Below are 72,089 nucleotides of genomic sequence, written 5' to 3'. Positions count from 1 at the left end.
CCTGTAATCCCAGCACTTTGGGAGGCCAAAGCAGATGGATCACGAGGTCAGGAGTTCAAGACCAGCCTGGCTAAGATGGTGAAACCCCATCTCTACTAAAACTACAAAAATTAGCCAGGCATGGTGGCAGGCGCCTGTAATCCCAGCTACTTGGGAGGCTGAGGCAGAGAATTGCTTTAACCAGGGAGGCGGAGGCTGCAGTGAGCCAAGATCGCAGCACTGCACTCCAGCCTGGGCGACAGAGTGAGATTGTCTCCAAAAAAAAAAAAAAAAGCCTTAGAATCTCATCTTTAACATTCTGTTGCATGTATGTTTTTCCTAGGTTTTTTGTTGTTGTTTGTTTTTTGTTTGCTTTTTGTTTTTGAGACAGAGTCTTGCTCTGTCACCCAGGCTGAAGTGCGCTGACCGGTGCCATCTCAGCTCACTGCAACCTCCACCTCCCTGGTGCAAGCCATTCTCCCACCTCAGCCTCCCGAGTAGCTGAGATTATGGTTCCTGCCACCACGCCTAGCTAATTTTTGTATTTTCAGTAGAGACAGGGTTTTGCCATGTTGAACAGGCTGGTCTCGAACTCCTGACCTTAGGTAGTCTGCCTGCCTTGGCCTCCCAAAGCAATGAGATTACAGACATGAGCCACCGCATGCCCGGCCTTTTTTTTTTTTTTTTTTTTGACACAGAGTCTCTGGCACACAGGCTGGAGTGCAGTGGCACAGCTCACTGTAACCTCTGCTCCCAGGTTCAAGCAATTCTCCTACCTCAGCCTCCTGAGCAGCTGGGATTACAGGCACACACCACCACACTGGGCTAATTTTTGTATTTTTAGTAGATAACGGGGTTTCACTATATTCACCAGGCTGGTCTAGGCCTCAACCTCCCAAAGTGCTGGAATTACAGGCGTGAGCCACTATGTCCGTTCTTGTTTTTCCTGTCTTTGTCAATAGACTTTAAAGCTCCTCAAAACAGCTGGAGTATAAACAAAAATACAAAGAGCTTTGAGTCTCAGATCTGGAAAAATTCTAGCTTTATCATATACATCCATAAATTTAAATGCTGGATTCCTCACCAGTAAGAGGGTCTTGGATTAAGTGATATAAAGTAGTCCTGTGCTTATCCATAGGAAATATATTTCAACCCCATACCCCACCCCTGCCTGGCTCCCATAAATGCCTGAAACCACGGATGCTACAAAGCCCTATATACACTATGTTTTATATTTTTCTTTGCCTCCAATGAATTCCCTCTCTTGGAAATGCCTTATAAGTTACCATGCAAAAAAATATAAATGTATCTCATTTATCTGTTCTCCCCTACTCCCCACAAACCTATCTACCTCTCACGGGACTAAGAATTGGAAAGGCCTTAGTGCAGCCACCACCTAACCATAGAAATGATCCAAACTCACATACTACTACTTCTTTATTCTTCAGTAAAGTTCTCCAAACTAAAATGAAATATGTAGTTTGAAAATATGTAGTAAAAATACAGCTTTTTAAATATATCCTCTATGCTATTTCATAGCCACTTCACAGTGACCCTACTTCCCCATTTATAACTCACCCAGTTAGTTATTAGTATACAACTCTTAATCAAAAGTAAAAATGAAGGGCTATAGAACTGTTCTCATATCCCGTTAAGTGCCTTAAAGGCACTGTACTCAGCATTCCACATGCATTATCTTATTGAAACTGCAGTGTTTAATGAACTTGCCTAAAGCCACATCAGAACCACCAGGAAGCACAATTTCATTGTATTTTGTGTGAATGCCCTCCCCAGCACAAGAACAGAGCTGTACAATGAAGTGGTCTGGGTCACACAGCTAATTAAGTAATGGAGTTAAGGCTCAAAAACTCTTCAGTGTCTGATGAGAAAGCTCACACTCAAAACCTCCAAAAAACACTGCTTCGCATCACTGAAATTAAAGAATAATAATACAATATAAATAGAATAAAATGAGAATTCCTTGTTATATAATAAGCCAGTTTATCAGCTTTTTTTGGTGAAGGAAGAAAGGGCAACATAGTGATATCTTGTCTCTACTAAAAATTTAAACATTAGCCGGGTGTGGTGGTATGCACTTGTAGTCCCAGCTACTGTGGAGGCTGAGTAGAGGGAGGATCACTTGAGCCAGGAAGGTTGAGGCTACAAGGAGCCATGATTGCATCGCTGCACTCCAGCCTGGGTAACAGAGTGAGATCCTACCTCAATAAATAAATAAATAAATAAATAAATAAAAATAAAAATTGCCTCTGGCAAAACTGCACATATAGAGGCACAGGGTGTTTTTTTTCCACCACCCCAATGCTACCTCTATAACTCAGAAATGATAGTTTTATAAAGATAACTACCTGGCATTCAGGTTAAAATGACAACTGCACCCAGAATAGGAAAAACTATAAATTATGCATTGGACTCTGCAATCACCACCCCCTACTTGTAAATTTCAATGGAGATTCACTTTATTTCAAAATTAGAAAACTGATCTCAGAGTTTAAAACCTCATTTACAGCTTCAAAATATTTAGAATCTAGAATTATATAACAAATACTTATTTTCTTAGCATGCAAAAATTATTTACAAATCATTTAAAAAGGATGATCAACTTAACAGAAAAATGCCTGGCTCATTTTTGTATTTTTAGTAGAGAAGAGGTTTCGCCATGTTGGTCAGGCTGATCTCAAACTCTAGACCTCAGGTGATCCACCCACCTCAGCATCCCAAAGTGCTGGGATTGCAGGCGTGAGCCACTGCACCCGGCCTTAACTATTTCTCATTAAGGTAATGAAATAAGTTAATTTCTCAATACTTTCTTTCTTTTTTTTTTCTTTTTGAGACAGGGTCTTGCTCTGCCACCAGGCTAGAGTGCAGTGGCATGATCACAGCTCACTACAGCCTCAATCTCCTAGGCTCAAGTGATCCTCCCTCCTCAGTCTCCCGAGCAGCTGGGGCAACAGGTGCATACCACATGCAGCTAATTTTTTATTTTTTATTTTTTTGTAGAGACGGGATCTCACGATTTTGCCCAGACTGATTTTGAAATCCTGAGCTCAAGCTATCAGCCTGCCTCAGCCTCCTGAAGTGCTGGGATTACAGGTGATGGCATCCGGCCTTCAATATTTTCTTGATGAAAGAGAGGACTTATCATTAGTCCTAGATTATTATGAAAAACAGCAATATCATGATTAAATTTTTGTTCCTCCTCCCAGTACTGTGTTCTATTAATTAGATAAGAAATGGGAATGAACAAAAATAGACATTAAATCAAATGTTTTTTACTTTCTAAAAGTCAAAAATTCGAATGCTTTGTTTACCTAATCTACAAATATTTATCTTACTACTTCTATAAATAATTGAATAAAATCTTAAAGGAACTAAAAGAAATAATGGGACTTTTCACTACACAAAAGATAATTACCTATACAATGAAATGAGGTGAAATTCTTAGAGCAAATGTCTTAAAGTATGTCATACAACAAGCTTAAATTAATAATATGAAACAGTTAGAATGCCCCCACCCTAATAAACTACACACAAAACACGACTGGACAATTCACAAGAAACACAAATAATAAAATTCAAAAAAAGGCTGATGCGGTGGCTCATGCCTGTAATCCCAACACTTTGGGAGGCCAAGGCAGGTGGATCATGATATCAGGTGCTCGAGACTAGCCTGGCCAACATAGTGAAACCCCATTTCTACTAAAAATACAAATAATTAGCTGGGTGTGGTGGTGGGTGCCTGTAATCCCAGCTACTTGGGAGGCTGAGACAGGAGAATTGCTTGAACCTGGGACACAAAGGTTGCAGTAAGCCAAGATCACACCATGGCACTCCAACCTGGGCAACAGTGTGAGACTCAGGTCTCAAAGAAAAAAGAAAAAGAAATGTAAAATATTCGTTAGTCCTACTAATCAAGTAAGCAAAAACTTAGAACTAAAGTACTTTTTTTCAGTTGTTAAGATAAAGATTTTAGTATATTATACTTGACAAAGGTTTGATAAAACTAGACCTATCACACATTGCTAATGACATTACAAATTGATGCAGCCTTTTTAGGGAGTGGCATTTCAAAACTTTAATAAAAATAAGAGATCAGAGCTGGGCATGGTGGCTCATGCCTGTAATCCAAGCATTCTGGGAGGCCAAGGCAGAGGAGATCACTTGAGGTCAGGAGTTCAAGACCAGCCTGGCCAACATGGTGAAACCCTGTATTTTTAGTGTTCTACTAAAAATACAAAAATTAGTCAGGCATAGGCCAGACACGGTGGCTCACACCTGTAATCCCAGCACTTTGGCAGGCTGAGGTGGGCAGATCATGAGGTCAGGAGATCAAGACCATCTTGGCTAACATGGTGAAACCCCATCTCTATTAAAAATACAAAAAATTAGCCGGGCATGGTGGCAGGCGCCTGTAGTCCCAGCTACTCGGGAGGGAGGCTGAGGCAGGAGAATGGCGTGAACCCAGGAGGTGGAGTTTGCAGTGAGCCGAGATCACGCCACTGCACTCCAGCCTGGGCAACAGAGCGAGACTCATCTTGAGCGAGACTCATCTCAAAAAAAGACAAAAAACAACAAAAAAAAATTAGCCGGCCATGGTAGCGCACCTGTAATCCCAGCTAGTTGGGAGGCTAAGACAGGAGAACCGCTTGATCTCAGGAGGTGGAGATTGCAGTGATCGGTGGCCATAGAAGCCCTCCTGAGCAGCAGGCAGAACAGAATCTGCTATAGCAATCAGTCTGCCGGAGAAGCCTCTGCCCCTGTGGCCTGAGGTTCCACTTTCCCCAGGTGACACCATGGGCAGGTGGGCTGAAGAAGTGGGAAGGTCAAATCAACTGGCCCAGCCAGGATGCCTCTTTGATGATACAAGTGATACCGGTCTAAGCCTCCCCTCTTCTACAGGGGAAACTAGGTGTCCCAAAGGGTGCCCAGAGGCAGGGGACCTGCCACAGCAGTCACCTTCCTGAGAGGTTCCCTTTCTTCCCCTTGGTGAACTCCCTCCAACACACAGCTTGCCAGGAAAGCACCCTGTGTCTTACATGGGGGGATCCCACCACACCAAAACCCAGCCAAAGAAGCCTTTTGTCCCTTAAGGGTTATCACAACCAAAAACAAAAAGATACACAAATAGCAAGCCCCTAAATTCTGTTAAGAATGAAACAATGCTGCCACTCACACCTGGCTCAGATGCCAGCAGAAGGAGGGCACCGTCCAGAGACCAGAGACCACAGGAGAAGGGGGAGGACTCCTCCTTGCCCTGGCTGCACCTCCACCACTGTCACTGAGGCCTGCAGTACAGAACCAGCAGCTTCTTACCCACCCCAGGCCGGGCCGGGCCCCAAAGCTCTCCTACTTCTCCTTCCTGGCCCCTAGACTTGCTGCTGCTGCCACCATTAGCACCGACGCCAAAGGAATCAGCACTGCTGTCACCCTCCATGCACCTGCCCACCCTCCAAGGCTCCTACCACTTGGCCTCCACGGGTACCCTCCTACCGCTCCTGTTGAGCTGCCGTCTCCATCACCGTGGCCGCCACAACCACAGGAGATGAATCACAGAGCTGTGCCATCTTCAGGCTCCAACCTCCAGCTCACCACAGGGGACTCCTCCTTCATCAGCCTGGCTTGGAGCAGCTGGGCAGACAATGCCAGAAAAACCTACAATAGGGTGCAGAAAGTGGCAGTGTTAGAGCCTCACCCTGTCATGCTGCCCACTGGGTGGCTGGGACCAGTTTCAGCGAAGGCACTCACACCCACCCTCCAAAGTCCAGCCTCTCCTCCTAGACCAAGCTGGCCTCCTGACCTGGGGTGGGGACTGGAGACACCACAGTGTCCGCGGCTCCTTGGGGAGCAAGAACAGCAGAAACTCAGACCCAGCCAGTCCTCCCCACCCAAGTACCAGTTCCCATTCCTGACTCCTCCACCCACAGGACCCTGAGCCCCCGTGGTGCCCACTACTCCATGCCTGGGGCTCCCAGATGGTCCCCACAACACAGAGCAAGAGGGCAAGGGCCGGGTAACCATGGTGGGTGTGAGGGCCCTGCGGTGGTCAGAGGATTGCCGCAAAAACTCTGTGCACCCTCCGCGCTTCAAAACGAGCAGAAGTTGTTCACCCTCTAGAGCCTTGAGTCCGGGAAGAAGAGAAGGGCCCCTTCCTCAGAGGCCACCACTGTCGTGGCCACCTCCACAACCTGCCGCTGGAAGCAGCAGTGCAGCTTCCCCCCATAGCGCCCCTAACCTGCCCCCTCCACCACAAGCTTAGCCCCCGGATTGTGCCCACAACACACCCAGAGACTGCTGCAGGCAATGTAACCCTGATAGCGCCCCCAAACGACCCCTCTGCTCCTGGCAGTGTAACACTCGATAGTGTCCACAACCCATCCCTGCCACGGGTGTTGCAGCACCAAATAGCACCCCATTAAACCCGCCCCCCACCCGGACCACAAGCAGTATAGCCCCAGATAGCGCCCCCAGTCTGCTCCTGTCGCGGGCAGTGAACGCCCGGGGTAGTGCGCCCAACTAACCCCCCGGCCCCACCTTCCCCTTTCCCCCACGGACAATGCAACATTTCACAACTCCCCTAAAGCACCCCCGACTGCCTGCCAGTTAGCATTGTTGCTGACATTGTAGCTCACGATAGCTCACCCAACCCGCCCCCTGCATCGGCCAGTGTAGCAGCTAATAATGCCCCTAACACCCCACCACCCGCCGCTGGCAGTGCACGACGGCACACACAACCTGCCTCCCACCCCCCGCCACCTTAGGCAGTGTAGACTCTGATAGCGCAGCAAACCTGCCCCACTGCCAGCAATTCAACACCTGATAGTGCCACCCACCAGCCCCCCGCGGCAGGCAGTGCAGCTCCAAAAGCACACCAAACCCGCTCCCCCACCACCCCGCAAGGGGGCAGTGTGGCCGCAGAGAGCGCACCTACCCTGCCACCTTTCTACTACTCTAACAGAGATGCAGTCTCCGTCGCCACCACCAACCGCAGCCAGGCGAGCCACGGTGGCCAAGGCTCCAGCCGCCAGCGTTGGGCACGGTCCCCACCTTCTCCTAGACCTCGAGTAAAGAGGGTGGTTAGTGCCAAAAGGAAAAAAGGGTGGCGAGCCGGAGAAGGCATTGCATAAAGATGGTGAGGAAAAGATGTTGGGAAAAAAAATTGGGGGGTAGATGGAGGGGGAAAAACAGGGTGGTGAACAGGAGGGAGAGAAGGTTTCACAGAAAGATGGTGGGGAAAAAGTTTTTGGGTAGATGAAAGGGGGTAAGAGAGGGTTGTGAGGGGGGAACGGGGATGAGCATGAAGGAGAGAAGGTTTTGCGAAAAGACAGTGAGGAGAGAAGCTTTTGGGTAGATGGAGGGGGGGAAAGAGGGTGGCCAGTGGGAGAAGGGTAAAGAGGGTGGCGAGCGGGAAAGAGAAAAGGTTTTGCGAAAAGATGTTAGGCAGAAAAGAAAGTGTAGAAAGAAAAGACAGTGGGTAAAAAGTGTTTGGGTAGATGGAGGGGGAAAGGAGGGTGGCAAGCGGGAGGAGAATAGAAAGTGTGGCCAGAGGAAGTGGGGAAAGAGGACTGGGAAAAAGGCGATGGGGAAAATACTTTGGGGTAGATGGAGGGCAAAAAGAGGGTGGCAAGCAGGATAGAGGAAAGAAGAGGGCGAGCGGGAAGAGGGGAAGGCTTTGTGAAAAGATGGCAGGGAAAAATTGGGGAGGTAGATGGGTTAAAAGAGCGTGGTGAGCAGGAGTAGAGAAGAGGCTTTGCAAAAAGACAGCGGGAAAATGTTTTTGGGTAGATGGAGAAGGGAAAGGATGGCAAGGAGGAAGGGAAAAAAGGTGATAGGGAAACAGTTTTTGGGTAGACGGAAGGGGAAAGAGAGGGTGGCGAGCAGCAGGAGTGGGGAGAAGGCTTTGGGAAAAGATGAGGGAAATGTTGTTGGGGAGATGAAGGAGCAAAAGAGGGTGATGAGAGCGGGAGGCGGAAAAAAGGGTGGCCAGAGAGAGGGAGAAAAGACGGTGGGGAAAAGTTTTGGGGTAGATGGGTGGGGAAAACGGAAGTGAGCGGTAAAGTATAGAAGGCTTTGCAAAAAGGCAGTGGGGAAAAAATGGTGGGGAAAATGTTTTGGGGTAGATGGAGGAAGAAAAAGGGTGGCGAGAGAGGGAGCCAAAGACGGTCGGGAAAAAAGTTCCTCCTGTTACTGATTGTTTAATACTCTTCCACTCCGGTCAGAAAAAATAATTGATATGATTTCAGGTACATCCCTGTGGGTCTCAGAGCCGCCCCCTCCTTGTCTGCAAAGAGGGAGGTGCGGTACGCACCCCGGGGACCCCCTCCATCCTTGGGTCACTCAGCGTGTGAGTCAGCTTGGCCTTCTCCTTCACAGACAAGTGGCATTGTCACAAGAGAGCGTGGGCCATTCAGAGGACTCTCACCCTCATGAGGCTGGCATTGCGTGACACCGCGTTGGAGCCAGAGGCAACCTCAAAACGCATGGGCCCTGCTTCCCTCTTCTCAGAAATGAGGAGAACCTCTGGTAGAGATGACTTTTGGGGGCTCACTGGGTCGGTGCAGGAGGGGTGTCTGGGGCCGAGGTGGGACCCGGCTCTCAGGAGCCTCTTTACACTTCAGGTTGTCTGTGCCGAGCAGATCCTGGGCTGTTGAATCATGGTAGGCAAACCACAGAACGATCTTTTGGGGTGAAACTTCAGGCTTTGTTCACTCACTGGCGTCGTCAAACCACACCTGCAAAGAGCTGGCAAACTATTCCCTAAGCACAGAAATCGTCACGCTTATTTGCGGCCATTCCAAGACCTGCAGGTGGCTAGGGAGAGAGCCATAAGGTATTTCTTGTGGCGGGGGCGGGGGGCCCTCCCTGGCATTCCCAGGGCTGCCCCCAGGACCTGGAATCAAGCAGGAGAAAGAAGGACATAACCGAGAGAAGGCTTCCTCTCCGTGAGGCCGTGGAGTCCGGCCCCGGCGGAAAATAAACTTCTTAATACGATTGAGATCAACAGACAGGGCTTTTCTCTGTGATACATTTAAGCAAATTGAATGCAATTACCTCAATTGAATTCAGAGCAAGGCCTGCCCTGACCTTCCGCTGAAGCGTTCTGCCCGCTTGGAGAGCAGGCTGGGGCACACATGACATCATTTGGACAATTTGCACATATTTATACAATTTGTCATGATGCCGTCTGCACAGGCTGGAGGCTGCGAGGTTTGCCTCCAGCACCGCTGTGAAATCAGGCCTGTGAGAATCACGTGCTGGACATATCTCTTGTGTGTGCTATTTACTTCGAATTCAAGTGTACCTAGTCACTAGTGGGGGGAGTGGGGTGGATGTGTCTGTGTGTGTGTGTGTGTGTGTGTGTGTGTGTGTGTAGTGAGCAGAAGATGCAAATCCGTTGATACAAATCAACAAGCAATATTATGGTATAAGGGAGGGAAACAAAGCCAGCAGGTGCTATAATACATGTCAAAAAAAAATCTCTTTTACGCTTATGCCACTGTAAGACAACAGACAGCTGTGTAGAGGTGTGGCTTCAGCGACTGCCGAGGAAGGGTTATTTGCAGGTACAGCCATGGGATGTCAGAGGTGTCTCTATTCTGACCTCAGGCACTGAGGTCCTGCCCACGAATGGCGTGGTAGCTTGGGGAATATTCGAAGGAAAACAGAGAGATGTCTGGATGATCTGTTTTGTTGCAGGAAGCAAACCAGCATGATGCAGGCAGCCTGAACTGAGAAAAGGAGGTTTCCGGATTTCCAAAGACACACTGAGTTCACTGACATGTATCAGGGAGAAAAGCTCATTCAGGGATCTCCGCTGTATTACAAATTTTAATTTCTCCTGGTGTGGGAGTTCACAGCAGCCTTATGGAGGGAAATTCCTCAAAGCCTGCGTGTCATAAACTGAACTACAGGGTTTAGGGTCCTCAGGCTGCCCAGGGATGCTGGAGGTCCACAGGCCAACTGCAGGGAGTTGGATTCCCCAAATGAGCAAGAGGGTTCTGATGCTCAGGAAATAGATTAGTAGCTCCAGGCAGGTGTGGCTTCATGACCGTAAGGAAATGGAAGCAAAGAGTTGTTGGGCATGTAGAGCTTTCATTTCTTGCACATTTATTCAGAGACAGAGCGTATGAATTTTTGGTAGAAAATTCAATATTGCTGTTGATCTCAAATTCAAGTGTAGCTGGGCACACATGCATACAGCTGTTTACCTTGAATTCAAGTGTACCTGGGCTGCTGTTTACTTTGAATTCAAGTGTATCTGGGCATGCATGCATACTGCTGTTCACCTCGAATTCAAGTGTAGCTGAGCACACATCTGTTCTCCTGTTTATCTTGAATTCAAGTGTTATCTGGGCATGCCTCGTGCTGCTGTTCACCTTGAAGTCAAGTGTACCTGAGCACGCATCTGTTCTGCTGTTTACCTTGAATTCAAGTGTAGCTGAGCACACATCTGTTCTGCTGTTTATCTCGAATTCAAGTGTATCTGGGCATGCATCGTGCTGATGTTTACCTCGAACTCAAGTGTAGCTGGGCACACATCGTGCTGCCGTTCACCTTGAATTCAAGTGTACCTGAGCATGCATCCATACTGCTGTTTATCTCAAATTCAAGTGTACCTGGGCACGCATCTTTTCTGCTGTTTATCTCGAATTCAAGTGTAGCTGGGCACGCATGCATACTGCTGTTCACCTCGAATTCAAGTGTACCTGAGCACGCATCTGTTTTGCTGTTTATCTCCAACTCAAATGTACCTGAGCATGCATCTGTTCTGCTGTTTACCTCAAATTCCACTGTACCTGGGTACACATGCCATACTTTTATTGGTTAACTAGAACAATTTGTAAAGCAAACTATCATCATTTTCCCCAAGTTGTAACCCTTGGCAAATCATTTCCCCCAAGTTTCAACTTTGTTGAAATGGAAGCTAAGAAATTCCACACAATGTATATATTCCTGGTAAAGTTTGCCCAGTACCTGAGCCAGCACCTAGGGATGTAAGAGCAGACAGTGGAGGTTGGGGTACAGACAGATTTGGGTGACCCAGACCAAATCTGATCTTCTAGAACCAAGAAATCCCACAGAGACAGGACAAATTGGCCCGTTTGGGGCCAGCGTCCTGTGGGATTCCAGACGCTTATGTTATGTGTATTTTAATACAATTTTAAAAATTGGAAAATAAAACAAAACACCTAGAGCCATGATCTCTAAGGCCATATGTGTTCTGCCCCTATTACTCCTCACTTATTCCATTTCAGCCCCACTGGCCTTTTTCTGGCTCCTCAGACATGCCAAGCGCTCCCTGCCTCAGGGCCTTTGCAGTGTCTGTTGCCCTCACATGGAATGCTCTTCCCACAGATCTCTCTATGACTCTCTCTCTCTCACTTGCTCTGCTCTAGTGTCTCTTTTTCAGTGAGGCCTTTCCTGATCACCCTACAGAAAAGCACCCAGCAATATTCTCTATTCCTTTTCCTTGCCTTGTCTTGGTAGCACTTGCTCCTTGCTGACATATAGAAAGAATATGTGTTTATGCAATGGTGAATGTGATGACCACAGATTTTTCCCCAGCCCTGTTCTAGGAAGAGACTGGGAAATGGGTCATTCTTGTCCCCTATTCCAATTCTCTCCTTCTATAATGACTTATTTTTCCTTTTTAATGTTCTAACCTAATGTCGAGCAATTTCAGTTGATTTTTTCATAAGCTGGAAGGCCCATGAAATCTCTTTCTATGGCCATTATTTTCTCAAACACCGCAGTGTCTTTTTTCAGTGTTTTCCATATATAATGATATTCCTAGGAATATCTCCTTGGCCTTCCTATCTAAATTCACCCAATGTGGTGTTCTTCATATTTCAAGTGAATTCAATACTGCCTTCATAATTGTTGGCCCCTTTAAACTTTTATTGTCCCTGATAGGTAGGTGCTCATCTTATTGGTTAAATGAATGATTTTGGCAATTTTGCTTTTTAAATTATTTTTATTTTTATTTTGAGACAGGGTCTCAGTCTGTTGCCCAGGCTGGAGTGCAGTGACATGATCTCAGCTCACTGCAGCCTCGACATCCCAGGCTCAAGCAATCTTCCCACCTCAGCCTCCCAAGTAGTTGGGATTACAGACATGTGCCACAGCACTCCACTAATTTTTTTTCTATTTTTGTAGAGACAGGATCTTGTTATGTTTCCCAGGCTGGTCTGTAACTCATACACTCAAGTAATCAGCCCATCTGGGTCTCCCAAAGTGCTGGGATTACAGGCTTCAGCCACAATGCCCAGCCTAAAATGTCTTTTTGATAGAGTGATTTTGAAGATTAAGCAGGCTAGTGGGTCAAGCACGTAGTACAACATTTGAAGCCCAAAGGCAGGGAGTGTGAGCCCCAGGTGGTGGTGGCGGGGATGAAAGGAGAAGCAGGAGGCAATGGGGAATGAGACACTTGAGACTGGAACTCAGGGCTCTTCAGAGAGAGAAGCTTCCAGGTCCTGGAGAAGGGGCGAGACCCATGCGAGTCCCCTGGACGCTCAAAAGGAAGGGCCAGGTTTCCCTGACACAGCGGGCTCCGTGGTCTCCTCCCCTCCTTTTCACCTCAGGAGGGAGGGAAAGAGGGGAAGAGAAGGTCCTGCAGAGGAGGCAGGATGGCCGGTTGAGGGGGGCCTTGGGCGCTTTTTCCCAAGGGCTGCCTCCTGCGGCTGCCCCAGGGGCTTCCTTGAACAAGAATTCCCTGCTCACCCGCTGAGAGCCAGGGTGGGTCCTCTGTCCCTCACCATGAAGTTCAATGAGTATTGGAGAGTCCCCATGAGGTGAAGGGGCTTCAGCCCAACCATTGGTCCCTGCTGCACTCACTCTTCAAGAAGGACCACCAGCTGCCTGATGGTGAGCATGGAGCAGGTCTGAGTGGACCAGACTAGGGCCAAAAAACACACAAAATTGAAACACAAAGAAATACAAAACATGAACAGAGCAATAACAAATAATGAGATCAAAGCTGTAATAAAAAGTCTCCCAGTAAGGAAAAGCCCCAATATTCTATGGCTTCACTACTGAATTCTAACAAACATTTAAAGAACTAACACCAATCCTACTGAAACTATTCCACAAAATAGAGATGGGGAATACTTCCAAACTCATTCTATAACACCAGAATTACCTTTATACCAAAATCAAAGACACTTTAAAAAAAGAAAACTACAATATCTCCAATTAATATTGATGCAAAAATCCTCAACAAAATGCTAGCAAACCTTTAAGCAATACATTAAAAATATCATTCTTCATGATCATGTGTGATTTATCACACCCTTGTGATTTATCACAAGTATGCAAGAATGGTTGCAAATCAATCCAAATGATACATCACATCAACAAAATGAAGGAAAAGATTATATAATCATTTAAATTAAGGCATTTTAAAAAAGCATTTGATAAAATTCAACATCCCATCATGATTAAAAACCCTCAAAAACCTGGGTAGAGAAAGAACATTATTAACATAATAAAAGCCATATATGACATACCCACAGCTAGTATCATACTGACAAGGGAAACACTGAAATACCCTTCTCTAAGATCTGGAACATGACCAGGATGCCCACTTTCACCACTGTTATTCTCCATAGTACTGGAAGTCCTAGCAAAAGCAATCAGACAAGAGAGAGAAATAAATGGCATCTAAAGGGAAGAAGACAAATTATCCTTGTTTTGCAGATGATATAATCTTATATTTGTAAAAAACCTGAAGACTCCACAAAAACTACTAGAACTGATAAATTCAGTAGAGTTTCTGGATACAAATCAATATATAAAAATCAGTAGCTTTTTTTTTTTTTTGAGACAGAGTCTCGCTCTGTCACCCAGGCTGGAGTGCAGTGGTGCAATCTTGGCTCACTGCAAGCTCCGCCTCCTGGGTTCACATCATTCTCCTGCCTCAGCCTCCCAAGGAGCTGGGGCTACAGGCACCCACCATCACACCTGGCTAACATTTTTTGTATTTTTAGTAGAGATGGGGTTTCATCGTGTTAGCCAGTATGGTCTCGATCTCCTGACCTCGTGATCTGCCCACCTCACCTTCCCAAAGTGCTGGGATTACAGGCGTCAGCCACCGCACCCAGCAGGAATCAGTAGCATTTCTACATGCCAAGAGTGAACAATCTGAAAAAGAATTTAAAAAGAAATACCATTTATCATAGCCACAAATAGAATTAAATACATAGAAATCAACCAAAGAAGTAAAGGATTTCTACAACAAAAACTATAACACAATCATAAAATAATTTGAAGACACAAAAATTGAAAGATATTCCATGTTCATGGATTGATAGTGTTAGTATGTTAAAATGTCTATATTACCCAAAGCAATTCACAGATTAAATGCAGGAATCACATTAACTGACTTCAAATTATATTACAAAGCTATAGTAACTGTAGCAGCCTGGTACTGGCATAAAAATAGACACATAAACCAATGGAATTGAACAGATAACCCAGAAAAAAATTTTATACATTTTCACTGAACTCATTTTCAACAAAGGTGCCAAGAACTTAAATTAGGGAAAAGACAATCTCTTCAATAAATCATGCTTGGAAAACTGGATATCTACATGCAAAAGAATGAAATTATAACCCCAACTCTTGCCATATACAAAAGTCAAATCAAAATGGATTAAATACTTAAATCTAAGACCTCAAATTAAAAAACTACTGCAAGAAAACATTGGGGAAAGTCTCTCCAGGTCTTGGCAAAAATGTCTTGAGTAATACCCCACAAGCACAGGCAACGAAAGCAAATATGGACAAATGAAGTTACATCAAGTTAAAAATCTTCTGCATGTCAAAGGAAATGATCAATAAAGTGAGGAAACAACCCACAGAATAGGAGAACATATTTGCAAACTATTCACCTGACAAAGGATGAATAACTAGAACAGATAAGCAGCTCAAACTACTGTATAGCAAAAAAATCTAGTAATCTGATCTTTAAAATGGGCAAAATATTTCAATAAACATTTCTTAAAAGAAGGCATATGAATTGCAAGCAGTTATATTATCAGAAACATGCAAATCAAAACTACAATGAGATATCATCTTACCCCAGTTAAAATGAATTTTGTCCAAAAGTCAGTCAACAGCAAATGCTAGTGAGAATGTGGAGAAATGGGAAGCTTGGTACTCTGTTGGTGGAAATGTAAATTAGTACAACCACTATGGAAAACAGCTTGGAGGTTTCTCATAAAACTAAACTAGAGCTTCCATATAATCCAGCAATTTCACTGCTAAGTATATACTCACAAGAAAGGAACTCAGTATGTTGAAAAGATGTCTACATTCCCATGTTTGTTGCAGCATTGTTGAAAATAGCCAAGATTTGGAAGCAACATAAGTGTCAATCAACAGATGAATGGATAAAGAAAATGTAGTATGTATACACAGTGGAGCCAGAAAAAAAGAATGAGAGTCTGTCATTTTTAACAACATGGATGAGGGTTATTATGTTAAATGAAATAAGCCAGGCACAGAAAGACAAACTTTGCGTGTTCTCACTTATTTATGGGCGCTAAGGATCCCATTGAGTTGAACTCAACGGAGATAGAGAGTAGAAGGATGGTTACCAGAGGCTGAGAAGCATAGTAGGGGGGCAGTTTGGTAGGGCCATGGAGGGAAGTGAGGATGGCTAATGGGTACAAGAAATAGTTAAAAAGAATGAATAAGAGGTAGAGGTACTATTTGATTGCACAACAGAGTATTTGTGCTGATAGCACAACAGTAGTATTTGTACTGATAACACAGTTTGTACTGGTAGCACAACAGTAGTACTTGATACCACAACACTGCAATTGTCAATAATTGACAATTATTATAATCAATAATAATTTAGTTGTACCTTTTAAAATAACTGAAATCATATAATTCAATTTTTGTAATACAGAGTAAATGCTTGAGGAGATGGATACCCCATTTACCATGCTGTGATTGTTACACGTTGCATGCCTGTATCAAAGTATCTCATGTACCCCATTTATACACACAACTACTGTATACCCACAAAAAAATAAAAATAAATGTGATATAATAATCAGGTATGGTTTTGCTGGGGTATATATTACATTGTTGTATTTTGCCTAGTCTATAGGATTAGGGGGAATAGCTGTGGTAAATTCTCACAGAGGCAGTTGCAAAACTCCCTACACTTCTCTCTCCCATTTGCACTTTAGTTTGTTAAAATCTGCTAAAGCTGTTTCTAATTCACTACTTTGTAGCATTCTTTGGCTTTGTTTTGGAGGACTAGTAAATCAGTTAGCTGATATTGGTTTGAAAACCCTGAATCATAGGTCTTAAGCATTATTTGGAATTCCTTGGCAAACCTAAGGTGTCTTGAGTCAGATCAGGAAATCTAAACATCAGAGCACTTAATTCGGACTTGGTGTAAAGTGTATATCTTATGTTTGAACCCACTCTTCCTGTGGGTTTTGTTTTAAAAGAAATGACTACTATTTTGTCTTCTGTAGATATTTCTGGACCCTTTGTGGTTTAAGAAGGAGTACAGGGAGGAGAAAGAGAAAAAAAATGAAGTCATCCAGGCAAGGAAGTTTAGAAAGCAGAGGTTTAGGAGAAGAAAAAGAAGAGACAGTTTCTGGCAGCTTCCTGATTTTAGAAGCTGATTTTGCTACTTTTCTTTAATTCTGAGGTAGTTTCAAATATTTTGTTGTTACCTTTCTGGAAAGAAATAAGTTTATCATTTCTACTTTTGGATGTTTTTAGGTGCCAGCTAAAATACAACCCTCATTTATTTTCCTTGATGCAGAAACCTAACTTCTCTAATTTAGCATACGAGAAGACCAGTTTGGGAATATTTAAAGTTCTTCACTTTAGGAACCTTAGATGTTGGTCGTCCTTAGTAAAATCCTCCCTTTACATAAATGTTTGCAAGAAGAGGTGCTATAATTATCACACATAAAACCAGCTGGGGTGCCCAAAGGGGGACACTCTCCTTGCCTGTCCTCGATTTTAGAGACTTTTTTTCTCATTTTTCTTTAAAAGGAGTAGTTGAACTGTGGCTTGTCATTTGGTTAGAGGATCAGAGTGTGCCGATTGTGGATGAGACTCCATGGTGTCTATCACTGAGTCATTTCTGTCCTCTTGTATCTCCCAGTTTCTCTGTCTTGGCGTTTATCACCTCCAGGGAGATGCAAATCAAAACAATACCAGACATTACCTTATCTTAAGTAGAATGGCTATAATCAAAATGACAAAAGAGAACAAGTGTTGGCAAGGATGTGGAATAAAGGGAACTCTTATAAACTTGGTTTGAATACAAATTAATACAGCCACTATGAAAAACAAGTATGGAAGTTTCTCAACCTAAAATGGAACTACTGTATGTTCCAGCAATTCCACAACTGGGCATATAGCCAAAAGGAATAAAATCAGTATTTTAAAGAGATAGCTACACTCCCATGTTTATTACAGCACTATTGACAATGGCCAAGATATGGAATCAATCACAGTGCCCATCAAAGAATAAATGGATAAGACAACATGGTATGTAAACATAATGAAATGCTATTTGGCCACAAATATATGGCATAATAAAATAAATGGCAGAATAAAATTCTGCCATTTAAGACAACATAGATGAACCTGAAGGACATTATGTTAAGTGAAATAAGCCAGACATAGAGAGACAAATAACACAGGAATTTATTAAATGTGGAATCTAAACAAGCTTATCTCTTAGAAGTAGAGAGTAGAATGGTGGTTACCAGAGCCTGTGGTGGTTAGTGGGGAGGACAGGATGGAAAGATGTTGGTCAAAGGAAACATAATTATTATTAGATAGAAGCAATATATTTTACAAGATCTGTTATGCAGCACAGCAGCCATACTTAATTATGATATATTGCAGTCCTGAAAAATGAAAAGGTAGTTGATGTTAAGTGTTTTCACCACAAAAAACAATAACTTTTAGATCATGCATTTGTTAATTAGCTAGATTTAATCATTTTATAATCTACATGTAATTCAAAACATACATAATAAACTTACACAATGTTATTTTCAATTAAAAACAAATTTTAAAATTATGCTTAAAAATTTTCTTATTCAAGCTAGAATTTGAATATAGCTAAATATCTTCAATAAATAAGAAAAATTAAAATAATTTCAAAAATTAAAACTAAGAGATTTGCTTGCCAATAGGAGCCACGTAAGAGTGTACTCAAGAAGAAAATAACATTTTCCTGTGTAAAGGTAAAATTAAAATGAAGGGGTGAGAGACAGACCTTGAGAATACAAAACCATAGTGGACATTGAACTGAGGAAAGCACACAGTTCTTGGCACCAAAAAATTAAAAGATATTGAGATATTATAAAAGTACAATTCACATGTTTAATTTAAATCAGAAAGAAAATTATGCACTTTTTGTATAATTTAATTGATTACAAAGAAATAATTTTTAGAAAATTTTATCACCAACTTGTTAAAAATAGATGGCACTTCCATTAAAACTTTTGGAGAATATTGATGATTCTTTTATCAGATCTGATTAGCACCAGAGGACTGACAGTGGCATAGGCATTGACCACAAACTTGTGGACACGATAGGTGACAGGGCCAATTACCCATAACAGCATTGTGGATGATGAGAGGATGAAGTCCACTGAGTACATCAGTACAAAGAAATTCACCAGCATCAGGATGGTCTTGGTGGCCATTTTCACTAGAGAGGTCCTTAATATAAGGCTGCTGCTGTGAAAGTGCTGGGAGTGCCTCTGATGCCTGGACAAAAGAATGACCGTGTATATACTTGAGAGCAGCATGATTCCTATGAAGAAGGCATCTCTGGATAATGACAGCATAAGAAATAGCGCCCTGATGAGGACATTCATTGGGAAAAATGTTCAATATTTGCTGATATTCAAAATCATCTGGGTCATTGGAATAACCTACAGTGTAGATTATCATGTCACTACTGAAAGACAAATTGCTAAACCAAAAAACGAATAAGCCCAGGATATCGTATTTTGTAAATGTATGTTTAAATCTCACCAACCAGGAGGTGCTGGGGCTGATGGTAATGGCCTGGAGCATGCTCAGGAGGCAGGTGGTGCAGATTGAGAGGCCCCTCATCACCTTGTGCAAACAGAAGAAAGCTTTAGGCCGGGCGCGGTGGCTCACGCCTGTAGTCCCAGCACTTTGGGAGGCCGAGGCGGGTGGATCACGAGGTCAGGAGATCGAGACCATCCTGGCTAACACGGTGAAACCCCGTCTCTACTAAAAAATACAAAAAAAAATTAGCCAGGCGTTGTGGCAGGCGCCTGTAGTCCCAGCCACATGGGAAGCTGAGGCAGGAGAATGGCGTGAACCCGGGAGGCGGAGCTTGCAGTGAGCTGAGATCGTGCCACTGCATTCCAGCCTGGGCAACAGAGCAAGACACCATCTCCAAAAAAAAAAAAAAAAAGAAAGCTTTACATCTAAAGTTATTCTGAAAATTCAGTGACTCAAACATGTCTGGAGACAAAAACTTCATTGCAGTGAAGAGCATTACTAGGTGGACAAAGGCCAAATGACAGGTGACCAGGTCATGGGTCTTAGGCCTGTGATCCTGAAAGAATGTAAAAATGTGGAAGAGAAGATGGAAGATGTTGGCTGAGACTCTAATGCTAGCTTGACAATTAAAGGCATTTTTAAAAGATAACATAAGTGAAAACTGTGTTCATCCTAATGGCATAGAAGAAACATATTTTGTAGATCTGAAAAAAAAATGACTTCATTCATCAATGTTCTTTCTTCAGTGTTTGAAATTATTACCATCGTTATTATTTTTATTTTACTCACTTATTCTTGATTAACCTTGATGCTAAATTCTTGATAATGTACCCCCTGCACTCTTTTCTAAGCCAAATAATTATATATATATATATAATTATTACTCCCTCTATATAATGAATACATTTACAATCATGCCTGTATAGGGTGCACACTATCTATATTCCTAATGCCCTTTGCCCTCCATCTTTAGAAATCAATTTTTGTTATTTTGTGTTCTCTCATTTTATTTTTAGCACCCAATTCAGTGACAGGCACATAAAATGAATCACATTTGCACAGTTGAATTGAATAAAATGTATGCTAAAGTGGAAAGACTCACTAAAGCAAACAATTAAAAATATATCCAATTGAGTCTTTCTCATGATCTATCACTTTGATACGGTTTATTCTTCACTCTTCCATGGTTTTTGATGCTTATGATTCTACTGGGCCCACCATGATAATTCATAATAGTCTTCTTATTTTTCATCAGTATATCAGCAATTTTGATCCCATTTGCAACCTTATATTCTCTTTGCCATGAATTGTAATGTATTTCCAGTATCTAAGAACTTGGATGTAAATATCTTTTTTAGGGAGTGGGGAACATTATTCTGTTTATCCAAACCCTAATTAACTGTATGTCTTAGAAATGGTCCTGGTGCTTTCCCAGTTTAGTTCACACCCCAGAGACTTATCATGTGAACTCTCTTCATCTCAGAACAAAATTTTTAATATTTGCCTCTCAGTTATCAACAAGATAAACACTACTTTTAATCATTTTATTTCAACCAAGAGGTTGCATTAAAATAGTCACACATGGTTCTTTTTCCTGAGACTTTACTTGATACAGGAATGTCAGTCTCCAATGAGAAAGATAATGCCTCTCAAGTATTCTTGGGATATCCTCAATACCATAATACCTTGTAAAATTTTGCAGAACAATTTTGCAGTTGCCATTTCATGTTATTTGGCCAGGATTCAAGTATCATTGTATCATTTTGCTTTAATCCATGGGTAAAACAATTTAGCTTCATGCATGAAATATAAAAAACAGTAAATTAGCACAGATTTGGGGGTGTATGAAGGTGTGTCTGGTTATATATTCAAAGTCATTTATAATTACATTGTCCCCTAAATAAAAATATGAAAGGCAATGCAAACATCTTGACACTTAGTATTCTTGTCTAATAAACACAAGTGACTGAGGTAAAAAATATTGCTCTAAAACCACCAGATATGTTTGATTTTATAAAGGAAATATCATCTAGGTGATTAAATGGTTATTACTCTCTCTACAAAACTTTAGTAAGTGAATCCATGTATCATAAATGTCAGAATCAAACAATGAAAAGTTCCCACCAACATGCGTCTGCACCATCAGCATGGTTGAGTTCTGCTGTCAAGTTGAAATCAGAAAAAAAAAAAACAAAAAAAAACAAGGGGAGGCACCAAGATGGCCAAATAGGAACAGCTCTGGTCTACAGCTTCCAGCACTATCAACACAGAAGACAGATGATTTCTGCATTTCCAACTGAAGTACCTGGAACTGGTTGGACAGTGGGTGTAGCCCACGGAGAGGGTGAGCTGAAGCAGGGTGGGGCATCACCTCATCCAGGAAGTACAAGGGGTTGGGGGATTTCCCTTTCCTAGTCAAGGGAAGCCATGACAGATGGTACCTGGAAAATTGGGACACTTCCACCCTAATACTGCACTTTTCCAACAGTCTTAGCAAATGGCACACAAGGAGATTATATCCCGCACCTGGCTCGGAGGATCACACACCCATGGAGCCTTGCTCACTGCTAGCGCAGCAGTCTGAGATCGAACTGGGAGGCAGCAGACAGGCTGGGGAAGGGGCATCTGCCATTGCTGAGGCTTGACTAGGTAAACAAAGCCACCAGGAAGCTTGAACTGGGTGGAGCCCACCACAACTCAACAAGGACTGCCTGCCTCTGTAGACTCCACCTCTAGGGGCAGAGCATAGCTGAACAAAAGACAGCAGAAACTTTCTACAGCAGAAGTTTCTACAGCCTTAAACTTCCCTGTCTGACAGCTCTGAAAAGAGCAGTGGTTCCCACAGAATGGAGTTTAAGCTCTGAGAATGGACAGACTGCCTCCTCAAGTGTGTCCCTGACCCCCAAGTAGCCTAACTGAGAGACACCTCCCAGTAGGGGTCAACTGACACCTCATACAGCCAGGTGCCCCTCTGAGACAGAGCTTCCAGAGGAAGGATCAGGCAGCAACATTTGCTGTTCTGCAATATTTGCTGTTCTGAAGCCTCTGCCAGTGATACCCAGGCAAACAGCGTCTGGAGTGGACCTCCAGCAAACTCCAACAGACCTGCAGCTGAGGAATCTGTTAGAAGGAAAACTAACAAACAAAAGCAATAGCATCAACATCAACAAAAAGGACATCCATGCCAAAACCCCATTTGTAGGTCACCATCATCAAAGACCAAAGGTAGATAAAATGATAAAGATGGAGAGAAACCAGAGCAGAGAAGCTGAAAAGTCTAAAAACCACTGCACCTCTTCTCCTCCAAAGTGTCACAGCTCCTCCACAGCAATGGAACAAAGCTGGATGGAGAATGACTTTGATGAGTTGACAGGAGTAGGCTTCAGAAGGTTGGTAATAACAAACTTCTCCAAGCTAAAGGAGGATGTTCGAACCCATCACAAGGAAGCTAAAAACCTTGAAAAAAGATTAGATGAATGGCTAACTGGAATAAACGGCATAGAGAAGACCTTAAATGACCAAATGGAGGTGAAAACAATGGCACAAGGACCACGTGACACATGCACAAGCTTCAGTAGCCGATTTGATCAAGTGGAAGAAAGGGGATCAGTGATTGAAGGTCAAATGAATGAAATGAAGTGAGAAGAGAAGTTTAGAGAAAAAAGAGTAAAAAGAAATGAACAAAGCCTCCAAGAAATATGGGACTATGTGAAAAGACCAAATCTACTTATGATTGGTGTACCTGAAATTGACGGGGAGAAAGGAACTAAGTTGGAAAACACTCTTCAGGAAATTATCCAGGAAAACTTCCACAACTTAGCAAGGCAGGCCAACATTCAAATTCGGGAAATACAGAGAACACCACAAAGATACTCTATGAGAAGAGCAACCCTGAGACACAGAATTGTCAGATTCACCAAGGTTGAAATGAAGGAAAAAAGGTTAAGGGCAGCCAGAGGGAAAGGTCGGGTTACCCACAAAGGGAAGCCCATCAGACTAACAGCGGATCTCTCAGCAGAAACTCTACAAGCCAGAAGAGAGTGGGGGCCAATATTCAACATTCTTAATGAAAAGAATTTTCAACACAGAACTTCATATCCAGCCAAACTAAGCTTCATAAGTGAAGGAGAAAGAAAATCCTTTATAGACAAGCAAATGCTGAGAGATTTTGTCACCACCAGGCCTGCTCTACAAGAGCTCCTGAAGGAAGCAGTAAACAGGGAAAGAACAACCAGTACCAGCCACTGCAAAAACATGCCAAATTGTAAAGACCATCGATGCTAGGAAGAAACTGCATCAACTAATGGGCAAAATAACCAGCTAACATCATAATGACAGGATCAAATTCACACGTAACAATATTAACCTTAAATGTAAATGGGCTAAATGTTCCAATTAAAAGACACAGACTGGCAAATTGGATAAAGAGTCAAGACCCATCAGTGTGCTGTATTCAGGAGACCCACCTGACATGCAGAGACACATATAGGTTCAAAATAAAGGGATGGAGGAAGATCACCAAGCAAATGGAAAACAAAAAAAAGCAGGGGTTGCAATCGTAGTCTCAGGAAAAACAGACTTTAAGCCAACAAAGATCAAAAGAGACATAGAAGGCCATTACATAATGGTAAAGGGATCAATTCAACAAGAAGAGCTAACTATCCTAAATATATATGCACCCAATACAGGGGCACACAGATTCACAAAGCCAATCCTTAGAGATGTACAAAGAGACTTAGACTCCCACACAATAATGATGGGTGACTTTAACACCCCATTGTCAACATTAGACAGATCAACGAGACAGAAAGTTAACAAGGATATCCAGGATTTGAACTCAGCTCTGCACCAAGTGGACCTAAGACATCTACAGAACTCTGTACCCCAAATCAACAGAATATACATTCTTCTCAGCACCCCATCTCACTTATACTTAAATTGACCACATAGTTGGAAGGAAAGCACTACACACCAAATGTAAAAGAACAGAAATCACAACAAACTGTCTCTCAGACAACAGTGCAATCAAATTAGAACTCAGGATTAAGAAACTCACTCAAAACGGCCCAACTAGATGGAAATTGAACAACCTACTCCTGAATGACTACTGGGTACATAACGAAATGAAGGCAGAAATAAAGATGCTCTTTGAAACCAAAGAGAACAAAGACACAACATACCAGAATCTCTGGGACACATATAGAGCAGTGTGTAGAGGGAAATTTATAGCACTAAATGCCCACAAGAGAGATCAGGAAAGATCGAAAATCGATTCCCTAACATCACAATTAAAAGAACTAGAGAAGCAAGAGCAAACACATTCAAAAGATAGCAGAAGGCAAGAAATAACTAAGATCAGAGCAGAACTGAAGGAAATAGAGATACAAAAAGCCTTCAAAAAATCAATGAATCCAGGAGCTGGTTTTTTGCAAACATCGACAAAATAGATAGACCACTAGCAACACTAATAAAGAAGGAAAGAGAGAAGAATCAAATAAACACAATAAAAAATGATAAAGGGGATATCACCACCGATCTCACAGAAATACAAACTACTATCAGAGAATACTATAAACACCTCTATGCAATAAACTAGAAAATCTAGAAGAAATGGATAAATTCCTCGACACATACACCCTCACAAGACTAAACAAGGAAGAACTTTAATCCTTGAATAGACCAATAACAGGCTCTGAAATTGAGGCAATAATTAATAGCCTACCAACCAAAAAATATCCAGGACCAGATGGATTCACAGCCGAATTTTACCAGAGGTACAAAGAGGAGCTGGTACCATTCCTTCTGAAACTATTCCAATCAATAGAAAAAGAGGGAATCCTCCCTAACTCATTTTATGAGGCCAGCATCATCCTGATAACAAAGCCTGACAGAGACACAACAAAAAAAGAGAATTTTAGACCAATATCCCTGATGAACATCGATGCAAAAATCCTCAATAAAATACTGGCAAACCAAATCCAGCATCACATCAAAAAGCTTATCCACCAAGATCAAGTTGGCTTCATCCCTGGGATGCAAGGTTGGTTCAGCGTATGCAAATCAACACACATAATCCAGCATATATACAGAACCAATGAAAAAACCACATGATTATCTCAATAGATGCAAGAAAGGCCTTTGACAAAATTCAACAACGTTTCATGCTAAAAATTCTCAATAAATTAGTTATTGATGGGATGTATCTCAAAATAATAAGAGCTATCTATGACAAACCCACAGCCAATATCACACTGAATGGACAAAAACTGGAAGCATTCCCTTTGAAAACTGGCACAAGACAGGGATGCCCTCTCTCACCACTCTTATTCAACATAGTGTTGCAAGTTCTGGCCAGGGCAATCAGGCAGGAGAAAGAAATAAAGGGCATTCAATCAGGAAAAGAGGAAGTCAAATTGTCCCTGTTTGCAGATGACATGACTGTATATCTAGAAGACCCCATCATCTCAGCCCAAAATCTCCTTAAACTGATAAGCAACTTCAGCAAAGTCTCAGGATACAAAATCAATGTGCAAAAATCACAAGCATTCTTATACACCTATAAAAGACAAACAGCGAGGCAAATCATGAGTGAACTCCCATTCACAATTGCTTCAAAGAGAATAAAATACCTAGGAATCCAACTTACAAGGGACGTGAAGGACCTCTTCAAAGAGAACTACGAAATACTGCTCAATGAAATAAAAGAGGATACAAACAAATGGAAAAACATTCCATGCTCATGGGTAGGAAGAATCAATATCGTGAAAATGGCCATACTGCCCAAGGTAATTTATAGATTCAATGCCATCACCGTCAAGCTACCAATGACTTTCTTCACAGAATTGGAAAAAACTACTTTAAAGTTCATATGGAACCAAAGAAGAGCCTGCATTGCCAAGTCGATCTTAAGCCAAAAGAACAAAGCTGGAAGCATCACGCTACCTGACTTCAAACTATACTACAAGGCTACAGTAACCAAAACAGCATGGTACTGGTACCAAAACAGAGATATAATCCAATGGAACAGAACAGAGCCCTCAGAATTAATGCCGCATATCTACAACCATCTGATCTTTGACAAACGTGACAAAAACAAGCAATGGGGAAAGGATTCCCTATTTAATAAATGGTGCAGGGAAAACTGGCTAGCCATATGTAGAAAGCTGAAACTGGATCCCTTCGTTACACCTTATACAAAAATTAATTCAAGATGGATTAAAGACTTACATGTTAGACCTAAAACCATAAAAACCTAGAAGAAAGCCTAGGCAATACCATTCAGGACATAGGCGTGGGCAAGGACTTCATGTCTGAAACACCAAAAGCAATGGCAACAAAAGCCAAAATTGACAAATGGGATCTAATTAAACTAAAGAACTTCTGCACAGCAAAAGAAACCACCATCAGAGTGAACAAGCAACCTACAGAATGGGAGAAAATTTTTGCAACCTACTCATCTGACAAAAGGCTAATATCCAGAATCTACAATGAACTCCAACAAATTTACAAGAAAAAACAAACAACCCCATCAACAAGTGGGCGAAGGATATGAACAGACACTTCTCAAAAGAAGACATTTATGCAGCCAAAAAACACATGAAAAAATGCTCATCATCACTGGCCATCAGAGAAATGCAAATCAAAACCACAATGAGATACCATCTCACACCAGTTAGAACGGCGATCATTAAAAAGTCAGGAAACAACAGGTGCTGGAGAGGATGTGGAGAAATAGGAACACTTTTACACTGTTGGTGGGACAGTAAACTAGTTCAACCATTGTGGAAGTCAGTGTGGCCATTCCTCAGAGATCTAGAACTAGAAATACCATTTGACCCAGCCATCCTGTTACTGGGTATATACCCAAAGGATTATAAATCATGCTGCTATAAAGACACATGCACACGTATGTTAATTGTGGCACTATTCACAATAGCAAAGACTTGGAACCAACCCAAATGTCCAACAATGATAGACTGGATGAAGGAAATGTGGCACATATACACCATGGAATACTATGCAGCCGTAAAAAATGATGAGTTCATGTCCTTTATAGGGACATGGATGAAGCTGGAAACCATCATTCTCAGCAAACTATCGTAAGGACAAAAAACCAAACACCACATGTTCTCACTGATAGGTGGGAATTGAACAATAAGAACACATGGACACAGGAAGGGGAACATCACACACCGGGGACTGTCGTGGGGTGGGGGGAGGGGGGAGGGATAGCATTAGGAGATATATCTAATGCTAAATGAGAAGTTAATGGGTGCAGCACACCAACATGCCACATGTATACATATGTAACAAACCTGCACGTTGTGCACATGTACCCTAAAACTTAAAGTATAATAATAATAATAATAATACATTTTAAAAAAGAATTTCTTTGTTAGTTTTCATCACAATGATTGATCTGTCTAAAGCTGTCAGTGGGATGTTCAAATCCCCCACTATTTTTTTTTAAATTATACTTTAAATTTTAGGGTACATGTGCACAACGTGCAGGTTAGTTACATATGTATACACGTGCCATGTTGGTGTGCTGCACCCAGTAACTCGCCCCCACTATTATTGTGTGGCTGTCTAAGTCTTTTTGTAGGTTTAGAAGTATTTGTTTTATGAATCAGAGTGCCCTAATGTTGGATGCCTATATTTTCAGGATTTTTATGTCTTCTTGTTGAACTAAATGCTTCATCATTATGTAAGGACTTTTATTTTTTTTTTTACTGTTGTTGGTTTAAAGTCTGTTTCATATGACATAGCAATAGCAATCTCTGGTCTTTTTGTTTTTCATTTGTATGAGAGATCTTTCTCCAACCCTTTCCTTTCATCCCATGGATGGCATTACATATTAGATAGGTCTCTTGAAGATAGTATATGGTTGAGTCTTCCAACTTACCACTCTGTCCCTCTTAAGTGGGGTGTTTGGACCATTTACATTCAAGGTTAATATCGATATGTGAGATTTGTATCTTGTCATTGTTTTGTTAGCTGGTTGTTTTGTAGATTCAACTGGGTAGTTGCTTTACATGGTCTTTGGGCTATGTATTTAAGTGTGTTTTATGTTAGCAGGTTTTATTTTTCATTTCCCTAAAGAACCTCTTGTAAGGCTAGTGTAATGATAACAAATTCTCTTAGCATTTTCTTGCCGGGAAAGGATTTTATTTCTTCTTTGCTTATGAAGCTTAGTTTGGCAGGATATGAAATTATTGGTTGGAATTTATTTTCTTTAAGGATGCTGAAAATAGGCTCCTAAGATTTTAAGGATTGTAAGGTTTCTGCTGATAGGTCTACTGTTAGCCTAATAGAGTTCCCTTCGAAAGTGACCTGACCCTTTCCTCTAACTCCTGTTAAGGCTTTTATTTTCATGTTGACCTTGGAGAATCTGATAACTGTGTCTTGGTGATTGTTGTCCTATATAGTACTTCACAAAGGTACTCTAAATTTCTTGAATTGGCATGTTGGCCACTCTAATGTGATTGAGGATATTTTTGTGTGGATTATATTCCCAACAACTTTTCCAATTTTTTTTTTTTTAGGTGGAGTCTCGCTCTGTCCCCCAGGCTGGAGTTCAATGGCACAACCTTGGCTCACTGCAACCTCCACCTCCCAGGTTCAAGCAATTATGCTGCCTCAGCCTCCCAAGTAGTTGGGACTACAGGCATGCACCACCACACCTGGCTAATTACGTACTTTTAGTAGAGACTGGGTTTCTACATGTTGGTCAGGCTGGTCTCGAACTCCCAACCTCAGGTGATCAGCCTGCCTCAGCCTCCCAAAGTGCTGGGGTTAGAGGCATGAGCCACCATGCCCAGCCTGTTTTAACTCTTTGATTATCTGAATCTTCCAATTCCCCCCAACCACCAGTGAATTATTTCTGCTAATTATTTTTTGTTTTTGAAAAGAGAATGATGGAAACCCACCCTGTTCCAGTGGGAGAGTACAGGGATTCCCTGGAAAGACTCTGGCTTAGAGCCCTCAGACCAGAGTTTAGGTCCAGGGGTCCACTTGGTGACTCAGGAGAAACCCTGGACCCCACCTCAAGGAATCTTGGATCCCCTGGTGGGGGTCTCAGAAGCAGGAGGCTGCTGGGCCACAGCAGGGACAAGGCTTTCTCCGGCACCCCCATGCAAGGTTCCTCCATAGAAAGAAATCATGTTGCCCGTTGCACAGCAGGCATGCCATCCCAGGCCCCTGAGACCCCCAGGGGACATCCCCGCTCTGCCAACTGTGTGAATACACTCTACCTCCCAGCCTCTGCCATGTCACAGATGACTTGAGGCTTCAGATGAGTGACTCCCCAGAGTCACATGGGCCTATGCTTGGGTCCCAGCCTCTTCTATGACCCTTGAGGTGGCTCTCAGCATAGGAGGCTGATTTCTAGGCCTCTATGTGCTGTTCTGTGAATGGGACAGGTAACAGACCTCTATGGCAGGCATGAAATGCCAAGCGCCCACCACAAGGCCTGGCAACAAACTCTCAGGAAATTCAGGTCATTCTCTGGGAGTGGCCACAGATGCTTCTCAGAACCCCAACCCCTGGCACTGCTCTAGCCCATGCTGGACCCTTCATCATCCAGGTGTCCCAGGCCCACAAGTATCTGACACCTCAGGTGGCACTTGTGGCCCACTGTGTGACCCTAAGCATACCTCCATGTTCTCTGGGCTGAGTCTCTGAGCCGCCACAGCTCTGCAGAGCCCAGGCTGTGGGCTCCAGCCCCTGACCTCCAGCTTGACTTACTAAATGTAATCTCCAGGGCTAATTTTAATCCTGGGCAGGAATTGGACACATTCCCATGGCTAGGATGAGTCCCTGGAGGCTGGAGGTGACACCATCCCACAGGACCCAGTGCCAAGATAATCCCCCAAATGACCCCTATGCCTGTGGTCTCATGAGAGCAGGGACTGGGGCTGAGCTTGGGCCTGAGTCTCTTGAGCATAGAAGGCTCAACTAAGCCCCTTCTCAATCTGTCTCAATTTTAGTTATAGGGACACTATGGCTAGTGCAGAGGTCATGTGACAGGGGAACCCCGAGAGGCAGGAAGTTGGGGGCCTTTCTGGACTGATGTCCTAGAGCTGAGACAGGAAGTGAATTCCATGCAGAAGAAACAGCAGTTACAAGGATCCCAAGGGGGAGAGAAACAGCAGTGAGGTTGGAGTGGGTGGGGAGGGCAAGAGGCCACAGAGGCTGGGCCACACTGGGCCTTCTGAGCTGCAGGAGGCTCTGGGTTTTAGTCTAAGAGCAAAGACGAGCTATGAGAGGGTTTTGAGGAGAGAAGGGATGGGGCTGATTTATCATTTTAACACGCAGCTCATGGCTACCATGGAAAGCAGGACTATCAGGGCTGGGGTGGAGATGGCACACTGGAGATGAGGTCAGGGCTGTGTCCATCTGAGCAGAGCCTGTGGCGGTACCCTCTCTGTGCTGGTCTGTACCTCACACTGTAAGTCACTGGATCCCACGGCTTATTTGGCCCTCCAGAACATCAGGAGGTCCCCCACCAACTCTGGTGTGAGGTGACAGGTGCAGATGAGTTGATGCGGGGCTTAACTCTCCTGACCCCCCATGACACTGGAACTCTCCTGATCCCATCACCAAAGAACCAAGCTGTCCCCTACTCTGCCCCTGACAGATCAAGCTCTAATCATGGCCTCCCTTGCTCACACACTCTCCATGGTTCCACATTGGCCTTGTAAGAAAATTTCTGCATCCAGCCTGACATTCAAACACCTTGCCCTAATCAGCTCCTGCCTACTTCTCTCTATCTTTGACAAATATTTCTGTCTAGAAGGTCCTTTTTTCCCTTCTTCACCTAGCCAACTCCTATTCACACTTCAGAACTCAGCTCAGGTCAGACGAGGTGGTTCATGCCTGTAATTCCAGCACTCTGAGAGGCCAAGACAGGAGGATTACTTGAACCCAGGAGTTTGAGACCAGCCTGAACAACATGATGTAACCCCATCTCTACAAAAAATACAAAAATTAGCTGTGTGTGGTGGCATGTGCCTGTAGTCCCACCCTGAAGTAGGAGGATCAATTGAGCATGGAAGGTCAAGGCTGCAGTGAGCAGTGATTGTGCCACTGCATTTCAGACTGAGCTACAGAGAAAAAAAAAAACTCAGCTCAAGAACAAGCATTCCTCCAAGAAGCCCTCCCTGTTGTTCCTCTGGAATCCCACATTCCCCTCCTTCCCCTGTAGTTCTGACCCCATGGGGCTGGCAGTAGATATATCCAACTTTGTCTCCCCTAGACTAGACAGCCCTCTAGATCAGGCCTAGGGGTGGACAGTAAAATTTAGAGAGTGCAACAGGTGAAGAGAGACGTGACTGACTCCCTCCTCTTTAGCTTCCCTTGACAGCTTCCTCTCAGACTGCCCCAGCTGATATCCTGCCCAGAAACACACATGCTTGCAAATCCAGCCACTAACCATTGACCTGTCTTGGACTCAAGTGTGAAGAGCCAGCCAAGGAATGCAGACCTGGAAGCCTAGGGTGTATGTGTGTGTATTTGTAGTCAAGTGACAATCCCACCCAAGCTCCAGACAGACCCTGGCGGCCCATTCTGCAGATGTTGGTGAGGCTGGTATTTCTGTGGAGATGTCAGCAAAGGTTGAATGTGCCAGGCATGAGGCAAAGGCCAAGGTTTAGGGGCACTTCTACACACGCACCTGCCCCCTTGCCTTGTCCAGCCAGAAAGCAGAGAGCAGTGGCATCTGCCCAGCACAGAGGCAGATGGGTGGATCCACTCACCCGAGGATAGAGCAGGGAAGATGGGACAGGAGAAATCCAAGAGGGCTTCTCAGGGGAGGAGGCGTGTAGTTTGGCTTAGATACAGAGGCTAGACAGGGGCCTGAGCAGATGAGTAGGGGACTGGGCATTTGAAGCCAAGAGTCTTGCACCTCCCTACCCCTTTCTTTGCACCCTCATACTAGAGCATTTATTAGCAACTTGTGCTAACCACTGAGCTAAGCTGACCTCCAAGTAATTAGAAAGCTTAAGTAAACCAACATCTGTAGATGAGAAAGGTGAATGAGGACCTACTGTTACACAGGCAAGGTAATTTGAGGCTGCAATGAGCTATGAGCAACTGTGTTCCAGCCTGGGAGACAGAATGTAAAAAAATAGTAATAACGGAAAGTATACATCAATCTCAACTTTTTTTAAAAAGGCAGATGGTTTTACAGTTGTTTTATCAAAACTCAAAGAACAGGAAAGCCCAAATTATTTCAACAAAGTCGGACCTTTTAAACAGATGATAGCTGCCCAAGTCATTTTTATGAAACTTCTTTATATCAAAACCTAAGTCTAAAAAGAGAAAAGTGTTGACCTTGATACGGGCTGTGTTAGGCAGAGATTTCAATGAAGTCCTTTCTGAAGAGGTGACATTTGATCTGAGACCTGAAGCACCAGAAAGAGGCAGCCAAGCCAGGAAGAGGCAGGAATGGGAAGGTCTAGGGAAAGACTGGTCCTGGCAGGCGGAACTGCAGTGGCAAAGGCCCAGCGGTGATCAGGAGCTTGGCATTTGGAAAAATAAAGAGTGTGTGTGACTGGACAGCGTGAGCAAGTGGGCAGAGGAGGGGATTGTGATAGGGTGTGCACTGGTCAGGCCACCTAGGTCCTGGAGCCCACAGTGAGAAGCATGGGCTTGACTCTGAGGGCAAAGGAGAGCCACGGAGAGTTTGGGTAAAGGGGAAAGTTGGCATTTAATTTTATAGCTTTTTGAAGTTTGTTTTGTTTTCTTAGAAACAATGTCTCAGTCTGTTACCCAAAATGGGGTGCAGCTCAAAATATTTTCCAATTTATCTCGTGATTTTTTTTTGATCCAATGATTTAGAGGTGGGTTGTTAAATTTTCACATATTTTCAGATGTCCAATATTTCTTACTGTTGTTAGTTTCTAATTCTGTTTCAGTCAGATAACTTACTTGTTTTCCCTGTCTCTCCTGTCTTCTGATCCTGTTTTTCCATTGACTACCATTTTTAAAATAAACTTATTTCAGTGTGTCATTTACAATCCTATTTTAATTTTTTGCTCTATCTCTGAAGTGGTTGTTCCAGGGATTATAATGTGCTTTTCCATTTTTCCAACGAATGAAGAACGAAGTGATCGACTTCTTGCCTCTGCCGGGGCTCTGAAGCGCTGCCCCAAGGCGGTGGATGGAGGGTGTCAGGCGTGACATCAAGAGCTCTGCAGCCAGGGCCTGGGGCAACCTCCCGCTCCACCTCCCCGGAGCCTCGCAGCCAGCATCCCCAGCGGCCCGTGTGCCCCGGCCAGGCGGGACCTCAGCGCTGTGGCGGCCGCAGACCTCACCTGGGCAGGCCCTGGGCTGCATGCGGACCGCTGGGCGCCCAGGACCCTAGAGGCAACCAGCGGTCTGGATCCGCACAGCGGCCCTGGGGAATGGATGGTGTACAGGGGACAAAGCTACACATGTCTTTCATTTTGGAGTGGGGAAAAAAGAAAAAACGGAAATGAAAGATAGAAAATGTGTGGGCTCTCCGTCCTTTCCTTTGCTCCTGAGCGCTCTCTGGGGTGGGGGGCTCAGCAAGCTTCAACAGGTGGCCGAGATTCCCCCACCTCGCCCCCAGATCCCCGGGAGAGGTCAGCACGGCCCCTCCCGTGGGTGTCACAGAGACCGATGCGGGTCCCGCTCCCCGGGAAGGAGTGGGTCTGGGTCCAGTCCGCACGACACCCTCGCGGACGCTGACGCAGAATGGAGTTGAGGTGGGGGCAGCGCTGGACCCCAGGGTCCCTGCCTGCCTCCTGGGGAGGCCGGCGACCCAGGCAGCCCTGGTGAGGCCGCAGAGTCTGGGCCCTAGCGACGCCCCCGGGATCCCACAGGACGAATGTAGACGGTGAGGCCAAGGACGTCCTGCTGCCCTCGGGACTGTCCCTCCAGCCCCCAGCTTTCCGTGGCTATTGGGCCCCCTCTGCAGAGAGGCAGGGGAGCCCACCCTGGATCCTGAGGCGCCGAGCTTGAGGGACCCCAGAGCTGCAACCAGGCCGCTTTCTTTGCGGATGTGAAGCTCAGGTCCCGAGGAGGGCAGGGGCAGGTCCCGGGCGCTCCTCAGGCAAAGGGAGCCGATTTAGGGGCTGGGGTCACAGGAGGGGCTTCTGCGACCTCTAGGGCCCTAGTGCCCGGGAGGATGAGAGACTGGGGGCCTTTCGTCCACCCCTGGGGCTGGGCAGACGCTCAGCCTGTGCAACCCGAAGCTGCTTCTGCCCAGTCCCAGCCGCGGCCCCTTTAAGAGGGGGTGGTGCTTCAGCCTGGCGCCAGGGACGCTGCCAGCACGCAGGCCCCGACGGAAGCCGAGACTGCGCTTCGTGCGAGGCCCGGGCAGCATCGGCGGCGTGGTCAGAGCGAGTCTCGGAGAAGATGTGGTGGCTTCCGTTTGTTGGTGGAGGAGGTGGCAGGCCTCGGCGGTAAGTGGAGGGGGATGAACCCCACCTGGAACCCTCTGGGTCTCCCTACTCCTCGGCCGCTCCCTGCTTTCGGGCCCTGACTTCTAAGTGGGCACCTGGGCCCGAGTCATCAGCTTTGGTGCGGTTGTGGGATCCTGGCCTCGGCAGCGTCCACACCCCCGCGGGGAAGGCTATGCCCCTGTCCGACCCGCGTCCAGCCTATAGGAGGGCCCTGGCCCAGAGCCGGCGGTGAAGCGCTGGGCTGGGTCCTTCCGAGCCCCACGGGCCTCTGAGCTGGGGTGTAGGGTTATTTTTTATGCCTCAGGACCTTTAGAAAGAGACCTCGCTAGAGCAGGGGACATCTGTAGTTTCAATTCTTTGAGGAGTTTCCAGCTATTTAACTGTTTTCCATGGTGTGTACCCTAATTTTCATTTCCACCTACAGTGTATGAGTTCCCCTTCTCCAAAACCAAACCCCCATTCCAATTTGTTTTTGTTTTTGTTATTTTGAGACGGAGTCTTGCTTTGTCGCCCGGGCTGGAGTGCAGTGGCAAGATCTCAGCTCACTGCAACCTCCACCTCCCGGTTTCAAGGAGTTCTTCTGTCTCAGCCTCCTGTGTAGCTGGGACTACAGGCGCCCGCCACCACGCCCGGCTAATTTTTGTATTTTTATTTTTAGTAGAGACGGGGTTGCACGATATTTGTCAGGCTGGTATGAAACTCGTGAGCTCAGGTGATCCGCCCGCCTTGGCCTCCCAAAGTGCTGGGATTACAGGCGTGAGCCACGGCTCCCAGCCCCTCCTATTTTTAAAAAAATTGTCTAGGAATATACAATAAGTGTGAGATTATCTGCGTGTGGTTTTGAATTACAGTATTCTAATGAATAGTTAATTTTGAGGACCTTATCTCTTATCTGTTGTTCGATTTTATATCTGTGCAGAATTGTCTGTTCAGGTTATTTGCAAAATATTAGATTGGATTCTTTTTCTACTTTGTAGTGTTTTTTGTGTACACGTTAGTTGACAACTCCTCGTGAATTACATGATTGCCTGAAATTTTTGCGTAATCTATGGGATGCTTTTTTATTTGGAAAGTAGTTTTCTTTGCTATGCAGAAACTTTTCACGTTGATGTAGTCCCATATGCTTTTTTTTTTTTTTTTTGCGTTTTATGCGTGTCATAATGGTCACCCATATTAGAAAATATGCATCAGTAACAAAGCATTTAATTTTCAATGAGGTTTTTCTTCCAGGGTGTTTGTTTCTTTTCCTCTTTGCAAAGGTTAGCAGAGATTCAAGTGACCTAAAATATATGCTCAACCTGTGTTTTACTTAAAAACATTTTGTGGTTTATGGTATTTTGTTTTGGCCTTCAGTTGATTGGGGTGCGGTTGATTTTCATACATCGTGTAAAATAAGGGTCCTGTTTCTGGCTTTTGCATCCGGATATCATTTTTCTCAAAGGTATTCATTGATCAGACTCTGCCTTCCACGTTGTGGTGTTCTTTATCAAAGTCAGTTGACTGTGTCCATATTTGTGTTGTTTTTGTCCTCCCTGTTTTTGTCCATAGTTCTAGATATTTCTGTTTATGCAAGTACCATATATCTACTGCATAGCTACAACTTGGCAATTTAATTTGATATCAAGGATTGTGGGTTCTCACTTTGATTGTATTTCTCAGGATTCCTTTAGATATTCATTGCTTTTGTGGTTCCCTGTGATTTTTAGCACTATGTATTTATTTCTGTTAATTTTTTTACAACATAAAGGGCCATAATTAGGGGTACATTTTTATACATATAAATTGGGTAATGATCAAATCAGGGTACTTAGGATCTCTATTCCCTCATACAGGTATTATTTTTGTGTAAAGAGAACATTCAAAATTTTCCTTGCTCTTTAGAAAAATGTAATACGGTTAAGTCCAGTCACCAGGCTGAGGAGAACACTCAGATTTATTCCTTTAATGTTAAGATAACTTTGTTTCCATAACCAATCCTTCTCCATTCCCCTTCTGTCTCCCAGACTCTGGTAACCAATATTGTGCTTTCTACTTCTTTAAGATAAACATCTTAAGATTTCACATGAGTGGTATCATGCAGTGTTTGTCTTTCTAGGCCTAGCTCATCACATTTAACATAATGTTTTCCAGGTTCATCTGGGTTGCTCTAAATGACACTGTTTGATTATTCTGATAGCCGAAGAATATTCCCCAGTGTATGTATGTGAGAGTTTCTTGATCTCTTTATCTGTGGGTGAACAGCTAGGTTGAATGTATAGCCAGTAGTGGGACTGCTAGATGGTATGGTATTTCTTTTTTTTCCTATTGTTTGCAGGACCCCCAACTGTTTTTTATAGTGTTAATACCAATTTACATTTCCACAAACAGTCCCCCTTTCTGGAAATTCATACCAGGAATTTTCTTTTTAAATATTTTAATCTTTTTGTGATGTTCATTCTAGTTGGAGTGAGATAAGATCTGAGTGTGGTTTTGATCTACATTTTTCTCATGAGTAGTAATGTTAACCACGTTTTTATAAATGTTGAATCTGTTTTCTGTCTTCTTTGCACAAATATCTACTCAGGTTATTTGCCCAATTTTGGTCTGGTTATTTCTCTGTTGTTTTGGATTTTTGCCAGCTGTTCGTGTTACTGGCTTGTGCCTTTTCAAAAGTAACCTGTTATCAACTGTATGTTTGCCCAAACTTTTCTTATAAGTTTTAGTATGCCTTTTCATTTTGTTCATTGTTTTTTTCCTTTTCTGGGCACAAATTCTTCAGTTTGATGCGGCCCCACATGTGTATAATTTCTTGGTTAGTGTGCTATTGGTTACTAATCAAGAAAAAAAAAATCACTGCCAAAGCAGTCCATTGTCAGTGATTTTTCCCTTGTATTTTTGTTACTTTTTGCAAACCATGAGCATACATCCAAGTTTCCCTAAATATACACACACTCGAGGTTGTGTTTATAAGAGCTTTATGGTTGCAAGTCTTGTGAATTATTTCTGTATTATTTAGTACCACACTTTTTGTATTATTTAGTACACTAAATATATTTTGTATTATTTAGTATAAATACAAAATAATACAAAATAAAAATATTTTTTATTATTTAATACACACTATTTGTATTATTTAGTACCACACTTTTTGCAAACCGTGAGCATACATCCAAGTTTCCCTAAATATACACACACTCGAGGTTGTGTTTATAAGAGATGTATGGTTGCAAGTTTTGTGAATAATCTTTAATCCTTTTGAGTTAAAGTGTTTTTTTTTTGGTACCACAAGAGTCCTGTATTATTTAGTACAACAAGAGTCCTGTATTATTCTTTTGCATATGGATATCTAGTTTTGGAAACCTTCCCCATTGTGTTGTGTTGGTGGTGTTTCGAAAAATGTGTTCACTCTGTGTAAATTTGTGTTTATTATTGAGCGCCCTCATTTTGCTCACTGGTCTGTGTTTCTCTGTGTATGCCAGTAACATATGGGTTGGTTAACTAGGGATTTTCGTTTAATTAGAGCTCAGGGAGTGTGATGCAGCCCATATGGTTTGTATTTCTCAGGATTGCTTTAGAAATTCAGGGTGTTTCATATTCCCACATAAATTTTGGCATTGTTTCTTTGTATTTCTTAAAACACTATTTGCTGTATACTAAGTGTATATAAGTAGAGGGTACAAGGAAGATTTCGATACATATATATGTTGAGTAATGAAAAAATCAGGTTATTTAGCATCTCTTCACCTCATAGTTACTACTTTTTGAGTGGTGATAACATTCAGAATCTTTCCTTCTAGCTACTTTGAAATATATGATACATTTTTATTAAGGCTAGTCACTCTGCTGTAGAATAGAAGACCAGAATTGATTACTGTCATCTAAGAGTAACTTTGTACCCATTACTGATTCCTTCCCAGACCCTCTCCACCTCCCCAGCAGCCTCTGGCAATCCCTATTGAACTTTCTACTTCTAGGAGATAAAGCTTTTTTCAGTCTACATGTCTGAGATCACGTGGCATGGGACTTTCTCTACCAGGCTCATTTGTTGGACCTGATGTTCTCCAGGTTTCTTCATGTGGCTGCAGATGGCAGGATTTCCCAAAGCTTTATGGCTGAAACATATTCCGTGGTGTATCTGTATGGCAGTTTCTTCATCCCTGCAGCTGTGTACGGACAGGTAGGTTGGTTTTGTACCTTGGCCACAGTTCGGAGTGCTTTAGTACCCATGGGAAGGCGGGTAACTCTCTTCAACCTAGGGATTTCAAGTGCTTTAATTGTGGAACCAGTGATGGGGCTTCTAGCTGACATGGTAGTTGTACTGTGAATTTTTTCAGGAGCCTCTAGCTGTTTTTCGTAGTGAGTATACTAATTTACATCCCCACCAATAGCATTTAAGAGGTTTCTCTTCTGTAAGTCTACACTGGCTGTCACCTTTAAAAATTTGTGTTTTGTTTGTTTTTGGTAGTATTCATTCTGAGTGGAATGAGATGGACTCTTAGTGTGGTTTTTGTGGACATTTTTGTGAGGATTGGTGATGTCGAGAAAGTTATTTGAGAAATCCCCACATCGTTTTCCATGGTGTCTGAACTAGTTTGCATTTCTACCAACAGCAGACCAGCATCCTCTCCTCCTCTGCCTCGCTGGCATTCATTCTTGTGGACTGTGTCATAATTGTCATTCTGACCAGTGTGAAATACTATCTCATGGGTCTTTTGCTTCGCATTTCTCTGATGATTACTGAGGTAGAAAAATGTCCTGTCCGTTGGTTGCTATAAACCTTCCTTTGAGATGTGTGTTTTCATGCCCTTTGCCCTTTCTTCACAGAGTTTTCGTTTTGCTGATTTATTTGCTTAACATTTTTGAGGTAGATCCTGGATATCAGACTTCATGAGATGCATATGTGGGGACATTTTCTCCCATTGTGTAGGCTTTCTGTTTACTCTGTTGGTAATTTCTTCTGCTGTTCAGCAGCTCTTTTGTATATTAGGTCCCACTTGTCAATAATTGTTTTAGTTGCACTTGCTTTTGGGGACTTAGGCATATCCATGCTGTGCCAAATCCTCTGTCAGGAAGTGTATTTCCTAGGTTCCCTTGCAGGCTTTTAATAGTTTGAGGTCTTGCATTTACAGCTTTCATTCATCTTGAGTTAATTTCTGTACATGGTGAGACACAGGGGCCCACTGTTTTTCTTCTGCAACTGGCTAGCCATTTTATCCCAGCACCATCTATTGAGAGGAGGGAGTTCTTTCTCCAAAGCTTGTTTGTGTGGTTTTTGTTGAAGATCAAGAAACAGTGTCAACCTGGTGTTTGATGTCCAATGTTCACCAGGCTCCAGGTGGACACCTCTAGAAATAGATCTTTACAGATGAGAATCTGGAACTGGTTTGCTGACCTGTTTTAGTCAGAATGAATTCCTGACCTTCTTGTCGGGAGGAGACAGAAACCTGATCATCTGTAGTGTACGGTGGTATTGTGATTACTTAAATCATCAAATGTGGTTATTGGGAATGATGTGTTTTTTCAAGTGGTATATGAGAGGTAAAATTGCTATTGTAGTTGACTGTTGCAGTTATAATTTTGTCAACATGGTCTGTAAGAGTGCAATGGAGTCGGCCCGGCGTGGTGGCTCACGCCTGTAATCCTAGTACTTTGGGAGGCCAAGGCGGGCCGATCATGAGGTCAGGAGATGGAGACCATCCTGGCTAACACAGTGAGACCCCGTCTCTACTAAAAATACAAAAAATTAGCCACGCGTGGTGGCACACGCCTGTAGTCCCAGCTACTCGGGAGGCTGAAGCAGGAGAATGGCGTGAACCTAGAAGGCAGAGCTTGCAGTGAGCCGAGATTGTGCCACTGCACTCCAGCCTGGGTGACAGAGCAAGACTCCATCTCAAAAAAAAAAAAAAAAAAAAAGAGTGCAATGGAAAGCTGGTACAAGATGGACATTGTTTAAAGACCAAAACAACCACACTACTTTGCTAATCCCTATCAGCTAAAGCCTAGAGAATATATGAGGCATCGGTTTACATGGTGTTTGACTAAGGCATGCAGAATATAATCTTGACATAGGCTAAGTTTATCAACATGGATACATAGAGATTCTGAAGTTAAAGTCTTAGCCCAGGAAGTTAGAAGGGGTGCTCAAGTTTGTCTGACAGAAACTGTGAATCCACACTGGCCTGCTTATTTTGAGGTTGTGTTGCCAGAGCTTTCCTAGCATAATAAAGAGAGGTGCATACAAAGGAATAGGAATAGTAGGAGGTGGGGGTAAAAATATCAGGTGTGATCCACATGCCAAGCCGACCCCCACTGTGTCCCACAGGAAGCCCCAGAAGATATTTCTCTAAGAAATTAAGGATTCGTTTGTTGGGGAGGGCTGCTGGCATGCTTGAAAAGTACTGTGATGGCTGAATTTTGTGGGCTTGGGGAGATTGCGGGTTCTCTGATTTCAAGGGGAATGATGTGATCCTAGAGTTGCAAAGAACAAGTGACAGTGGAGGCGCTTATGCTTTGTGACTGCACTAGAGACAAGGAAGACACAACTAGAATAATGGGGAGCAGGAATGGAGTGGCCAACAGAATATCTGACTGTTAAGGATCTTTGATGAAGGCTGATTCTCAGGGAGTGAACTAGATCAGTGACCAACCATTTGTCTTTATATAACTGGGTAATGTGGATGGATTCTAATAAAGGGACTACTTACAGCACAGCAGGAAAGACACAAAGGAACCAGACAGAAGAGTGTAAGTAGTAAGGGGCCAAGCAGTCACCTGACTAGAGACAGTGCCAGCTTGCCAAGAAGGCCCCAGACAGAAGCTGTGATCTTCAGCAAAGGGACACAGTCTGCCTGTGCTGACCCTGCAGGGGCAGAGGTGGGGGATAAACACACTCTTCTCTCACCTATCTTCTGCCACCCCCTCCATTAGCTGAACCCCAGTAAAAGCATGAGGGTAAGGGAGATCTCTGCAGTATCCAATTCAGGTGAGTCTCCTAAGGAAAAAAGCAGAACGTAGAAAAATTAAGAGTGGGTCTAGGGAATAAAATAGAGATATGCACCGGAGTATGATGATGTGTCTGGGAAAGAATATACAAATACTTTTAAAATTACTAGACAATAAACCTGAGATGACACTAATACAGGTAAATCTCATTTAATGGTAACATATTCCAAGAAATGCATCATTACGTGATTTTGTGGCTGTGCGGACACCATAGAGTGTAGTTTATACAAACCTAGACAGTGTAGCCTACTACATACCTAGGCTATATCGTACAGCCTATTGCTCCTGGGCTACACACCTGTGCAGCATGTCACTGTGCTGAATACAGTAGGCCAGTAGTCCCCAACACCCAAACCATGGACCAGCACCGGTTCGTGTCCTGTTAGGAACTGGGCACAAAGCAGGAGATGAGTGGCTGGCCAGCCGAGCATTACTGCCTGAGCTCCGCCTCCTATCAGACCAGCAGCAGCATTAGACCTTCACAGGAGCGCAAACCCTATTGTGAACTGCACATACAAGGGATCTAGGTTGTGTTCTCCTTATAAGAATCTAACTAGGCTGGCTGCTGTGGCTCACGCCTGTAATCCCAACACTCTGGGAGGCCGAGGCAGGTGGATCACAAGGTCAAGACAATCCTGGCCAACATGGAAACCCCATCTCTACTAAGAATACAAAAATTAGCTGGGTGTGGTGGCGCATGCCTGTAGTCCCAGCTACTCAGGGGGCTGAGGCAGGAGAATCACTTGAACCCGGGAAGCAGAGGTTGCAGTGAGCCGAGATTGTGCCACTGCACTCCAGCCTGGCGACAGTGGGAGATTCAGTCTAAAAAAAAAAAAAAGAAAAAATAGAATCTAATACCTGATGATCTGATGATGTGAGGTGGAACAGTTTCAGCCCAAAGCCATCCCCACTCCGTGGAAAAATTATCTTTCACAAAACCAGTCCCTGGTGTCAAAACTTTGGGGACCACTGCTGTAGGCAGTTATATCACAATAGTAATATCTAAACATGGAAAAGATACAGTAAAAACATAGTACATTGGGAGACCGAGGCGCGCGGATCACCTGAGGTCAGAAGTTCGAGACCAGCCTGACCAACATGGAGAAACTCCATCTGTACTAAAAATACAAAATTAGCTGGGCGTGCTGGCGTGGGCCTGTAATCCCAGCTACTCATTAGGCTGAGGCAGGAGAGTCACTTGAACCCCAGAGGCAGAGGTTGCAGTGAGCCAAGACCGTACCATTGCACTCCAGCCTGGGCAACAAAATAAAACTCCTTCTCAAAAAAAAGAAAGAAAGAAAAAAATATATATATATTACAAAAGTTAGAGAGAGTGGTACACCAGTATAGGACACTTAGCATGAACAGAGGTTGCAGGACTGGCAGTTGCTGTGATGAGTCAGTGAGTACTTGGTGAGTGAATGCGAAGGCCTAGGATATTACTGTACATAACTATAGACTTTATATGCACTGTACACTTAGGCTACACTAAATGTATTTAAAATTTTTCTTTCTTTAACAAGTTCATCTTAGCTTATTGTAACTTTATAAACTTTTAATTTTTTTAACTTTTTGATTCTTATAATAACACATCTTAAAACAAAAACACATTGAACAGCTGTACAGAAATACTTTATATCCTTATTTGATAAGCTTTATTTATTTTTATTTTTTATGTTTTAAACTTTTTTGTTAAAAACATACAAACACACACACTAGCTTAGCCCTGTAAGGGTCAGGATAATCAATATCACTGTCTTCCATCTCCAAATCTTGTCCCAGTGAAAGGTCTTCAGGGTTTTCAAGGGCAATAACATACATGCAGCTGTCATCTTCTATGATAACAAGGCTTTCTTCTGGAAGAACTCCTGAAAGACCTTCCCGACGCTGTTTTATAGTTAATTATTTTTAATGAGTAGAAGTACTACACTCTAAAATATGAATAAAATGTATAGTATTGTAAATACTGTTGATCCTTGAACAGTGCAAGGGTTAGGGGACCAGCTCCTGTGCAGTTGAAAATCCATATATAACTCTGGGCTATCCCCAAACTTAACTACTAATAGCCTATTAACTGCAAGCTTTGCTGATCAAATAAACAATTAATGCATACTTTGTTAATTGTATACTGTATTCTTATAATAAAGAGAGAAGAAAATTCTATTAAGAAAATCATAAGGAGGAGAAAATATGTTTACTGTTCATTAAGTGAAAGCGGATCATCATAAAGGTCTTCGTCTGCATATTCATGTTGAGCAGCCTGAGGAAGAGAAGAGGAGAAGTTGATCCTGTTGTCTCAGGGGTGGGAGAAGCAGAAGGAAATTTGCATATAAGTGAACTTGTGCATTTCAAATCCATGCTGTTCAAGGAGCAACTGTACATAAACTAGTCACATGGTCATTTATTATTATTACCAAGTATGACATATGGTACATAATTAGATGTGCTAACCTTTAATGCCACTGATAAATGTAGTGGGTTTGCTTATACCAGCCTCACTGCAAACACATGAGTAATGCGTTGTGCTATGATGTCATCATGGCCACAGTGTTACTAGATGGTAAGAATTTTTCAGCTCTGTTATCTTAAGCGACCACCATTGTATGCAGTATAGCATTTACCAAAAAACCATTATGCCACACAGGACCATATTTGGGGCTTTTAGTGTCCCCTGTCCCCAAGATCCTTCTATTAAAAATGTGAGCTCATGCATGGTTTAAAATTTGTGATGGTGTGCAGTGGACACATGGGGGATTGACATATTTTTTTTCTTTACTTTTGAATAGTTGGATTTTTTTTTTTTTTCAAGACAGAGTCTCACTCTGTCGCCCAGGCTGGAGTGCAGTGGCGTGATCTCAGCTCACTGCAAGCTCGCAAGCTCTACCTTCTGGGTTCATGCCATTCTCCTGCCTCAGCCTCCTGAGTAGCTGGGACTACAGGTGCCCACCACCAGGCCCAGCTAATTTTTTATATTTTTAGTCGAGACTGGATTTCACCGTATTAGCCACGATGTTCTTGATCTCCTGACCTCGTGATCCGGCCACCTTGGCCTTCCAAAGTGCTGGGATTACAGATGTGAGCCACCACGCCCAGCCGAAGATGACTTCTTAAAATAGACACAAAGTATGAAAATACTTGTAGCCCAAGTAAATTCTTATTAGAGGGAATCCACTGAAGAGGAGTAATCATATGCATACAATGACATGTTATATACTAGATGTTAGTCAGCTGATACTTGTTCAATGGGCTCATGGACAAATGCACATAATATTAAGGTTAGAAGGTATTCACGACTTTACATAATCAAATTGTATCTGGACCAATGTAGAACAACTAAGGCTAATATGACAGCCTTCCCTCAGGGGCTACCCAGTCAACTTGCAGATTGACGACATTGAAACCCATCCCTCAGGGATTTTGTTCTCACCGAAATAGACACTTATTCTGGGTATGAACTCACCCTTTACATTTGCAATTGTTCTGCTGGTACTACCATGAGTGAACTTAAATAATTTGTTATTCACCATCATGATATCCCATACAACATTGTTTTTGACTAAGGAATTCATTTCACTGCAAAAGAAAATATGGTATTAGGCTCATGTTTGTGCAATTCATTGGATTTACAACATAATCCCCATCACCTAGAAGAATCTGACATGATGGAATGGAATCATGTAACTCAGTTAATGCTCCCAGCTGGTAAACAACACATAGTGAGGTTGGGATGTTGTCCTACAGTGTGTCGTATAAACTTAGAGTCAGTGACCACCGTGTAGTGTTATTTATCTTACAACAAAAACACATGAATCTGAAAGTCAAGGGGAGGGGGCTCCCTGCACTATTATGCCTAATTTGCACTTGCAGACTTTTTCTTCCCTTTTGTGAAACTTTGGGTTCTCTTCATTTAGAGATACTGATTCCCCAGGGAGGAAACTAACTTCTTTTTTTTTTTTAATTTACAAAAGGTAGGCTACGTTTATTAGAGTCACACACAGTTGACTGTCTCAGTGTGACTCAAGACCACAAAAAAAACATTTTTCCTTCACTTCTGAGTCCTGGGGTTAAGACCTAGACCAGCAAGCATACTGCTTGGGGTCCCTTCACAGGTTTACAAGTTTTTCATTGAGGGCAATCTGTGACTGTGTGAGGTTGGCCAGGTAGGTCACCATCAACAGGTCATTGATGTTGCTGTGGAGCATGGTCTCGAAGTCATCGGGAACTATTTTTGGTACTTGGTTAACCAGGCTCATCAGGAAGTGGCCCACCTTCCTGATGGTATTGTCAGCTGACACCTTTCCAGATAGTATATCCTCTGCATATTGCAACACTATGCTCAGGGCATCCTGGATGCGAGCTGATGCCCCTGCTACTTGCTGCAAGTCACTTGAGAGTCCAATCACTCTGTTGGGGCTAAAGCAGGTCTTCATGATCAGGTCAACTCTGATGCATTCCGTGTCATAGTATGCGTATTTCACTGTCAGAGGTGTGAACACTCCCACAGTCCTCCCAGGGACACCCATTAAAGTGCTGACATAGGCTTTGATGCTCATATGGCCGTTCTGGAGACTTGTGTCCACAGTGAGGTGAATGGGGTTGGGGGCCTCTCGGCTGTAGTACTCATGGATCAGCACAGAGTGCTCTGTGATGTCATGGCCTGCAGCGTACCACCCCAAGATGAGCTCATTTGGAGAAACTTTTTTATGCAGTTCATACAAGTTCTTAGCAAATTCCATGTCAACAGCCACTTCATCTGACTCATTGTGTGACACTGAAAAGCAATTGGTGACCTCCACTGAGTGTTTATTGACAGTTCCCAACAGGGTCCCGATAACTCGGGCAGCACCCTTTTTGCATCTCTCATAGCTGTCCACAGTGGAGGCCAAAATGACTGGGTGCAGCCTGACCACACGGCCACCAGGGAAGGGCCCTGGAAGAGCAAGACCAGGCAGAGCGGGTACTGGGGTCTGTGCTGGAGCTTGCGCTGAGGCCAGGGTCTGGCTTTAGATGACAGGTTTCATTAAGTGGAAGCTGAAATACCATTTGGGGATATTTAGTTCTTCTTGAAACTAACGGTAAAGAAAACAGCAGACCTATTAACAGGTAATTGATCTAGAGATAGCCAAGGTGAAATTGGGTTTCTCTATTCAGTAGGGGCAGGGAGGACTATGTGTGGAACACAGGATTATCTCAGTCATTCCATGTGTGATAGTACATGAAAGAGATGAGCAGTTGTAGTGCTGTTCACTGTGCAAAAGTATCCCTTCTTCCTAACGTGGGAGGGCTGCTTTTGTAAATATGGCTGTGCTATTTCTCACTGGTCCTGCCTCTTCTGTTCTTGGAATCAAACTCAGTCCATGACAGATCCCACTACTAGCTGAATTTCTTTATTAGTCCTATCACAAATGAAATTTTGTATTAGCACCTCAGGGGATTTCTTTAATTTTGCAAAAGTATGTCATCCTAATTTATTATTTTTTTCCTAAGATCTGGCAATGAGCATCGGTTCTCTGCTTCCTATCTTACCCTGCTCACTCACAGCTGCTTCAGGTGACCTCCTTTTTAGGTTCAGAGTTATGGCTGACCTCTGCTTTAATCAAAACGAATGTATTTTGGTTTCTCATTTTGCTTATTGCTTCTATCTTCAAATTAGAAATCCTAGAGCTCATTAGATTTACTTTTATGTTTATTTTTGAAAGAGCATCCTGCTCTGTCACCCAGGCTGGAATGCAGTGGTACAATGACTGCTCATTGCGACCTTGACCTCCTGGGCTCAAGTGATTCTCCTGCCTCAGCCTCCTGAGTAGCTGGGATTACAGGCACCTGCCACCACACCTGGCTAATGTTTGTATTTTTAGTAGAGACAGGGTTTTACCATGTTGGCCAGCTGGTCTCGAACTCCTGATCTCAGGTGATCTGCCCACCTTAACCTCCCAAAGTGCTGGGATTACAGGTGTGAGCCACCGTGCCCAGCCGATTTTTATGACCATGAATGGGGACAGATTTCTTAAACAGATCACAAAGAGCCATAGACTTAAGGGAATAAATTGATAAATTAGACTATATTCAAATTAAGAATTTCTGTTTATTAAGAGACATCACTAAGTGACAAGACAAGTTGCAGAGTGGAAACAGATCTATGAACACATAGAACTGACAGAGGGCTCACATCGACAATATGTAAAGAGCTCTTAAAAATCACTAAGAGAAAGAACAATGGGTAAAACACTTAAATGTGTAATTTATAAAAGCAAAACTTGAATGTGTTCAGCTTTCTTAATATCCATGTAAATGCAAATTAACATCACAACAGGATAACATATCCTCCAAAACGGCTAAAATGTAAAAGATAGAACACCAAGTGTTGGAGAGAATCTGGAGCAACAAGAACTCTCATCACTGCTGGAGGGGATACTGTGTTTGGCATTGAATAAAGGTTCTAGAAAGGAGCACATTTAGGACCCAGGTATTTCACTCTTAGGATAACAGAAACGCATGCACATCTGCATCAAAAGACATCTATGGAAATGTGTGTGGCATCATTCTCTGTCATTGGAAAAATATCTTGAAACAAAACCCAAATGTGACATCTGTTTTCCAGCTTGGAAGCTGTCACTCCTGTCCTCACAACAACAACAAAAAACACCTTGAACAAACTGAAAATTACAACTTTTCTTAGATCCATCAGAGACTTGAGGTTAACAGGGCAAACCGTTATCCCCCAAATTGGAGAGGCAGTGAGTCCCAGCCTAACAGGATCGGAGACTGGCCACTGGAGCCAGAACCATGGTGGGAAGACTTACATGTAAACAACAAATCGCTGGAGGCTCCATGCACATAAACTTGAGAATTAAGAATTAAGGGAGCCCAGTCTTAGGGGGCCCTACACTTTCATGAACCTCCAAGAGCTCTGCGAGACGCTCTTATGCACATCAGAGAAAAATTCCCTCTTGCTTCCCACAGGGAAGGGGAAAAGTAACTACTTTGAAATACGCCCTGGGTGTTCCGTTCTCCTTAGCAAAAGCCTGCCCCAGGGAAACTATTTCACAAGAGTCTAACCACCTTGGGCTTTAGCAGGGCCTAACACATGTTAGAATAAGAATAAAAATTGCATCAAACTTTTCTTCAGAACCCATGCAAGCAAGCAAGAAAATTCCACCAACCTAAAATTCTGTATCCTGCAAAATTATCTTTCCAAAGTGAAGGAAAATAAAAACTTTCTCAGACAAACACAAATTTGCTGTCAGTAGATCTGTAAAAATATTAAAAGAAGTTATCCAGAGAGAAGAAAATGATATAGGCTAAAAACTTGGATCTACATAAAGAAAAAAGGTTTTAGAGAAGGACGAAAGGGGCTTCCTGCCTCCCTCCTCCATGGGGCACTGGTGCTATGCCCAGCACCCAGATGCCCCTACCCAAAGCTGAATAAGAACACAGAGCACCGTGAATGGCTGGCTCTAAAAGGAAAAGTGGAAGACTTGTGTTCTCAACCCACAGCTGCTACTGCTACATTTAAAGACACTGCAGTGAACATTGTAAGTTCTCTGCCTCATGGAGGGAGGAATCTATTCCAAAGACTCTGAGAAAAACAGTAAATTAAACACAAATATGGTGAAAGCTGGTTCCTGAGCTTTATTGATGTTAATAATGCACCTTATTGGCCAGGCACAGTGGCACATGACTGTGATCCCAGTACTTTGGGAGGCCAAGGTGGGAAGATCACAAGGTCAGAAGATCGAGTCCAGCCCGGCCAACATGATGAAACCCTGTCTCTACTAAAAATACAAAAATTAGCTGGGTGTGGTGGCACGTGCCTGTAATCCCAGCGACTCAGGAAGCTGAGGCAGGAGAATCGCTTGAACCCGCTGGTGGAGGTTGCTGTGAGCTGAGATGGCACCACTCCACTACAGCCTGGTGACAGAGGAAGACTATCTCTCAAAAAACAAACAAACAAAGAACAAAAACAAAAAACAAAAACAAAAAAACAAAAAACTGGTCACCTTTTCACCATATACAAAAATTAACTCAGGTTGGATTAAAGATTTAAATTTAAGACCTCAAACTACAATAATCCGAGAAGAAAAACTTCAAAAGTACCATTCTGGATATGGGCTATGGGAAATAATTCATGACTAAGTCTTCAAAAGAAATTGCAACAAAAGCAAAAGTTGACAAATGGGACCTAATTAAACTAAAGAGCTGCCACACAGCAAAGGAAAACATCAGCAGAGTAAACAACCTACAGAATGGGGGAAATTATTCACAAACTATGCATCCAACAAAGGTCTAATATTTAGAATCTATAAGGAACATAATTCAACAAGCAAAACACAACCCCATTAAAAAGGGGCAAAAGACATAGACACTTCTCAGAAGGAGACATACATGCAGCCAACAAACATGAAAAAAATGCTCATCATCACTAATCACGAGAGAAATGCAAATCAAAACCACAATGAGATATTATCTCACACCAGTCAGAATGACTATTTTTAAAAAGTCAAAAAAAAAATAGCAGATACTGGCAAGGATAAGGAGAAAAGGGAATGCTTATACACCTTTGGTGGGAATGTAAGTTAGTTCAGCCACTGTGGAAAGCAATTTGGAGATTTCTCAAAGAACATAAAACGGAACTAACATTTAACCCAGCAGTCTCATTACCGAATATGTATCCAAAAGAAAACAAATCATTCCACCAAAAAGACATATGCACTTGTATGTTTATTGCAACACTATTCACATTAGCAAAGACATGGGATCAACCTAGGTGCCCATCAACAGTGGACTGGATAAAAATGTGGTACATATAGACCATTGAATACTATGCAGCCACAAAAAAGAATAAAATTATGTTCTTTGAGGGAAAATGGATAGAGCTGGAATCCAGGAAGTGAACTAATGTAGTCACAGAAAACAAACGCCTCATGTTCCTATACGTAGGAGCTAAATTCTGAGTACCCATGGACATGAAGATGGTGACAATAGACACTAGGGACTGATAGGAGGGGGAGGGAGGAAGGAAAAGGTTGAAAAACTGCTGAGTACCATGTTCAGTACCTGGATGTTGGGATCATTCATACCCCAAACCTCAGAACCACACAATATACCCAGGTAATAAACCTCCACATGTACACCCTGAATCTAACATAAAAGTTGAAAAAGAAAAAACAGAATGGAATCTCTGTTTATTCTCGACGTATCAGTTGTGCCACTCTTCAATTTGAAACTCCCACTATTGGCTATATTTGGGGGTGCCCTATTTCCCATCTCATAACTTATTTTAAGAAGCACAGCAAAATAATGTGTGCGCTTGGGATTCAGTTTTTGAAACAAAACACTGAGCCTTCAATGACCTTCCTGTACATGTAAAAGCACACCTGTCTGCATGGCAGCAGTTGGACTTCACAATGTGGATTGTGCCTTCACCCTGGAATGTTTATGCCCTATTGCCATCATGATGGGATTAGGGATCTCCTGCCCTTGGTGCTACGTGCCACTGTCTGTGCTGAGTTTTTCAAAGGTCAGAGCAGATTGAACCTTTGTGGTTTCATTTTCCCTGATTTTGATTTTTCTTATGGGGAACCAGTGTTGCTGCATTCAAGGTATGTTCATACTGGCTTGTCAAATGCGAACTCTTCAAATTACTAGTTAATGCTTTCAAAATATGTTATTTAAAAAATTATCTTCTGTATTTTCCATACGCAGTTATAAATATGTTTCATGGTTATGTTTTATTCCTCAATTTATATATTTGATTATTGTACCAAGCAGAGTAACTTTGAAATTTTTCTTCATTTAAAAAACATGTATCTTGGCTAAGGCCTGTAATCTCAGGACTTTGGGAGGCCAAGGCAAGAGGATCACAAGGTGAGAAGATCAAGACCATCCTGGCCAATACAGTGAAACCCTGTCTCTACTAAAAATACAAAAAATTAGCGAGGCATGGTGGCAGCTGGTGTAGTCCCAGTGTGGTGCAGTCCCAGCTACCTGGGAGGCTGAGGCAGGACAATCGCTTGAACCCATGAGGCAGAGGTTGCAGTGAGCCAAGATGGCGACATTGCACTCCAGCCTGTGCAACAGAACAAGATTCTGTCTAAAAAAAAATTATATACATATAATATATTATATATGTAATATATAATATATATTATATGTCATAATATATATGATATATAATATATTATATGTCATATTACATATATATAATATATAAGATGACATATATATTATATGACAGCTATAATATATATTACATATTATATATAATGTGTTATATATAATATATCATATATATTATATAATATATAATATATTAATAGGATATATTATATATTATATATCAGATATTATATAAAATGTATAATATATTTCTTATATATATGATATATATTATAGAAAATATATGATATATATTATATAAGATATATAATATATATGATATATAGTATCTAAAATATGATACATAATATATATGACATATATTATATAAAATATGATATATATTATTTAAAATATATGATATATATTATATGATATATGATATATTATATTATATATGATATATCATAATATAATATATTATATTATATAATTATATATTATATAATATATATCATATTATATATTATATATTATGTATTATATTATATTATTATATTATATAATATTATGTATTATATTTTATATATAATATAATATGTATTATAATACATTATATTATAATACATATTACATTATGATATATTATATATAATATATATTATATATTATATTATACTACATATAATATACACCATATATTATATATTATATAATATATTATGTGATATCTAATATATATTAGATATTATTATATTATATATAATCATATAATTATATTATTATATGATTATACATATACTATATATAATAATAATATATTATTATATATTATTATATTATATATACTATATTATATATAATACAAGGATGCAGGTTGTAAAAGGAAATGGTATATATTATATATTTTATATATCATTACATATTATATATAATATATATATATTTGGGGGTGCCCTATTTCCCATCTCCTAACTTATTTTAAGAAGCACAGCGTAATGTGTGGTCTTGGGATTCAGTTTTTCAAACAAAACACTGAGCCTTCAATGAACTTCCTGTACATGTAAAAGCACACCTGTCTACATGGCAGCAGTTGGACCTCACAATGTGGATTGTGCCTTCACCCTGGAAAGTTTATGCCCTATCGCCATCGTGATAGCATTAGGGATCTCCTGCCCTTGGTCCAAAGTGCCACTGTCTGTGGTGAGTTTTTCAAAGGTCAGAGCAGATTGAACCTTTGTGGTTTCATTTTCCCTGATTTTGATTTTTCTTATGGGGAACCAGTGTTGCTGCATTCAAGGTGTGTTCATACCGGCCTGTCAAATGAAAACTTTTCAAATTACTGGTTAATGCTTTCAAAATATGTTATTTAAAAAATTATCCTCTGTATTTTCCATATGCAGTTATAAATGTTTCTTGGTTATGTTTTATTCCTCAATTTATATGTTTGATTATAGTACCATGCAGAGTACCTTTGAAATTTTTCTTCATTTAAAAAATATGTATCTTGGCTAAGGCCTGTAATTCCAGCACTTTGGGAGGCCAAGGCAAGAGGATCAGAAGGTGAGAAGATCAAGACCATCCTGGCCAATACAGTGAAACCCTGTCTCTACTAAAAATACAAAATATTAGCCAGGCATGGTGGCAGCTTGTGTAGTCCCAATGTGAATTGGGATTCAGTTTATTCCCAAATTCCCAAATTATATATATATATATATATAAAATATATATTTTATATAGAATATATATATTATATAGAATATATATTATGTATTATATATAATATATAAATATATAATTGTGTATATAATTATATAATATATAATACATATTATATAATTATATAATATATAATACATATTATATAATTACATACATAGATTATATAATATATATTATATATTATTTATACATTATATATAATTATATTATATATAATACATATATAATATAAAATAGATATATAACATATTTATAATTTCCTTTTACATCCTGCATCCTTCAACGTTCCATCCCCCACCCCACAGATTAATTATTCCCTAGGGGAGAATATGGCAAAGTTTTTAACCTAATTAAGAACCTATGAAATCATCACTTTCCAAAACTTTGGAACAAAGCCACAGTAGTATGGATGGGTTGGAGGCTTTTCACACCATAAAATGTACCTATCTTTGTTTTTAACATGTTTTTCCCTTCCTCTCTTCTTTTTTTGTGAAATGTGTATTTAGTTTAATAAATTTGTAGTAAGTCATTTCCATTCACATATTATTTTTTTAAAGTAATAAAACGTGTATTGTCTACGTGTGAAATAAAACTCACATTTATTTTTATGCTTTTAGAGTTATCCAAAATCATGGAATTGTCTATCACAGTCAATCACCCAACCTACTCACCTTTCCAGTGTAATCTTAGTCAAATTTTTTTTGTTATCCAATGAGTTGCAGTATTTCAACTCAGAAAGATAAATAGAATGAATTGGTAGAGACTATTAACTAAGAACATACAGTTTTATTTATACTCAGAAGCAAGTAGATTATGTACACAAATTTGAAGATAAAAATTAAAATGATAATTGTATAAATTTGCATGTAGAGGGCTTTGAAAACCTGTTTACTTGTTAATGCTGTTTTGATATATTGTGTGACTTTGTTCTCCCGACCCATCATCCAGAGCTCTCTGCAGGAGCTAAGTGCTCATCAGTTCCATGACTTGGAAACTGTCTAAGTTTAGAGGCACTTGTATTTGTTAGTAAATAAGGCAAGATGATATTGTTTCACAGGTTTTAGTGCAGAAGACTGAATAGATAAGCTGCTCCACCCAGTACACTGGTGTTCATTTCATGGTCATCTCATCTGTTAACCACGGATAAAAACACTCATCTTCAATGATCTTCCTGTACATGTAAAAACACACCTGTCTAAATGGCAGCAGTTGGACCTCACAATGTGGATTTTGCCTTCACCCTGGAATGTCTATGATGCCCTATCGACCATGTTGATGGGATTAGAGATCTCTTGCCCTTTGCTCTGCCACTGTCTGTGCCAGCCAGGCCACTGGGCCATTGTGGCAGATGGTGATGCCCTTCGTGTGGAGCGCACTGAGTGTGCGCTGAGGCAGACACAGTATTTTTGACAACTTTATCTGCTTCTTTCAAAACTGGGTCTGCATTAAGATAAAGTGGTCGGTTTTAGGCCAAGCAGGTGTATGTCATAGAACATGACTTGGGAGTTCAGAATCCTGGGCGTGAATAAGCCTCTGAGCCTTATTAAGCTGTGAAATCTAAAGCAAGACATTTCCCTGATAATTAAGCCTCATGAGCACTTATACTGTACACTTTACCTACATCAAATCATTCGGCCATCACCACAGACAAATGGCCTGATTGATTTACTATCACCTTTCCCTGGGCAGAAAAAGACAGAGATGAATGTGCCCAAGCTTATGAGCCCCTCAGCAAAAGAGCCAAGATGGGAACCCAAGCATACAGCCCCAATGCTGAGGCTCTGAACTACTGACCTGCCCTCAGCACTCAGCCTTGGGATCATGAGTCACTGTGCAAGGGAGTTCCAACATCTGCATGTATGTCTGGAATGATCTGAGCCTGTAGAATTCCTACAGACTGGCCACATTATAGGGTGGTATCTGTGGTCACACAGCTCAGGGCAGGTATTAGTACATGAATAGCTTAGCGGTGTCATAGTCTTTATGTGATAGGCTCATAAAAGCCCAAATGCTTTTGAACTGGTTGCGGATTTTGAGTTGGAGGACAGCACTCGGGACAACCGATCACATTCCTTCAGTGCGTGGCCACTCCTCAGCATATATCCCAAAGCCGGTAAATAATGGGAAGATCCTGTACTGGTGTTTGATGGTGTTATGAACTTCAAATGATCCCTATAGAAATGTTAAAAAAAAAAAAAAGTCTGTGAGCTACACAACCTGGGAACAAGACAAGTAAGAACACAAAATATCACTAAATAATGAGCCTCATGTGTCACCCTACTTGCAACTCCCTCGGCAGCTGGTTTGAAGAGCCTCAGTGCTCACCAGGGGCCATCTCCCTGCTCTGTCCTCTCTCACTGTGGGTTGCCTGGGCGGAACATAGGCAGCCCCTCACATGATGACTGCAAACACAGGGCAAAGGAAGACTGAACGGAAAATGTATGGTTATAGTGGTTACTTTAAAATATAAGTATTTCAGTATTTTCTAATCTTTAATGATTATTTTTAGGGGAGGTTTTTTTTTTTTTTTTTGAGACAGAGTCTTGCCCAGGCTGGAGTGCAGTGGCATGATCTCAGCTCACTGCAACCTCTGCCTCCTGTGTTCAAGTGATTCTCCTGCCTCAGCCTCCCGAGTAGCTGGGACTACAGGCACGTGCCACCACGCCTGCCAAAGTTTTTGTGTTTTTAGTAGAGACGGGGTTTCACTCTGTTAGCCAGGATGGTCTCAATCTTCTGACCTCATGATCCACCCACCTCGGCCTCCCAAAGTGCTGGGATTACAGGCATGAGCCACCACACCTGGCCTGAGTTTTTATTTTTTATTTTTTTGAGATGAAGTCTCTGTCACCCAGGCTGGAGTGCAGTGGTGCAATCTCAGCTCACTGCAATCTCTGCCTCCAGGTTCAAGGGATTCTCTTGCCTCAGCCTCCTGAGTAGCTGGGTTTTTTTTTTTTTTTGTTTTTTTTTAGTTTAGATGGGGTTTTACCATGTTGGTCAGGCTGGTCTCGAACTCCTGACCTCAAATGATCCACCCACCTCCACCTTCCAAACTGCTGGGATTACAGGTGTGATCCACTATGCCTGACTGATTATTTTCATAACCAAGAAAAGAAATAAATACAATTAATGCTGGTGCATGGTATTAAATCTAGTTTTTAAAAAATTCACACATAAACAAGGCAGAAACCTATACCCTCCATGATAAATGCAGTAGCAGTGTATGTGGGTCTGTGGAGGTTGAAAGGGACTTGGTAGATGTCAAGAAGGTAGTGGCAGTCTTGCTGGGCTTTTAAAGGGTCTGAAGAAGTGACAGGATGCTGTGGTTGAATCCTAGCATGTATTTTAGCATTTGTTCATTTGGAGTTTGATTATTTCACGTTGCTTTCCTTTGCCATTACCTGGAAAGCCAAGGGCTCTACTCTCATTTCCTTGCGACTGTTTCTTTGCCTTCCTTGGTCCGTGAAGAAGATGGTCCAGGAGAAGCTCATTCCATGCTTGTTAACCAGGCACACCCCTAAGTTCCAGTCCGTGAGTCATTCATGAGTAGCACTGCCAATGAACTGACAGCCATGCTGTGTCCCTCCACATCCCCTAGATGACTCGAAGAATCCTTCCAAAAAGCGTGTGAAAAGGGAGCCCTACTCTACTACCAAGGTAAAGTAGCCTGTCTTTGCCTAAGATGTAAATGTTGTTTTCTTGGATCCTTTATTTTTCAGTTGATATCAGCTATGGGAAAATTATCCACTACATTATAGATGTTAGATAATATTTCCTTGGGGATGTAGGAGGTGTATTTTACCAACTGACGCCTGATTCCAGAGGACGTGCAAATTGGCAGCGTCAGATAGTACACTGTGTGTTAAGGGATGTTTTCTTCAGGAACAAGCTTTCCACTTTAGATAAGAATTCTGCAATTGCTACTCAAAAATTACCTAGACAGAAACATTCTTGAAGAAAAGCTCCTGTGCTTTCCTAAGGGAACTCTACTCTAGAGTTGGGGCTTTTGACTTGAACCTTATTTCCAATCTTGGTTACCCAGAGTTTCCAAGTGAACAAAAGACCTGTGTGAGCCATCCATAGCATAGCCTGATTCTCAGAGTGTTTTCCTTCTCTAATTACAGGTGACTTCAGGGAGCACATTCAATGGTACGTATTCTGGAATCACTCACTGGTTGTTAGAAAAGGATTCTACAGGAAATCTGGAGCTTAACTGCTGGCTTTTGTCTGGAGAGCCTCCATGATCCAAGATATCTGGTGGGAATGAGGATGTGGGGTATAGTAAAAGAAACTGGTTTTCCAGGTGACATACTCTTTTTATCTATGTATAGTTTCTGGGAAAGTGTTCACATTAGGTTGTGTGTGGGTATGTGTGTATTAGGGCGGGGGTGGGGTGAGGTGGTCTGTGTGCAAGTCTGCATGATTTGCTTGTGAATATGTGTCTATGTGTATTTCCCCTAGGAAAAAAATGTTGTGTTTACCCAGCACAACTCTCAGTGCCATTTTTCTTAATTTAACAAGTCAGACCACATACTTTACTTGCATTAGTTCACACCTCATCATCATCATGCCCATATGTTGTGAGCTTGTTTATTGAGCCCACATGCCAGATGGAGAAACTAAGCCACATAAATAAATGTGCCCTGGTTCACTTGCTGCATAGTGAAGAGTCAAAATGTTTACTCATACGGTGCTAATGTTGAAGGCCTGAACTACAACCTCTATTTATCAGCCAGTGAAGAGATCACTATTCACCATGCAAGGGAGTTCCAGCACCCTCTATGCCTGGAATTACCCACACCTGCAGAGATCCCAAATGCCACCCCTCACATAAGAGAGCCTCATGATCTCATAATCCAGGTAGCTATGTAGACATCTTCCTGCAGGTGTCACATAGTCCTTAGTGTGAAACCAACATAGAAAGCCCATGTTTCTGATCAAATCACAGGTTCTGAAACACTAAGGGAGGCACTAAGTAGGACAATGTGGTGCCTGCGTGTCATAGCTGGCTCTCCTCAAGACATGGATCAAGTCCAATAAGAATTGGGGAGATGCTTTAGAGTCTTGATGGAGTTATCACCACAAGCCCTCTGAGCTACACACATTAGGGATCATGACCATTAAATACTCAAATTGCCATTTGGTTGTTATCCGGGTATCTGTCGTCCTTGTGGCAACTCTCTTGTGAAGCTGGTGTGGACAGCCTCAGTGCTGGAGCTGTGCCTCCCTTCTGAGTGGACCCTTTCTGTGTTAGCAGGTGGGTACAAGCATGGGGGTCAGCACACTCAGTGGATTTACACACACAGCATTGAAGAGTAAGGCTGGGCTTCGTTATTTATACATTTTCAATAAATGATGATCTTCATAACATAAAATCAATGATGTAGTACACTAGAATACTGTCCCTAGTATTGAATCTTGTCTCTCAACAAAGGGTTGCTTAAAGTCACATGACAGATTCCATTCAACTGATGACACATGCTGTAGCAGCAGTTAAAGCAGTCATTTGAAAAGGCTTTTACTATAAACTTATGTGTGAGCCTGAAGTGGGGGATAAAAGAGGTGATTAGCTCCCCTGTGCCATGTTTCTATTATGTGCATGGTGGAGGAAAATTACACAGGAAGGTGATGGAGAGAACAGAGCAAAGGATTGGACAGGTCCATTGAACCCATAAGACTATGTTGAGGTTAGTGAATGAGACTGGTCGTTTTAGGTCAAATTTTACCCAGAGCTGGTGCAGCCACTGCCCATTCTTAGCCAGACCTTATTGCAGGCAGCTCTGATCAATAGTCAAGGAGGCAGTGGGGGTTGCAGACTTAATTCATTAAATCACCAAAGCACCAGCCCACACTGCCACTTTTCCAGTTAATTCACAGTAGCTTGCATATTCAGGTTTGATCAGTGGAAGCGAAGTTACTCTTTGCAGACCCATCTTTTGACAATCATTTTGCAGTGTCAGAAGGTCTGAGCAGCCTCAGGAGGCAAGCAGTCCCTGGTCCCTCAGTGTAGTCACTGGAGGAGACAGTCACTGAGAGGCAGCTGGCAGGGTGAAGGGAAAGGGGAGGCAGGCCACAGAGATGACAGCCTTTAAGCTGTCATACTGGGGAAGTCAAGGATCTGAAAGAGGAAGGAGAATTCTTTATCATTGAGGACCTTTCCTTATCTCAGGCATTTCCTCCAGAGCATCACCTTTGTCCAGCCACACACCTTGGGCTAGGAGGACTGGAGAAAGACAGTGAAGGGTCTCTTGGGTCTCTGGCACAGGGCGTGATGAAGAGGTGGCAGTTTTTCAGGAATCTCTCTCTCTAGGGAACCAAACACATTTCCCATCTCAGGTCCTTCACTCAGCGGGGTTGAGGTTCTGCTTGTCACTTATCATCTCTGAATGTCAGCACCCTCAAGTGTAAAATCTCAGCCACAGCCCCTCCTCTGCACCCCCTGCAGGGCTGATGTTCTCCATAAACCATAAGGCATCATGCCCACGGAAAAGCTGAACAGGAAAGCATGCTCCACTGCCCCAGAGCCATCCAAGTTCCCCCTCCATATTCCGCCACTGCTAAGTGTCCAGCTTATTCCTCCTGGCATGTAGTAAACACTTAGAGAACATTACTGAAGTACCAGTCCTCTCTAAGGTTTTCCTGTATTTAGTGATTTTTTAGCCCTGTACTGTGATACTAAGAAGTAGGGCCTAAATAGGGCTTAAAAAGTATTGCTAAAATTACATTATGACAGTGCAGAGAACTGAGGGCAGAGGAAGGACATGAGCTTGCTAGGTCCACATGGCTTAGTGGAATTTGAATCCGGGCCCCCACTCTGCCCCAGCCCTGCACTCACAGTCATCCTGCTGTGTTCTCCTCTCCAGGAAGGCACTGCCCACACAGTCTGTCTGATAGAGGTGTTGAGTGCTCACTGAACTCCGTGATCTTCCTGAAACCCAACTTTGATTCAGTGGGCTCTGCTTGGAAGCCTGTAAAGAAAAGCATCATAAGTTTAAACTTAGAACAGATTATCACTATTTTCCCTCTGGTCTTCTGTCAGCAAGATGTCAACAGCCCTATCTATTGTAAATGCATTAACCAGCATCTTCTCTGATAGAGAATACAAGAAGATATGCTGTGCACACCAACCAGTGTCAGAGACCTCATGGCTCCCCGGTAAAGAAGAAGATGTACCCACAAGAAGGTACTGTGGAAGTTCATTAATTAAGTTGCTTCAAGAATTGCAATTGCGGGGAGTATTCAGTGTCCCATATGTAAAAGGAAACTATGAAGAGACTAAGCCATATTTTTTAATGTGTCAGGATTCTAATTTGCCTGGTCAGTAAATATTGCTACAACCACAAAAGTAAATATCTACTTAAAAGTCAATTTTGGTTCATGTTTAATGATAGACAATGTTTCAAGCTAATGTCTAGAACTTACCTGGTTGTTAAACATAAGCATAGATCTCCCTGAAAGAGTGGTGCTATAATATTATTTTTCAATTAATATATTTCTTTAGAGAGTTTTAAATTGACATAAAAACTGAGCATATGGCCGGGCGTGGTGGCTCACGCTTATAATCCCAGCACTTTAGGAGGCCAAGGCCGGCGGATCATCTGAGGTCAGGAGTTGGAGACCAGCCTGGCCAACATGGTGAAACCCCATATCTACTAAAAATACAAAAAAATTAGGCGGGTGTGGTGGCAGGCGCCTGTAATCTCAGGTACTCAGGAGGCTGAGGCAGGAGAATCGCTTGAACCCAGGAGGCAGAGGTTGCAGTGAGCCAAGATCATGCCATTGCACTCCAGCCTGGGTGACAAGAGTGAAACTCCATCTCAAAATAAATAAATAAATAAATAAATAAATAAATAAATAAATAAATAAATAAAAATTGAGTATATAATACACGAAGTTCCCATATTATTCTGTCTCCTCACCCTCACTTCCTAATTTCAACTATTAGTAACATCTTACATTACTGTGGTACATTTGCTAGGATAATGAGAAAATATTGATACATTATTATCTGAAGTCTACATTTGCATAATGTTCATTCTTTCTGTTATACATATATATGAATTTTGAAATATTTCAAACATTATGTTCACCCTTATGGTCTCATAAAGAAAATGTTCACTTCCCTAAAAATCCTCTCTTCTCATTAATCTCTGTCCTCTTTCTCCAGAAACCTCGGCAACTATTAATATTTTTACTATCGCTTCAACTTTGCCTTTTCCAGAATGTCATATAGTTGGAATCATGTATTATGTAGTTTTTTCAGATGAATTTATTGCACTAAATTGATGTACGCTTTAGCTGCTTTCATGTCTTTTTTATGCCTTAATGGCAAAAAATGGCACATTAAATCACCAAATAATATTGCATTAAATGAATTTTTGTCTTTTTATTCTCCTGTTGAAGAATTCGGTAGATTTCATGAGAGAAACCATCTGGGCCTGGTGCTTTCTTTTTCGGAATGCTCTTAATGTGAATTCAACTTATTTAATAGACATAAGTTTATTCAAATTAGGATTCTAGCGTGACGTTGGGAAGATTGCCTTTCAAAGAATTGATACATTTCACTGAGGTTATCAAACTGCGGTCATAGAACTGTTCATAATATTCCTTTTAATGCCTAACAGTTCAGTAGAGATGGCTCCTCTTTTATTTCTGAAATTGGTCATTTGTGTTATCTTCTTTTTCTTGGTTAGCCTGAATATCAATTCATTCATTGTAATGAGCATATCAAAGAACCAGCTTTTGGTTTTATTGATTTTCTGATGATTTCAGTGTTTTAATTTTATTGATTTCTGTGATGTTGTTTATTACTTTTATTTTCTTTCCATTGCATTCCTCTATTTTCTACAGTTCCCTAATTGAAACATGATATGACTGATTTTAGGTCTTGTGATTTTTAGTATATTGCATCCAATGCTATAGATTTCCCTCTAAGGACTGCTTTCGCTACATCCAGAAATCTTGCCAAGTCACATTTTCTTTTAATGTAGTTAAAAGTATTTTTAATTTTCTATTGAGACTTCTTCTTTAACCCATGAGTTATTTAAAAATGCATTGCTAATTTGCAAATATTTGGGGATTTTGTGGCTCTTTTACAGTTGTTGACTTTTGTTGTCAGGTATGTGTTGCAAAAGCAGTTGTCTACCTCATCTTGCCACCACCCAAGATGGCCCAGGATGTGGGCTCTCCCTGAGTGAATCTTTGGCAATCTGCCAACCTGATGTGGTCGGCCTCCTTCTTTAGTCTGAGCTTGCCTTCTGCTTAGAAAGGGCCATTCTCAGTTCTGGCAGGGAGTTTTCCCAACACTGAGAAGGTGGCATTCTTACTCCCCAGTGCAGCCTGCACCTCTGACCGGTGGTCAGCAGACAGGGCAGAGGTCCTCATTAGACAGAGTTCAGCGGGGTCTCTGACCAAAGTGCATCTTCAGAGTCTGCACCTACCCACTGTGACCACGGGCAGGCTCTGAGTCCTAAAGCAGGAGGAACTGTGCGACCATCCTGATTGGAAATTTGTGAGGATCACCGTGTTACTCAAGTAAGGTCTTTGGAAAGTGTTGTATTACTACTGTTTGTGAACTGCTTGTTGGTGGCCTGGCTGAGCCACACACTTTATGAAAACCAGGACCCCTCAGCTGGTGTGGGTGTCTATGCAGCCTGAGACCCTCATGTGAACAGCTTTGTGGCAGCTGTCTTTGCCCCTTGCCACCATCAGTGCCTCCTTGTTCCTGGGCACGGCTTTCTCTGATGGTGCTCCATTGTTTTCCTGCACCTCAGTGTCTACAGCTGGATGTCTCTTCTGCAGTCTAGGTGAGGGGGCATCAATAATAGTTCTGCTGTGGCACTGCCCTCCTTCTTGTCTTGCTCTGTCTTAGTCTCCCTCAAAGATCCCACCCTTCAGGTTCTTCCACAAGTTTCTTATTGAAATCCGAGCAGAAAACTATGACCAATATGACCAATCCTATACCCACTGAAGACATGAATGAAGAATTAAAACAATTCTCCATGGACTCTACCATATAGATCCCTAGAAGTAATTTCTAAAAAAAAAAAAAAATCAAGGAAGATGTAATAGTTTTCCATAAATTAGAATACCCTACATGTACAATTAAATGAAATGGCTAGTATAGTCTTGAAACCAAAACCAGATAAGGTAAATTAAATTCTGTGATATTTTAAAATACTTTAAATTCTGACTAATGTGAGTTAATCTCAAAATATGAAATAGTAGATTAACATTGAAAATGCAATAAATAAAATTAGCTACCTCAAGAGTTTAATGGAAAAAAATGTGATTATTGCAGTAGATTCAGGAAATTCGTGAATAACATTCACCCTATATTTGTAGGACAACTATCTGATTAACTTTAAGTGACCTGTGACAACCATTTGAATTAATGCTGCTTTCACAGCGTATCTCTTGGCTTGTTAAAAAGCCGACAAGAATTTCCGTAACATTAATTTATTTTTAACACCTGTATTGGGTGTGAACCCACCATAAAGTTTGCCCACTGAAAAGGTCTGCAATTTGATGCTTTATTAAATTGATACTGTGTTCACCCAACACCACGATCTAATTTAAATATGTTTCCCTCGCCCAAGTTCTCGCTTGCGCACTGGCAGTTAATCCCCACTCCCATCTCCAGCCCTAAGCAATACTGTTGTGACATTCCATCTCCATAAATTTCCCGCTTGCTTTATAGAAATGGACATATATATATATTTGGAACCTGACTTCCTTCATTTAGCATACTATGTTTGAAGTTAATTGACGTGTTGCCACGTGCTGGTCACGTGTTTTCCTTCATAGTCTGCTGTGTTTATTCATACAGATAGTGTTTATTCATTTATCAGTTAATGGACATTTAATTATTTTGTTATTTTCTTTGATGAGTAATGTAGCTTTGAGCATTCATATACAGTCATGTAATGCATAATGACATTTTGGTCAAAAAAAATTTTTTTTTTCTGAGACCCAGGCTGGAGTGCAGTGGCACAATCTCGGCTCACTGGAACCTCCACCTACCAGGTTTAAGCAATTCTCATGCCTCAACCTCCCGAGTAGCTGGGACAACTGGCACACCCCACCACGCATGGATAATTTTTGTATTTTCAGTAGAGACAGGATTTTGCTGTGTTGGTCAGGCTAGTCTCAAACTCCTAGCCTCAGGTGATCCGCCCACCTCTGCCTCCCAAAGTGCTGGGATTATAGGCATGAGCCACCACACCCAGCCTAATTTTTTTAAGAAACGAGAACTATTTTCTAAATTACTTTTGCCAATTTATATTCCTACCATGATGTATAGTACTAATTTCACTGTACAATGTATGGTAGGCCCCAATATGTAAGAAATGATGAAAGTAACACATAAAGATTAGTATAAAACAAATGAGATTATCATTGTTGCTATCATCTTTGTCAAATTCTGAAAACAATCTGAGTATATTTTTATATAAATATGCTTGGCAACATAGCTGAAAAAAGCATTATCAGTTACATTTATCAGTAACAAAGACATAAATTTGAAGGGGGAAAAACACTTGTGCTAACAACGCAATGTCAGAATTAACATAAAAATTCTGCTGGTCACTTTGGAATATTTAATTGCCTGGGGCAGTGTTTAGTAGACAAATGAGCATCTATGGAGCACCCAAAGTAGGGGAATCAACAGAACTTGGGTTTCAAAAGTTATCTGGGTTTAGAGCATGAAACTTTGTTAGAGGACACACCCCTTGCATGAGCGAGGTGACTTGGTGTGTGTGGACGTGTTGGAGGCACAGCATAATGGTGGCTTCCTCCAGAAACGGACATTTGGGGTGGATTCATTCCATCTAGACAACACAGCCTGATGTGGCATGGACATGAATGGAGGTGAAATGGTCAGTAGTTGAGAGGATCAGTCCTGACAAGGGCCGAGGTGAAAAACCTGGGAACCCCTTCAGGTGCAAAGTCTTCAGTTGAAAAAGGAGGTGGTCACAGGAAATACTGAGACGGGTCAGCAATGCATGGGAGACAGAGTTCTTGGCCCTGCAGGGTGAGTAGTGTGGATTCTCAAGTTTTCTCCTCTCTCTATTAATTTCTTTCCCAATGCAGATGACTTCCATCATACAATCTTCAGCAACCTTGAAAGATTGGACAAGCTTCAGCCAACTCTTGAAGGTAAAGGAAGGCAGCTAACAAGACTGGCATCTGGGCTTGGCTGTGCATGTTTTCTATCATGGGGAAATATATATAACACAATATTTATCATTTGAACCTTTTAACCAAAGTGTGCACTCCGTGGCATTCAATATATTCACAGGGTTGCATAGCCAACACCACTATCTACACCCACAATTTTGATGATTTCTTACAAAACCTTGTCCACAATAAGCAATATAGCGCCTTCCCCGTATTTCCAGCCCATGGTGATTCCTATCCCACTTTCTCTTGTATGAATTTGACTATTCTAGGCACTTCATGTAAGTACAATTATACAATATATTCCTTTTGTGTCTGGCTTATTTCTCTAAGCATAATGTTCTCAATGTCCACCCATGTTGTATCATCTACCAAAATTATGTTTGTTTTTTTACAGATGGATGATGTAGCATTGCATGTAGACCACCTTGCTTTTATTACATTCATTTGTTCACTGATGGTTGGATTATTTCCACCTTTTGGCTCCTGTGAAAAGTGATGCTATAAACATTAGTATACAAACATCTGTTTGATTTCTGTTCTCCATTCTTTGGGGTGCCTAAGAGTAGAGTTCCTGGGTCCAACAGGAGTTCTATATTTAACCTTCTGAGCCACTGCAGACTGTTTCTCACAGTGGCTGCAACTTTATCCATTTCTACCATCAATGTATCAGGGTTACAATTTCTTTACATCCTTGTTCACACTTATTTTCCTTTAAATCATCCTAGTAGGTGTATATTGGTGTCTGCTTGTGTTTTTCATTTGCATTTCCCTAATGACTAATGATCCTGAGCAGCTTTTCCTATGCTACTATCTGTGGCTATATCTTCTTTAGGGAAATATATGTTGAAGTCTTTTGCCCACTTTTAAAAAGTTGTCTGATTTTTATTTAGTTAGTTTGTTGTTGTAGATGTTTGAATATATCTTAAATATATTTAAAATATATTCTAAATTTTAGTCTCTTACAAGATAAATGATTTGCAAATATTTCCCCCTTTGTGTAGAACTTTAGATTCACAAGCTTCATTAATTTGTAAGAAATCCTCAGCAATTGACCCCAAACAGATAAGACTGAAGCAGTATTTTAGGAATAGTTGAAAGTATGATCACCACAAAACATAAGCGTAATCAAATCCTGCAAGCTACATGTAAGGCACAATGACAAATAAGGCAGCAAAGGGCCATCTGGTGATTAGTTCACCACACTTGTTGCAACTGTTTGTGCTGCAGAATTAAAACATACCAGCATTCAACCCATGTCTCCTCTCTTGAAGTAAACTGTCGTATGTTGGCTGGCCTGAACAAGTGTAGATATTCTCCATCCTCAATTAATATGCATGCATGACAAAGAAAAGGAGGCCTGGATGAAAAAATATTGTGTGATTAATAATTATGCTTTAATTAATTTTAAAGGATATAATTTCAGTACTTCTAATTCTCCCATCAGCAGTTATAACAAAGGATTAGTGAATAAATACCATAGACTGTTTTGCCTAGAATTGAATCCAATCTGTCTATTAAACTTTGCTTTTATTCAAGTGCAAAATGCTAAAACACATAATAACTACAGTGACAGCCACTGTGGATCCTCAGAGGTAAAATTAGTCTTGGGACATAAATCCTGCAAGCTAATATTGTTTTTACAGGGTTTAGAAAACCATTTAACTGGGTTTCAAACCTCACAGTGTGAGCAGTGGGACTCTCATCAAACTATAGCATGTGCTTCAGTACCATTTGTAGACTGACTCATTCCCATTGCCTTAAGTTGCCATCAGCAAAATGCCAGGGACTCTATTTCTTGCTCCTTAGCTCCTCGTTCTTGCCTGTCTTTCCACGAGGGAAGATTTTCTAGCAGGAGCTCAAGCTGTGCTTTTAATGAAACACATCCGCACACACTGTCCTGTTGTCCACATTAAGCAGAGCTCCCTGAATAACTTATGAACAAAAGCATCTATGACTAACTGTTGCTGTGTGTCCTCCTAGCCTCTGAGGAGTCTCTAGTTCACAAGGACAGAGGAGATGGAGAGAGGCCAGTCAATGCGAGGGTAAGGTTGCCTTGCTTTCTCTGAAATAGAAATGTTCCTTTCTTGGTGTCTTTCTTTTTCAACTGACTTTACATGTGAAAAAATGACAATGTCCATGACAGGTATTAAATGCAGTTTTCTGAGGGGGAGGAAGAAGTGACTCTTAGCAACTGATATGTAATCCAAAATGGCATTTAGCTATGACGGCTTCAGGTTGTAGACTGTATCCTTGGGATCCTTGTCCTTGGAAGCAATGTCTACTCCTTGGATTCAGTATTTTGCACTTGCCAACCTACGTGGACCTGAGAGATACACCATCCAGAAGCTGATGTCTTTTCCAGTGTGTATCCTACCCTTGTCTTGGAGGCCTTGAAGTTGACTACACTTTCTGATCAAGTTTTCAGTATTCATTGAGAGAAACAGAGCCTTGTGCAAATAATCCACAACATGATATACCCCTCAAAAAGTTTTGTTTCTGTATTGCAGGTGGTGCAGGTGGCCCCCCTGAGGCGTGAATCTAGTAAGTATTCTGGAATCACTTGCCAAGAAAACAATCTGGATGCTAAGAAACGTGTGGCATCCTTGCCTGGTTTCAATGTGAAGAGCCACCCTGATCCTGGGATTGTGATAGGAATAAGTACAGGAGAAGTGTTTTTTTAAAACCTGAATTCCCCAGGGAAAAATTATGGCCAAATTTTGAGGAAGCAGCTGTGCTCCATTTTGGGTGGTGCTGAGTTGGGTGCTTGAGGGTTGGTGGTGTCTTGTGTGAGGCTGCATCGTGTGGTGTGAATGTGTGTGTTTCTGTACAGGTGAGGCTGTGTGTTTTCTCAGGAGAGATTTCCCACTTATACAACCCAATCACCAGTGTCCACTTCTAACAATAAAATCCACCCCCGCTCTACTCTCTCTGTACAGTGACTCCTCAACCCTCACCAGAGCCATCCCCGGGTCTGCCTTATTATCCCGACTGCTCAGGTGGAGAACCTGAAGGGCCAAGGCAGTGGCCCCAGCTCCTGAGTTCCTGAATGAAAAAGTGAAAACACGAACCCAGGAGTGTGGGCCAGTGCTGACACTGACATGCACTTAGTCGTGGGGTGTTCACCACCACACAGGGAGTCCAGCATTCATGTATAAGCCCAAAAGCAACGAGCCCAAAAGGCCCCAGACACTGCCCATCATCATAAAGTGGCCTCCATGGTCACACAACCCAGGGCAGTTATAAGCTCATCTCCCCACGGACAGGCATAGTCATCAGTGTGTCAAAAGCACAAAGATCCCCAGGTGTTTGGCTCAGCTCACAGATCTTTTTTTTTTTTTTTTTAACTTTCAAGTTCAGGGGTACATGTGCAGGATGTGCAGGTTTGCTACATATAGAAATGTGTGTCATGAGAGTTTGTTGTACAGATTATTACATCACCCATACATTGGCCTAATATCAGTTATTTTTCCTGATCCTCCCCCTCCTCCCACCTCCCACCCTCCGGTAGGCCCCACGCACACAAATTCTAAGAGGAGTGGGGGACCACAAAGGCCAGTGTGGCCCACTTCAGTTGTGAAGTTAATTTGCTCAGCAACTGGCCAAAGTCTATAAGGATGGGTGATGTATTTTAGTAGATTTAGTAATACTATCTTCCCCAGCCCTAAAATGCTCAAATCCTGCCAGCCAAAAATGGTGAGGAGGGACAGATAGGAACTCTGTGTAGCACTTGGTTATTAGCCTGGCTTCCATCCCTTAGTGGCAACTCTCTTGTATATGTGGGTTAAAGACCCTCAGCATCAAGCCAAGCCTCCTCCATGAGGAGCCATCTCACTATTGACTGGCTAGTGCCGGGTATGGCCACCAGCCCAACTGAAACAAAATGTTGCCTTAAAACAAGTGTAAATCTCATACAACAGGCAAATGCAGAAGCAGTGTGGTCTCGCAAGTTGTAAAGAGGACAGTCGCAATTTTGCTGGACTTCAACCTGGGTAGAAGACATGAGGGAACTCTGTCACTGAATCACGGCAGAGTTCAAGGCCACTTGTAGACTATTTTGTGTTACAGAAGGTGGCCTTTAGCTACTAAGCAAAGGCCTCGGTTTCTCATTTCTTTCCTGTTCATCTTCTTGGTCATCCTTCTTCCGCAAGGGAAACGAGCCCAAGCAAAAGGCAGTTTCAATATTAATTTGACCGAGGTTTTGTGCAGTTTAGTATCATCCAGGTAATCACGTGCAACCCAGTCTGCCTAGCAGCCCCCCATCTCTGCTCTGTGTTTTCATTTAATAAATATTTTGATCTACTTACTATGTGCTAGATTTTCTCGAGACCAAGTAAATGAGATAGAATCTTTATGTTGGCAGCTAAGTTAGATTTAACATAACTGACAAAAATTAAAATTTCTGATTTCTTGTAAAAATATTTTGTATGTGTGAATGCATATTGAATGTAAAGTGGATAAAAAAATCACACTTGCACTCATGGAAGGCTTTTCATGAATTTGTCAATTTCTAGTTTTATATTTCCCCACTTCACCGGATAATGCATACCTGAACCTGGAAACTGATTCCCACTGCAGAAAGTGTTCTGAGACATATCCCTTAGCTTCACTAGTGCAGGTCCACCTGGGAGTATGTCCCAGCATCAGCTTGGCCCATGCTGTGATAAGCCACCTCCATGCACCACACCAAGCAAGCCCCTGGGTGATTCACAGTCTCCACCACCAGGGAACTGACCTTTATTCTGTGTTCTTCAAGCTCCTCATGGGGACGCCGTCCACGACACCGCCAACGAGGACACCTTCCACAACACCGCCGACGAGGACGCCGTCCACAGCACCACCGATAAGGATGCCATCCAGGGCACCGCCAATGACACCGTCCACGGCATCACCGACGGGGTCGCCGTCCACGGCATCGCTTACGAGGAAGCCACCCAGGGCATCGCCAACTGGGATGCTGTCCAGGACATCGCTAACGAAGATGGATTCCACAGCATCGATAACGAGGACGCCGTCCAGGGCATCGCCAACTGGGACGCCGTCCATGGCTTTGCCGACGAGGCCGCCTTCCACGGCATCGCCGACGGGGAAGCCTTCCACGGCATCGCCGACGGGGAAGCCTTCCACGGCATCGCCGACGGGGACGCCGTCCAGGGCATCGCCGACGGGGTCGCCGCCCAGCGCATCGCCGACGGGGACGCCGCCCAGGGCATCGCCGACGGGTACGCCGCCCAGGGCATCGCTGACTGGGACGCCGCCCACGTCTTCGCTGACGGGGACGCCGCCCAGGGCATCACCAACAGGGACGCCACCAAGGGCATGGGCAACGAGGTTGCCGTCCACGGCATCGCTAACGAGGACGCCGTCCACGACATCGCTAATGAGGACGCTCTCCACGGCATCGCTAACGAGGACGCCGTCCACGGTGTCACTAACGAGAAAATCAAATGTTAACCAGTAGTGACCTGCTTCAACACCATCATTGGAAGTCAGAAGTTGAACTCTTTTTTGATATTTAAAGCCTGCATAATATTCGCTGTATTATTATTCAGCATATTACTATTTCCTTCATGATGGAAATTTGGTTTATCCCAATTTTCTATTCTATCAAAACACCACTACATAGAAAATCCCCATGCACATATTTCTCCTAATTGTGGAAATATTTTACATAAAAGACTCTAGACATGGGATGAAATTCCCAGGTTACTGGAATTTTAAAATAGATAGGTACTTCCAAATTGACCTCTTAAAAATTATATGAATTCGTAAGCTTCCAACTGTTATGGAGTTACCCCTTTTGAGAAATCTGTGCTAAAAGGACCCAAACAACGCTGATGACAATGATCAGGATAATAAGTACGCTGGGAAGACAACAAAATGATTTAGATCTTAGACAAGTCATTCTAGGTGTCTCCACTGTTTCAGTTCTTGCGTTCGTTCATTCTTGTGCTTTTTCGTTTTACCAAATAAAATAGCTCCTTGGTGTCATATGAATCCACGCTATGCTTAATGAGTATTGGTTAGTAAAATGCCTATAACTAGTAATCATCATCTGTGCAATTAAATATTAATTCATAAAACACTTCAAATGTAAACAATAATTAGTAAATGAAAAGTACATAATACCTCGATTAGAAAAAAATCACTCCACTAAAAAGACATTATTTGTGTGATAAAAGAGTTTGCCATTTTTGTATTTTTCTACAAGGTTAAAGAAAACTAAGTCAACTTATACAAGTGAATTTTAAAAGACTTTAGGGCGGGCGTGGTGGCTCACACCTGTAATCCCAACACTTTGGGAGGCCGAAGAGGGCAGATCACCTGAGGTCAGGAGTTCGAAACCAGCCTGACCAACATGGTGAAATCTCATTTCTACTAAAAATACAAAAAAATTAGCCCAGTGTGGTGGCACATGCCTATAATCTCAGCTACTTGGGAGGCTGAGACAGGAGAATAGTTTGAACCTCGGAGGCGGAGGTTGCAGTGAACCAGGATTGCACCATTGCACTCCAGCTTGGGCAACAAGAGCGAAACTCCATCTCAAAAATAAATAAATAAATAAATAAATAAATAAATAAATAAATAAATAAATGCAAGCCTTTAACCCAGAATGCAGAGTAAATTGGCCAGAAATGCTAACCTATGCATTTCAATACT

At 42.2% G+C, this 72,089-nt stretch overlaps 3 protein-coding genes and 1 pseudogene across 3 annotated transcripts in view; 1 reads left to right on the top strand and 3 right to left on the bottom strand.

Annotated features, from left to right (window-relative positions):
- Positions 1-9,567, bottom strand: part of LOC129530569 (uncharacterized) — a 53,562-nt gene extending 43,995 nt beyond the window's left edge. The window contains exons 1-3 of the mRNA XM_055377338.1: positions 9,481-9,567; positions 8,772-9,011; positions 5,549-5,649 (exon numbers count right to left, since the gene is read on the bottom strand). Coding sequence (XP_055233313.1) covers positions 5,549-5,649; positions 8,772-9,011; positions 9,481-9,567 — 428 coding nt within the window. The remainder of the gene's footprint in view (positions 1-5,548; positions 5,650-8,771; positions 9,012-9,480) is intronic.
- Positions 9,568-18,446: 8,879 nt separating this feature from the next.
- Positions 18,447-19,678, bottom strand: LOC129530563 (putative vomeronasal receptor-like protein 4; annotated as a pseudogene).
- A 25,798-nt stretch (positions 19,679-45,476) lies between these two features.
- LOC129530568 (eukaryotic translation initiation factor 3 subunit F-like) lies at positions 45,477-47,954 on the bottom strand. The gene is made up of 2 exons (XM_063702789.1): positions 47,923-47,954; positions 45,477-46,436 (listed from the first exon to the last, which is right to left on the bottom strand). Exons 1-2 carry the CDS (start codon positions 47,952-47,954, stop codon positions 45,539-45,541), a joined length of 930 nt encoding a protein of 309 aa, XP_063558859.1. The 3' UTR covers positions 45,477-45,538.
- Positions 47,955-52,805: 4,851 nt separating this feature from the next.
- Positions 52,806-70,883, top strand: LOC129530567 (uncharacterized). Its single transcript, XM_055377336.1, has 8 exons — positions 52,806-52,833; positions 56,851-56,909; positions 57,377-57,401; positions 60,349-60,435; positions 65,343-65,408; positions 67,413-67,474; positions 67,940-67,973; positions 70,186-70,883. The coding sequence occupies exons 1-8, from the start codon at positions 52,806-52,808 to the stop codon at positions 70,881-70,883; spliced, it is 1,059 nt and encodes a 352-aa protein (XP_055233311.1).
- Positions 70,884-72,089: the final 1,206 nt, after the last annotated feature.

Source organism: Gorilla gorilla, chromosome 22, assembly GCF_029281585.2.
Source record: "Gorilla gorilla gorilla isolate KB3781 chromosome 22, NHGRI_mGorGor1-v2.1_pri, whole genome shotgun sequence".
Classification (NCBI taxonomy): Eukaryota; Metazoa; Chordata; class Mammalia; order Primates; family Hominidae; genus Gorilla; species Gorilla gorilla.
The sequence above is the reverse complement of the archived record's forward strand: the minus strand, read 5'-3'. Positions and strand labels throughout refer to the sequence as shown.

Excerpts from the sequence above, each read along its gene's own strand:
- LOC129530567 (XM_055377336.1), top strand. The coding sequence starts at position 52,806 with ATGGGGAACCAGTGTTGCTGCATTCAAG. Across the intron at positions 56,910-57,376 it reads AGCCCTACTCTACTACCAAG|GTGACTTCAGGGAGCACATT; the intron begins GTAAAGTAGCCT and ends CTCTAATTACAG. Across the intron at positions 67,475-67,939 it reads AGAGGCCAGTCAATGCGAGG|GTGGTGCAGGTGGCCCCCCT; the intron begins GTAAGGTTGCCT and ends TCTGTATTGCAG.
- LOC129530568 (XM_063702789.1), bottom strand. The coding sequence starts at position 47,954 with ATGTCTTTTGATGCAGATGTGCATGCGTTTCT. Across the intron at positions 46,437-47,922 it reads GCAGATGTGCATGCGTTTCT|CCAGACCCTGGCCTCAGCGC; the intron begins GTTATCCTAAGA and ends TGTCATCTAAAG.